Source organism: Panthera leo, chromosome F3 (genome assembly GCF_018350215.1).
Source record: "Panthera leo isolate Ple1 chromosome F3, P.leo_Ple1_pat1.1, whole genome shotgun sequence".
Taxonomy (NCBI): domain Eukaryota; kingdom Metazoa; phylum Chordata; class Mammalia; order Carnivora; family Felidae; genus Panthera; species Panthera leo.
This window is the reverse complement of record NC_056696.1, coordinates 30,226,142-30,298,038: the sequence shown is the minus strand read 5'-3', so window position 1 is coordinate 30,298,038 and position 71,897 is coordinate 30,226,142. Positions and strand designations below refer to the sequence as shown.

At 45.5% G+C, this 71,897-nt stretch overlaps 1 long non-coding RNA gene and 1 pseudogene across 4 annotated transcripts; one reads left to right on the top strand and one right to left on the bottom strand.

The window, feature by feature from the left end:
- The first annotated feature begins 23,938 nt into the window (after positions 1-23,938).
- On the top strand, positions 23,939-25,682 carry LOC122211531 (annotated as a pseudogene).
- A 23,263-nt stretch (positions 25,683-48,945) lies between these two features.
- Positions 48,946-65,434, bottom strand: LOC122212294. 4 transcript variants are annotated; one of them, XR_006199094.1, is made up of 8 exons: positions 65,226-65,434; positions 62,838-62,940; positions 58,866-59,003; positions 56,068-56,236; positions 55,254-55,587; positions 54,908-55,073; positions 52,906-53,006; positions 48,946-50,401 (listed from the first exon to the last, which is right to left on the bottom strand). It is a non-coding gene; the product is annotated as an uncharacterized LOC122212294 (long non-coding RNA). The 4 variants fall into 4 exon arrangements; XR_006199093.1 differs by lacking the exons at positions 54,908-55,073; positions 55,254-55,587; XR_006199095.1 differs by lacking the exons at positions 54,908-55,073; positions 55,254-55,587 and having other exon boundaries at positions 62,838-62,928.
- Between the last annotated feature and the right edge of the window lie 6,463 nt (positions 65,435-71,897).

The following is a 71,897-nucleotide window of genomic DNA, read 5'->3' as shown; positions in this document are numbered from 1 at the left end:
TGGATGGGACACTTAATGGTGTCTCAGAACAGAGTGGTTTCTCTGAAAGTATTCTTAGAACTCCATGCGTCCACATCGGACTCTGTCCTTTCTCTATGGTTCTTTGGTTGTTAAAATGGTCATATCCTTTTTTTTTTAAAATTTTTTAATGTTTATTTTTGAGAGAGAAAGAGAGACAGAGCATGAGCAGGGAAGGGGCAGAGAGGGAGGGAGACACGGAATCCGAAGCAGACTACAGGCTCCGAGCTGTCAGCACAGAGCCCAATGTGGGGCTCGAACTCATGAATCACGATATCATGACCTGATCCAAAGTTGGACACTTAATTGACTGAGCCACCTAGGCTCCCCTGGGCATATCTTTTTAACGCTGTATTTTTCCTGAGAAGCTAGAGAATAATTTTCATTCCTTGTAATAAAACTTTGAGTCTTTACTCACTCATCATTTATTCATTCATTCATTCATCTTTCAACGTAAAAATCTCTGAATTCAATGAAAGAATAATACTTTATGACCTTCTTCAGGGTCTCTTAGGATCTCTGGGAGAAGAGGTTATGTCAGACTTGATTTTTCAATTAATATTCTGAAGCTCTCTACTTCCTAGGTCATGACTTGAGGCTAAGATCAAGATTAGGGTCACTGGAAAGCAGAGACATGTTGATGTCTTGGCTAGAAAAATTAGATGCCAAGCAAAAATGACAAAGACTTTTCTCATTAACTTTTCTCTAGCTCCCTTGTAGCCTTCCAGGCTCGGGGCCTTTATTTTATGGGGTTTCCCTAATGGAGATAGAAGAATGCTCATTTGCATTTTCCCCATGAAGATCAGAGCCACGGGTCTGTCTGGATGAGATTTCGTATAAGCACCATGGCTTCGCTGCAGTATGTAAACATGATGTGTTTTATGGAGTTTGTGTTTTATGGGTTTTGTGGAATTTGTGAGGTCTGTAACACTTTTAGAAATGTGTCTTTCCGTGTGAGTAGACCTGCCACCTAGCAGTTAGTAATAGTAAACTTGACACACGCATGACACTTTGTGGTTCCCAGAGCACAGCCAGGCAGATTAATCTGATTTAAGCCCCAATAGCCCAGTAGGGCCAATATTATTTGGCCCTACTTCTCCCTATTTGATAGATGAAGCAATGGACTCAGACATGGGTTGTCCAAAGTCGTACAGCCAGCAGAAGACATGGTCAGCTTCAGAGCAAGGGCTGCTGCCCTGGATGCCATGCTATGTCACTTGCCCAGAGAGTGCTGTCCTGATGCTACCACCGTAACTTTTCACCTCACCTCCTGGGTTCCTCTCATCAGACGCTCGGGGCTTTGAAAGCAGTTACAGCCACAGCTGTCACTGGAAACAGATATCATACCTGGTCATGAACAGAAATGAAGGAAAGGGTCCAGGTTCATTCTTCTGCATGTCGCTGTCCAGTTCTCCCAGCACCATTTGCTAAAGAGACTGTCTTTTTTCCATTGGATACTCTTTCCTGTGTTGTCGAAGATGAGTTGACCATATATTTGTGGATCCGTTTCTGGGTTCTCTATTCTATTCCATCCATCTATGTGTCTGTTTTTGTGCCAATACCATACTGTCTTATCCAGAGGATAAAAACATGCTGATTCAAAGGGGCACATGCACCCCAATGTTTATAGCAGCATTATCAACAATAGCCAAATTATGGAAAGAGCCCAAATGTCCATCAATGGATGAATGGAGTAAGAAGATGTGGTATATATATACAAAGGAATACTACTCAGCAATGAAAGAGTGAAATCTTGCCATTTGCAACAACGTCTATGGAACTAGAATGTATTATGCTAAGTGAAATAAATCAGAGGAAGACAGATATCATATGATTTCACTCATATGTGGAATTAAAAATACAAAATAGATGACCACAAGGGAAGGGAAGCAAAAATAATGTAAAAATAGGAGAGGAGACAAACTATAAGAGACTCTTAATACAGAGGACAGACTGAGGGATGCTAGAGGGGCAATGGGTGAGGGGATGGACGCTGAGGGGGGCACTTTTGGGGTTGAGCACTGGGTGTCATATCTAGTCACTGAGTTCTACCACTGAAGCCAAGACTGCACTGTATGTTAATTTGAATTTAAATACAAATAAAAAAGAAGTGAAGGAAAGGGAACTTTGGAAAGAAGTAGCAGTAGTGACATTTCTAGTTTGTTGGGTTTTTATTTTTCATCCTTCCCAATTCCCAGGTTGGCCTTGGTGTTATACCAAACATCTGGTAACCCCACCTTGTACCTTCTAATTATTGATTTTCCATGTTTGTACGGAGAACTGACCCCTTTGGGGACACGGCTTTCTCCAATGGCTTTGGTCTGCGTTGGGACATGTCATTACTCCAAGCGGCTTCTGCTTTTGCTTCTTTTTCATTAAAGAAATCGATGTGATAGTTTTTGTTTTCCCACTTGAGAAAATTTGGAAATTACAGAGAAGCAGAAAAAAGAAAAATTGAGATCAGTTACGCTCTACCCATTTAGATAGCATTTGGTTATATCTCCTTCCAGTAATTTTTCCATATCTGCTTTCCTCTCTACTGTCTCTAAGCCCACATTGACATTTTGTTTTACAAATTAGGCGGTCACCTAATGTCCCAACTTCATATACCTGATTATTCCCCTATTGTCCGTGGTCTTATAGAACATGTTTTTTTTTTTTTTTTTTTTTTTTTTTTTTTCATATCACACAGTATTCCGCAGTGCAGGTTTACCATAATTTATTTAATAATCCCCTACTTTGGACATGAAAGCTGTTTCTGATTTTCTCCTGTTATGAATAGACCACTTCCTCTCGGCTGGTCCCTCTCAGCTCTGGTGACCGTTTTTGTAACTGGGCTCCTACTTTGTTCTTTGTCATTGAACCTCCACCCTGTGCCCCATTTCTGGGAACTGTGTCCCTGCTTGGGTTCCTGCTCAGGGCCTCAGTTCCTTCCAGGGACTGGAGTCCTGTCTCTGAAATCCAGTCTCTCCCCGGCTGACTCTCTGGCACCTGCTGCCAGACCTGCCATGAAGGCTGCTGACACTGCTGGGTGGCCACCATCTGCCTGGCCCCACCCCAGTAGGCTTGTCAAAACTTTAGGTCTTTGTTTTCCCTGCTGCAGTGTGATCCCAGGCCTTGGAGGCCTGAGAATAGGAGGGAAGGCGGTGGGCAGGGGTCTGGGGGAGGGGAGGGGTGTGCAAGAGTATGAGTGTGCACGCGTGCAGCAGTGGTGGGCCAGATCGCTCACCTCCGGGGGAGCAAGAAGCTGGCACTATGAGACAATTTACAGTTCCCCAACTCACCCTGTTCTTTCTCACGGCTGGGACTTGGATATAGTGTTACTTGGCCTGGAGATTTCTTTCCCTTTCCTTCAGCCCAATGAACAAATCCTCACCCTGCAGGTCTCAGCTTAGATCAGAGATTTCCAAATTTTCTCTCACACGGTGTTCTTAGTGTCTCTAATTTTTCATGGAGCTTCAAAGCCCAGAGAAGCCCTGAACAGTTACTTGATTAAGTAGTTAGGTCTGAACAATGTAGTATTTATGTCCTAAGAACTCAGCAGCCATTTAAAAAAATTTTTTTGTTAAACGTTTATTTACTTTTTGAGAGTCAGGGAGAGAGAGAGAGCACAAGTGGGAGAGGGGCAGAGAGAGAGGGAGGCTCAGGATCTGAAGCAGCCTCCAGGCTCTGAGCTATCAGCACAAAGCCTAACACGGGGCTCGAACTCATGAACCATGAGATCATGACCTGGCCAAAGTCGAATGCTTAACTGACTGAGCCACCCAGGCACCCCTAAGAACTCAGTAGCCATTTGAAAAATAAGTCTCACAAATTGAAGGAAATACGGTATTTAAAATTCATTCTTTTTTTAAAAAAAAGTTGTATTTATTTTGAGAAAGAAAGAGCACAAGCAGGGGAGGGACAGAGAGAGAGGGAGAGAGAGAATCCCAAGCAGGGTCCATGCTGTCGGTGCAGAGCCCAACTCCAGGCTCAATCTCAGGAACCGTGAAGTCACGACCTGAGCTGAAATCAAGAGTCAGATGCTTAACCGACTGGGCCACCCAGGAGCCCCTAAAATTCATTCTTAAATACTCTTGGGATGCGTGGAGCTGTTGGACACTGTCCACTGTCCAAAACTTTGCAGTCATATAAGACACCGCACTGATTTTTTTTTTTTTAATTTTTTTTTTTTTCAACGTTTTTTATTTTTATTTTTGGGACAGAGAGAGACAGCATGAACGGGGGAGGAGCAGAGAGAGAGGGAGACACAGAATCGGAAACAGGCTCCAGGCTCCGAGCCATCAGCCCAGAGCCTGACGCGGGGCTCGAACTCACGGACCGCGAGATCGTGGCCTGGCTGAAGTCGGACGCTTAACCGACTGCGCCACCCAGGCGCCCCAACACCGCACTGATTTTTACACAGTATTTCTTGTTATCACGGCAACTGCAGATACATTGTGGAAAGGAACGCACTTTGATCTAATGTGGACACCTATACCGCCTCAAGCCAGTAGTATCTGACAGACGCTAAGTATTGCCATGTGACCCTCAGACTTCACATACCCCACAGAGTGCCTGTGAGTTTGTTGTGGTGGCCTGGGCTCCTTGGGGCTCCCCACCCGCCGGTGTCTGTTGACTTGTCTCTCTCCTTGTTCATTTCATTGTGAGCCCAGTGAGTATGGCAACATATCTGTCTTGTTCATAGACAACAGTGCTTGGCACATAGGAGGCGCTCAGTAAACACAGAGTGGAGAAATAGAGCCCTCCAATTTCTTTTCTTTTTTTTCTTATTTATTTATTTATTTATTTTTGAGACAGAGAGAGACAGAGCATGAACGGGGGAGGGGCAGACAGAGAGGGAGACACAGAATCCGAAGCAGGCTCCAGGCTCCGCGCCGTCAGCACGGAGCCCGACGCGGGGCTCGAACCCACGGACCCGTGAGATCATGACCTGAGCCGAAGTCGGAAGCTCAACCGACTGAGCCACCCAGGCGCCCCCATAGAGCCCTCCAATTTCTCACGCCCGATCTCCTTCACGAGGCAGGTCTGGAGGATTCAGAAGCAAAGGAGCTGAAGTGCTGGGTTTGGTGAGATCAAGGACGGCGCTCCCGGTTCGAGAGGCTCCGGCGGATGATGAGGGGGAATAATCAAGGTTGTGGCGGAGGACATATGCGAGGGATACGCCGCCAGGTGCTAAGAAGGATGCTGCCGATTACAGAATGAGGTGGAGGGAGTGTGAACCATGATAAGAAAAGCTCAAGGAGAGGATGAAAAGAAGATTGCACAAGGGGTCAAGACAGATAATGAGAAACGCTTCCCGTACATAAGGAATGTCCGCTCGGGGAAGACGGTGGCAGCCCCCCCTCCGAGATAGAGCAAAAGCAATTTATTGACAGACACAGTTTCTGAAAATTAAATGGATCTCTGCCTTGGTATGTTCACAAAAGCAGGGCAGAGGACAGATCCCGCAAAGACACAAATTTCCCGAGGGACGGAGAAGAAATATCGTGGAAGGCGTGGAGGGTGAGTGGAAAAGAGAAAAAAAAAAACCCTTATTTTCATATCATGGCTGTGACCTTCTGGGGCTGGCAAATGGTCCAAATGGGACATCAATTGAGGAAACCAATCTCTTATCGCTGGCCTCGCTGGCCCCAAAGCTGCCAAGTGTTTGGTGCCCACATCAGTCCTCGGGGACTCATTTTGTCACATTCTGTTCCTGGGTCTGAGGTGAACTGCTCCAAACAGGTTTCCTCGCCAAGTCCGGGCAGGGAGAAGGCTGCACTTTTGAAGTTGCGAATAGTGTCTTCCTCAGCTGATTTCTATAAGGTATTGTTTTCCGGCAAAGGAGGAATAAGGGAAATACTTAAACAATAAGTGCTCTGAGGGAGTGCATACAGGGAAATCATTATCTCTTATTATTGTGCCAATAAGTTTCAAGGCAAGCAGCCAAGCTGCTCTTACTCCCAAGGAGCCCCTGCCGACACGCCAGGGTGGAAATCCAAACCGAGAAGGGAGGCCTCCCAGAGACGCTGGAGCCGTCAGAGGTATATTTGACACCAACTGTTTTCCTCATCGTGGGGATGATGCTTTTTAAACTCTGTACTTCCAGGAGAGTAAAAGAAATTCTCAACGATGATCATCCAACATAAGAGCTGGTGTTACCGAGCCCTTATTCTGTGCTAGGCATTGTAATAAACGCTTTGTGTATAATCTCATTTAAAACTCACTAAACAGGGGCGCCTGGGTGGCTCAGTCGGTTAAGCGTCTGACTTCAGCTCAGGTCACGATCTCACGGTTCGTGGGTTCGAGCCCCGCATCGGGCTCTGTGCTGACAGCTCAGAGCCTGGAGCCTGCTTCAGATTCTGTGTCTCCCTCTCTCACTCTGACCCTCCTCCGTTCATGCTCTGTCTCTCTCTGTCTCAAAAGTAAATAAACGTTGAAAAAAAAATAAAGCTCACTAAACAACAATGCGGGGGGTAGGGGGGGCGCAATTATCTCTGTTTATAGATGAGGAAACGAGCAGGATTCACTCCGGGGCCAGCTTGGTTGCAAAGCTTAGGTTTTTGCCAGGAAGTGATGCTGAGACCATCCAGTCTGTCCAGTTAGTCTTCCAGAACCTGAATTATGTGCTGAGCAGTGTTTTCAGCATCAAAGAGGCCTTGTGCAAAAGAGTAAGATGTGCTGCCCTCTGCAAGCCAAGTTGGAAATAAGTACAATTTCAGGAAAGTTTGGGGGTGTGGCAATAGCATTACAAATTGGAAAAGTACGTTAGATTTTAGAAAAAAAATGCACATAAATTTACATGGAACTACATAGTCTTAGGAGAATAAAGGATTTGGAAATTTAATATAATCCTCCTTTTTTTTTAAAAAAAAAAGAAAATTAAGGCCCTTATGGTTGTTATATAGTTTTTTTGGTAGACCCCTGTCTCTAGTGGTCTGTATTCCAGCAATGACGATGAACTTCTAAACTAATGAATGGCTCCCCGCCTGCCTGCCTAGCACTGGCGATCATGGGACCAACAAAGCCCTCTCCCACCACCCTCAGCCAAGGCTCTGTGTGTGATATGGGGGCACCAGGCAGGAGGGAGCATTTAAGGTGGCAGGCAGTCTGTGACTTGAAAGAGTTTCAAGAACAATGCAATAGCAGTAACAATAAAAATAGCTGTCTTCTCTCAACTCGTAGAAACGTTGGGTACATGTTGAGGGTTGGTGGCTCACAGAAGTTTCTCATCTTAATCTGTATGCTTTATGTCCGGCTTGAGTAGGAGATATCTGGGCTCCTCCAGCTTTCCTTCCGGTTCGCATTTTCTAGTGCTTAGTTCTGGAAGGTTTTCTCAGTCCTTCCGTCCTCTGGTCTTGGTGGGCTTTGCTGAAAGGAGGTAACGGACAAGGTTGGATTTCCGGGACACCAGAAAGCTTGCTTCCCGCTGCGGTCCCCAAACATCTTCTACGTGTGGCAGACATGTTGTCTTTGGGGATTCCTCCCTGGGCACAGTTTGTCATCTCCCTGTTAAAGTGAAGACCTTTAGAAGGGGAAATGTTTGTGTGACCTAACTGAGCAGACCTTTTTGCAAGAGGCGAGAAATAATGAAAGGTGCTGCAGCATGGAGCACGGCCAGGGGGCGGTGATGACAGCGTGTGTAGGGTGAAGGCAGCGAGGACCTCACAGCCCACAGAGGCCAGGGCCCTGCGGAGAGAAGGCAGGTGGGTCTCCTTTTGTAAGAGCGTCCGTGCTGCTTTGCCGTAGAAGCTACCCTCCCGGTGGCCCATCAAGGAGGCAGCCTCACGGTTAGCATGAGGCCTCCAGAGCTGCTCTAGGAACCCAAATGTCAGAAGGCACCGAAGGGAAGCAGCAGTTGGAAATCAGGATTCCACAGTGGCGACAGGACGGAGGGCCCATTTGTGGATTACGTCAAAGGCCACCGGGGTATGGCTTCCTCATGGAAACACAAACTGGACAAAGGCACGTGTTTAGATTTTTAAACATGTTCTTCCTGATTACAAATGTAATCCTTAACCATTGTAGAAAAAAGCCAAAAATGTTTTTAAAAATTTCATCCCACATACACATAGTGAATATCTTTATGGTTTTCTACTACGTGTGTGTATCAAATCTCACATATTTATATTTTTAAATTTATATTGATTCTATATTATATAATTTTGTACCCTGCTTTTCAATTCATATTGAGCATTTTTTCATTAAATCTTTTTATTAATGTAAAATGGTTTCACTAATGAAATCTTAAAATGTTTATCCACATGGTATGAATATATCATAATTCATTTGACTGTTTTCCCATTGTTTAGCATTTAGGTTATTTTCATTTCTAGGTGCACAGATATTTGTCAACATTTCTAATTTTTTTTTTTTTAAGATTAGATTCGTAGGCCTGGAACTATTAAAACAAAGAACATCAATTTGTTAGTATATGGCAAAAAAAAAAAAAAGAACATGGGGAGGGATTAAAAGTGATAGAGAGAGAGAAAGAGGAAGGAGAGAAAGAGGGAGAGAAAAGGAGAAAGAGGGGAGGGGAGGCAGAGAGAAATAAAGAGAAATAAAATGATCCTTAATTCTCCCCAAAGTGGGTCCATTCCTAGCATTTTTATGGTCTGTAGCAAGAGTATAAGCAAAGGCCCACCTCCTTTATATCTAAATATTTAGAAGAAATAAGTCCAGCTGACTGCTACATGAAATATGTCCTGTGCATCCTTTTGTGACAATCTGAAAGTTTAGGCCCAAATTTTGAATTCTGGGACTCCCTGAAATTCTGGGCCAGAAGTGCAGTAGCATGGGGAGAGTTGACCTCAGGGCCCGGCCACCTCCTTTCTTGTCTCGGCCATGACTCCAGCCTTCACCTTGAGGGTCCCTTGTGTGCACGTGTGGACAATCCTGTCCCATGTGCAAACGCCATCCACACCCCTGCAAACAGCTTCCTTCTGGCCACCTCCTCGGGCCCTGGGCATGCACACCAGCCTCACAATCTACCCCCAGGGAGAGGGAACCAGGGAGAAACCTGTGGGGTCCTAGGCATGAGAATTCCAATGTCCTGGGTCCTGGACTGTGTAGTAGAAGGAGGATGGGCCAGACCTTCAGGGGAGTTCATTGCTTTGGCCTTGAGAGTCCTTGTCCCATGGGAGAGAAGCAGGCTGGAGAAGGGCCAGGGCGAGACCCTCCAGATGATGGGGCTCTAGGAAGGCGCCGGCTTATGGGTGGTATAGATTCCAAGAAAATCAGAAATAAAAGTTGGGAACTTATCCTAAATTTTAGACACTTTTCTACACTCACATTCACACCCACACCCCCCCCACAAATAAGATTATTCTGTCTGAGCTATTTTATAACCTTCTTTAAGACAACCCAGAGGTGTGGTGAGCGTATTTCCAAATTAATAAACGCAGAGGCGCGAACACTTTCGTTAAGATCTTGTGACGTGGCTTCCGGTAAGGTTTTACGTTCTCACTGTCAGTACCTTATTTTGAAACCACACCCTGCCCCGAGGGAGCATCTTAACGTTTGTCTAATTGTCGATGCGATGAGCAAAAGGTGACATTTACTGTTGATTCTTCGTGAGGTTGACCGTGCCTCCATAGGTTCTGAGCCAGCTTGTTTTCTCTTGGGTGCGTCGTCCCTTCACGTCGTTGGCCAGAAGAGCCAAGAGGATATGGGGTGGACGCCCCCACTGTCAGAGATATGAGATCTGTCTCCACAGAGGAAACGCCGTGGACTCGTTTCCTGACCCCTGGCCATCTTAGGGCTTCCTATATAATGATTCAGTCCTTCTCCCGCAGGAAAATACAATTTGGCTTGTGACCTTGACGTGTGTTCTGATCGTGGAGGGTGACTGTGGTCTGAAACACGCTCCCCAGGACAGGAATTAAGTGCTCCCCTCATCCTGGATTGCAGGAAAACAATACATGACATTTGTCGGCTAACGCGTGCAGACAGTTCAGGTAGGAAAACGTCATCCCCTGAGGGTTAATTTGCTTCCGTGGAACAGATCTGTTTGTGCAAGGACTCAACAGATCAAGTCAGCTGGAGTCACCTGCACTGGCCACCAGAAGCGACTTAACCTCTTTCCTGTTTGGGGCCCATCTGCCAGCTGCACTGACACAAGTGACATCCCAATGTCTGAAGCCTGTCCGTGAATGATAACACTCTTCTTGGGTTGCCTGAAGGCAGTGACACCAGAAACGCTCATGTTATAATGTCTAGTATTGCTTTCTTCAGGAAGCTTCCCTGATCATACTGAAGGCTCCTTAGGGGCTGGTCTCTGTCTGTCTGATTCTTGCTCAGCTCTGCTGGTGGTGGGGCCACAGGGAATGCTCCCTCCCTGCCTTGTTTTCTTTCGTTCCATGCAGGTTCCATCTGTGTCACTCCCTGGCCTCTCCCTGCCTCCTCACGTGCTCCTTTCCAGAAAAGAGGAAATGACCCATCTGCCTGGTCAACTTGAGAGAAATTCCTTCCTCCTTCTTGGGGTCCAGCTGCCCACAGGAAACACAGGTTTTGCTCTGACCCTCCACGCTTTGGGTTTCACAGGACAGGCCCGTCGGGGGAGAGGTGGTTGAGGACTAAACTCGAAACTGGAATTATCCAGCCAACGCCATAGGACCTTAATGGAATGTTTCCTAACCAGTACTTATCAGAACGCTTTTACTCCATGAAATGAGAAGTGTGATATTATCAGGGAAAGTCAAGGGGTCCGTAGTCACGTAAAATCGGGAAGAACCACGTTAAACAAGGTTACACTGGTTTACACCCTTCAGGACTTCCCGAGAGTGCTGAGTGTACTAATGTGCATCTTGGATCTTACGGGGGTGCTGGGGGACTGTGTGACATGCGATGGTATTTAGCCTTTGGAACAAAGTTGCTCCCGAGGCTGAAGCTTGAGTTCCTTATTTCCGTCTTAACGCCTTTGATGTTTCCCAGAACCCACAGTGAAAGGGAAGGATCTATAGTTGTGGCCGTCAAGCTGGAATGGGAAAAAGTCATCCCTGGTGTAGACTGGAAATGTGGGGAGGGAAGGAGGCCCACGGCATTCCCAGTACAGGCTCCTTCCTGCAGAAACCTCAGCAGCAGAGGTGCTGGGAGATGAGGCCCACCCCAGACCTACTTAATCAGACACTCCCGGCTGGGGCTTAGTGGTTTAACAAGCCCCCAGGGGATTCTGATGCACACTCAAGTTTCAGAACCCCTTTATGTAATACCCACGTCTGCATTCTGATTAAGAGCGTCAGCATCAGACATTTCTGTAATCAGTTACTCTGGTCACTACCAGGGTCCGGATGAATTGTGTGAACAAACCTCGGAAACTGGGGAAACTTCATGGCTGAGGTAGGAGATCCGACTAGAACCTCTGCTGAGGATCCTCCAAAAATTCATTTTGTTTTCCTCCGCGGTAAAACAGAGGGACTAAGAACGCCCTGCGGGGCTCAGGGTGCTGCATACACAGTAATTGAAACATGTAACTAAAGTTGCTACACAAAAGTTAAGGTGTTTCACATGTGTAGAGGCCAGTAGTGGGTCGAGAGTCTTTGAATCCGGTTTTGGCAATAATTACAGTCTCAGCGCCAATCCAAAGCCGTTTTGGATTCAGGCCTGGCCTTTACTCCAAGATTTCATCCTTGAATAACCACTTGGGGTTTAGGGACCATGTTGGGAGAGCCTCTTCCTCCAACACAACATTAAGGGGTCTGTTTGCTTTGGAGAGGGAAGGTGTGTAGTATTTTTATCAAGTTACTCGTGATGGAATCTTAGCTTCTCCTTTAGGGAACAATGACAACAAACAAACAAACAAAAGAAATTTCCACTTTTCAATGTCATTTTCCAAACGGAGCCCTCTGCAAGCGGGTTGAGGAAATCAGCATGCCTTTCCTCCGGGATGGTGACTGTCCATCACTTCTGTATTTTCTGCCATTGCATAGATTGCCCATGTCCTCAGCAGTTATAACTCATTCTCTCCCACCCCACTGTCCCCAACTACCCAAGAAGGCCTTTTTTGACTTCATCAGGGTATCAGCACATTTTCACTCAGCTAGTCATAATTATGAATGGCAGAATTAGCCAAGTTGCCTCGGTAGTCCCTGGGCAGAACTTTTGAGATCATCCTCTCTGTCCCAAATTGCACCACCATCACTGTGCTGGGCTCTCCGCCACCAGACCCCTCATCCTACAGGCTCACTTTTGTCACTCCTTACTGTCCCTTATGAAAAGAGCATAGTCATGACCTACCTCCGTGAGGGAGTTGGACTTTGGGCTTAGAGCGACAGGAAGGGTCAGAGTTCAGAGTCCTGGATCAGGGTGCAGGCTGTAGTTAAGACGAATTGGGACAAAAGCATGGGGGAATTGTCCAGAAATGGAAAGTAGCGAGCTCTAGACCCTAGCTAGATAGTCGTGAAAGACTATCTTTGGCTTTAGAACCGATATGATAATTGGCAGTGGGACAGTGATGCAGTAAAACGATGTATCCATTGGCTTCCCCTTGCTTTTGTATAGATTCCCTAATGGTGACCTTAAAGGCAGGGCAGCTCTATTTGCAAACAAGGGCTTGAGGGATAGCTTTAAGCTTGCTGCCCGTGGAGCCAGAGTGCCTCAGCGTCTCTGTATTGGAACCACACCTCTGGGCAAAGCACGAGAAGGCCAGACGGTGGACACCACCCCACTTTCCCAGGTGGGATTGCTCTCACCCAGCAAAGCCATTCCTGAGGCCAGTGTGGTTGGTTCACTCGTGAACATCGGTTCATATGCAAGACAGTTGTGCTCAATTATCCTTTGTGATTCACTAGATAAACAGGCATTTTTCACAGCTGCAAGGTACACATGTCCAAGACGGCAGGGAATTGGCTGGGACTGCGTGGAGGAAAGGTCTTCTCTTATGTAAAGACCAGTGTGGGTCTGTTTAACCCTCATCCTTTCTGGACATGTGCTGTCCCCAGCCAAGTTCACCGGGTCACAAAGTCACTGACTGAGCCTGGCCATTTTTGTGCACATTCCACTATAGTAGCTGAAGATCTGCCTCCCGGAGAGGTGAAATGGCTCACCCAAAGTCACGGAGCAAAATATGTCGGTCCCAGGCGTAAAGTCTGGTCTCCTGATCCCCATGCTAGTGTTTCCAGGAATTAGATGGGCATAGAGATGCCCAGAAGGGGAAAGATACTCCCTTAGGGGTATCTTTTTGAGAGCCCTGTGCACCGGTTTTGCTTTTCCAGAGGGTGGGCCGTTGAGGGCTAATAACCCAGCTTACGGAAATTTAGGTATGTAGAGGCAAGTTACCACCCCGTAGACAGCAGTGCTCCTCAACCACAAAGCTTCTTTACTTCTTTTGGTCAAACCAGAAGTCTGAGGGTCTCTTTGACAGTGGGAATTAATATCTCCCTTCACCCTATTACCCGATGTTTTGTATATCTTACTCCCCCCAGCTTCATTTCAAGCATTATTCCCAATTCATACTCTCGGAGGGCAGAAATCACTTCTTAATCATTTCTCCGTCAGTAGATGTTTCCTTTCGGTTGGTGGTGAGGGGAGAGGGCTCGTCAGCTTGGAGAAAGCATCCCCCACTCTCCTAGAAAATTCACCATGTGAGAACCAGGGTCAGGGACAAGACTTGGATTATCCAGCCCACAGAACAAGGACTCACAAACCTTTGGGATTGTGACTCACAGGAGGAAGTGCATTTTATATCATGCATGTGTGTGTGTGTGTGTGTGTGTGTTTGACAAAAACCCGGTGAAACGGTACCACCCCTATGTGTGATGCACTGATATGTTCCATTCCATTCTATTCTGTGAAAACAATTGCTAGTTGTGACCTGGTAAACTGATACTGTGTTCCACAGATGGGTCACGACCCCACGATATGAAAACCACCGCCTCCGAGAACACAGCTCCCTCTGAAACATCATGGGGGATGGGAGGCTGGGGGTAGGGGACCTGGAGTCTTATGCAGCCCAGGCGGGCTGCTCTGGGGGGCTCTGGAGCCAGGAGCACATGGAAGGAACAGTACCTTGCTCTTGCATCGGCCAATGTCCTCGTTCTGTGGATAAACAGAAGACACGAGCCTCCAGTGCCTGCAATCTGCTACCTTTCAAGAGCTTTCCAACTCAGCCTGAGAGAGGAAGGGAGGCAGGCTTGATTAGAAGGAAGAAAGCAGCCCCCTCTGCCCAAAATGCCTCCAGCACTCACAGGCGGGATGTGGCCAAGGCTTTCTCTCATCACCGGGATGCCTGTTAAGAGCAAGACACCTTGTGGAAGGGCTAGGACGAAGGGACAAATGATTTGGTGGCACTGAGCCCCCAGGCTGCTCTCCTCCCTAGCTGGTGGCTCCTTCCATCGCCGCATGCTCCACAGAACGTGCCATCTGGGGGCCTTGCTGCAGGAGATGGCTGGGACTCTGGGAGGCGGCTGAGCTGCTGCTAAGACAGAATGTGTCCCTGCGAGAATGTACACTGAGTCCAGGGGAGGCATCCAGCCTGCCTCCCTTTGAGCCGGGCTCTGCCAATCTCCATGGGGACTGTGGGGAGAGACCGCCACTCTCTGCAAGGGGCAACTTGGAGGTGGGCGCAGAAGGCTGCAGAGACTGTTCTGGGATGGGGGAGGTCACGGGATGAAGCAAAATTAGCTGGTTATTCGACCAACTCTAGTTCCACACCCGAAGTGAGCAAAGTGCCTCTGGGGTCAGGTGCTTAAAGGAATCCTGTTACATTATGTGTCCTCTCCACCCCACCCCCCACCCCCCGCCTGGTGCAGGGGGCTGGGAGACTTTGGAAAGGACAGGATTGGAAAAGCAGCATAAGCAAAGTGCGAGCATGGTCCTGGCTTTTAAGGAGCTTACAATCCAATCAGAAAAAGGATATTAAAACCAGAAAGCTATTAATGCACATGAGAGAATGTAAGCAAATGCTGAGTGGGGCGGGACATACCTGCAGGGGTTCAGGGAAGGGGAGGTGTGTGGCACGTGGGGGCTGGGCCACCAGGAGGCTCTCATACAGGCCAGGGTGGGAAGGAGGAGGGAAGGAGACAATCCAAGGGGGTGGGGGTGGGGGGGAGGCAGCAGGGGAGAGGCCTGGAGCTGGGAAGAAGGGAGACCAGGGTGATGCACTCTGCAGGTGCCTGGGCGGGGAGGGAGGACAGAGGCGTCAGGTTGGAGGGTGAAGCAGTCACTGCAGACCCTGGATGCTTGGCTAATAAATGTCCTGATCTAGATCCTTTATCCTTTGGTGGCATATACGACCCACGCAGCAGGTACATGTACCACGAGGTGGACACCAGTGCGGGAAGTGGGTACCTGTGGCAAGGCAGCCACTGTAGGATATCTGCTGGGACTGGGCTAAACTGCCAGAGGCTGAGGCCACTGAGTGTCCCCGACCCCAGGAGGACAGATCTGTGAGTGGCGGCAGGGCGTGGTTCCGGAAGCAGACAGGCCTGTGTTCATACCCTTGCTCTGCCAACCTGGCACCATGAGATGATGGTAACCTCTGTGGGCCTCAGTGTCCTTGTTGGTAATAAGGGAGGTAGCACAGTAGTCCCTGTAGGTCACCCATCAGACATCAGTGTGCCGAGTCTGGCATACTCATAAGCCACATATGAATTCGGAGGGGGGGAATCATTCGGACCAAATGCATGCTTTGGTCTGAATGTTTATGGCCACCCTCCCCCCCACCCCCAGATTCATATGTTGAGATCCTAATGTGATGGCGTTTGAAGGTGGGGCCTTTGGGAGGTGATTAGGTCATGAGGGTGGGGCCCTCACGAATGGGGTTAGTGCCCTTATAAAAGAGACCCCCACGGAACCCCTTGCTCCTTCCACCATGTGAGGACACAGTAGGAAGCCAGTCTGTCTGCGGTCCAGAAGACGGCTCTCACCGGAAGCAGACCATGCTGGCAACCCGATCTTGGACTTCAGCCCCCAGAACCCGTGAGAAGTACATTTCTGCAGCGTAGAAGCCACTGTGTGTGGTATTCTGTTTCCGCAGCCCAATGGGCGGAGAAACCCTCAATAAAGATGGTTATTCTTATTCCTCCATTTCCGTTTCTCTAGGCTGGCCGCTGCCTCTTAATGCAAAATGGCAGGCTGCTGCAAAGTTCACCCTATATCCAGGGGTCACCCAGGCGTGCGTCCCAGGAGCTCACCACGTGGTGACCGCCTGGCACCATTCCCCTTCTGTGCCGGGGGGTGGGGATCACCACATCTAGTGAGAATGACAGCTGTGATTCGCTGGGTGTCGCCTCCAGGCTTCCCACTAAAATAAACTGAGTCTGTGCCAACCAAACGTATGCAACTGATACCAGAGGGTAAGAGGGGGCAGGGAAAGGCAGTGACCTGGATGGGGAGACAGAAGGAAGAAAATCAGTCTGATCTCATTCTGTTGAGTTAAAAAAAAAAAAAATACATCAAGTGCCTTCTCTGTGCTTCGCCCGGTGCTACCATGTGCCACTGTACTGGGGAAAGAGCCACTCAAACACTGATTCCAATAATGACATATTGGAGGTTATGAGTTAAGAACGCATTAATATTATCCTTCAGGTAATTCGTGAAGGGAGGGTTTTAGTTTTAAGGGAGTGGTGAGTGGGGAAACTCACGTGCCCTTGGGAGAGATAAAACCACGTCCCCATGATTGCCTTACCCACAAGCCCCGGGAGATACCTGCTCTGTCTTCACTTCCAAGGGACCTGTTGAGTGGCCGGCTGATGATGAGTGCTGACTGCTTGGTTCCCTGGAACAAAGAAAGTCCACCGCCCTAAGGCCTGGGGTGGAAGCAAAGAGATGCTCTACAGAATGAGATTTCCCTTACTGCTCCAGTTCCGTGTCTCCATCAGAGACGTTTTGACAGGGAGGTCTCCTGGGAATGAAAAATGTAGAGGGGCTGGAAATTAGGGAATTGCTATCTGCAGCCTTGTTTCTTTGGGGAATTGGTTCTTCCTCGTGATTTATTTTTCCACTTTGAAATATTTCATTCATTCATCCCACAATTCATTCATGGCATTTCATCAACATGCCACTATGAAAAACTGGGCCAACTTAATTTTTTTTTTTTTTTTTTTTTTTGCCTTTAGCACTAGAAAAAAGTTCCCCCAATTCGGTCACATTAGGTTACTTTCTGTTCTAAAAAGTGGTTCTTTATTTGAAGTGGAGTTTTAAACCAATACGCTAGAGAATGGCTGGGGGAGCTCGATAGTGACCGCACTGTAACTTCTATTTAGTTTAGCAGCATGAATAATATCAAAACAATGCGGCTGATCGTCCCCGCAGTTCCTTCGAGAACACTGGATGAGATCATGTGCATGAAAGCACTTTGATGAGTCTGCTGTGCTCAGAGAGGCATTTTCTGGGAGCTAAAAGGGAAGAGCCCAGGCTCAGGGGTCAGACACCTGGGTTCAGATCCTGAGTTCATTATTTACTGGCCCTGTGACCTTTAACAAGTTATTTATCCCTGTCAGTTGGAGGTTATGCGTATCCAGGAGCGTTTGGGATATGGTGGACTCAGCTAATGGTAACCATTATTATTATGCAAAAGCGAGGCATTACTATAATCATTATAATGATTCTTTTTATTATTTTCAGCCTTAGAATGAGTCATGTGGCCTCTCTGCAACCTTCTTAATGATATTTCATTCGGGTTAATATCAAAATGAGATTGTGTTCCAGAACTACCCATGTTGGTGGGAGGTAAGGCCAAGGAGTGCAGAGCACCAAGAGGCAGTTCTTCAAGGTTAAACCTTGACAGGGGAAAATACCTGGAGCGGCAAACACTTGCTTTCTCTCTAATTGAAGACCCTTAGGTGAGTTCACTTTAGTTCATATCATTTACTCCATACCGGGTCCCGGGAATGCAAGGAATAAACCTCAACGGGTGCCCGACCAGAGGAGGCAGATGTGTACTCACAGGATAACGCGAGAAGTGCAGTGATACCCAGATGACGTATGCAGCTTGAGAGTGGAATCGAGGGGGCAATAGGAATCCGCCATAGGATGCTCTTGGCCGCCGGTGACAGAAAGCTTGATTACAAATAGCTTAAACAATAAAGAGATGCGTTCGTTATCTTCCATAAAAAGAAGTCCTAATGGAGGAGAGGCCAGAGTTGGTTCGTTTACTGACTGGATGCAGACCCAGGTGCTTTTCACCTTCCCCCACTGCCATTGTCACTCAGCCTGCTGTGCAGATCCCCTCATGATCGCAAGGTGGCTGCAGTAGCCACAGGCACCGTGTATCAACAGACTAACACCTGGGGACAGATACGGGTTGGTTTCTTCTACATGCATCTCTGTCTTTGAAAAAAAAAATGTTTATTTATTTATTTTGAGAGAGAGAGAGAGAGAGAGGGAGTATGAGCTGGGGAGGGGCAGAGAGAGAGGGAGAGACAGAATCCGAAGCAGGCTCTGTGCTCAGCTCAGAGCCCCATGAGGGGCTCAGTCTCATGACCATGAGATCATGACCTGAGCTGAAATCCAGAGTTGGACGCGTAAGTGACTGCGTCACCCAGGCATCCCCACATGCACCTCCTTTTAAGAATGAAGAAAACTTGGGGTGCCTGGGGGGCTCAGTCAGTGGAGTGTCCAACTTCGGCTCAGGTCATGATCTCATGGTTCACGAGTTTAAGCCCCGCATCAGGCTCTGTGCCGACAGCTCGGAGCCTGGAGCCTGCTTCGGATTCTGTGTCTCCCTCTCTCTCTCTGCCCCTCCCCTGCTCGTGCTCTGTTTCTCTCTCTCTCAAAAATAAATAAAAACATTTAAAAAATTGAAAAAAAAAGAAGAAAACTTTCTGAAAAGTCCCTCCTTCACCACAGCAGACTTCTCCTAACCTTGTCTAACCAAGTCACCAGACAGACACCTATGAAAAATCACAATAAAGAGAAGGAGGGCAATGCCAAAATGACATTTAGATCAGTCAAAATTTACCCAAGCCATGGGGGGAGAGGGAAGGAATAGACGTTGAAATAAAACAGGCTTGGCCAGCCCTAAAGAAAAGTTGAGGTAGGCAGCCAAAGGAGTCCTCAACAGCACCTAACAGCCTTAGGGTGAGAGATTAGGAAGCAGGAGGGCTTTCTGGAGGAGGTGATTCCTCGGCTGAGACTAAAGCCTTGCTACTGTAAGTGGGGACTATGGACAAGAAGCGTGGACATGGCCTGGGGCTTGTTAGAAATGCAGAATTTCAGGTCTGTCCCAGACTTACTGAATCAGCATCTGCCTTTGTAAGAAATGCCCAGGTGAACAGCATACACACTGAGGTTTGAGAAACCCAATATAAACAGGAGGCATGAACAGGAGGTGGCCGAGCAAAAGTGTATGAAAATGGAATGGGACTAGGAAATGGGAGAGGCGACCTCACGAACAAAGGTAGTAGAGGAAAAGTGATGTCCCTGAAGAATTTGTAAGAGCTTACAGGTTCCGCTGCAGGTGTCGTCCTGTTTCTCTAGATCGGTTGTCCTGGACAGTGTGTAGATTGTGCCATTTTTGTATGGTTGCTCAACAAACTGCTTTAAAACTTAGAAAACTGAAACAACAATCACTTTATTGTTTCTCACAATTTTATGGGGCAGAAATCCGGGCAGGGTTCTGCTGGGCGATTGTTAGGCTTCACACGGTGTCAGCACAATGGTGCTCAAGCTGGTGGCTGGGCTGGGCTTCAGGGTCCAAGATGGCTGGGCTCACGTGCTTGGTGGCTTGAAAGAGTGGCTAGAAGGCTCCGCCTGGCAATCCCCCTCTCCCTCTCCTTATAGTCTTATTGCCTCTTTGTGTGGCTTCTCCAGTGAGGTAATCAGCTAGAGCTAAAGGTGGAAGCTACCAGTTCTTGTAAAGGTTAAGCCTGGAACTGGCAAGTTTCATTTCTGCCCTACGCTCTGAGTTAAAGTCGTAATAGACGAGTCCGGAATCCAGGGGAAGGGGGACAAGATCCCGCTTTGTAACAGGAAGAATGTCAAAGAATTTACGGGCAACCTTTAACCTACCAGACACTAATTCATTATTTCCCCAATAACCCTGAGGTGGTTATTATTAGTTTACAGATAAGGAAATGGAGGCACGATGTGGTTAAGTAACTTGCCCAAGGTCAGTGCTTAGTAAGGGAAAGTGTCAAGATTGGAACTCAATCAGTCTGGCTCCAGCACCCGTACTTAACCACTGCCCCCTGACTGTTTCCCCTAAGGAAGGCCACACTTACCAAGAATTAGACAGAGTATGTTTCTATATTTTTAAGCCACAAGGAAGGTTACAGCTCCTTTTCTCTGAAGAGCCATTTCATGGCCCTCCTGTTGGCGAACTCATTCTCCACGACACACGTGTTGAATAGCCCACTTATACTTTTAATGCCCTGGTTGGGGCCCCACATTTTTAAAACGCTCTTGATCTCTTCTTTCTGTGTCCAGTAACCCTAGCCTGGGTGTGGAGGTTCCAGCAGCAGATTAAATGCATTTCAAATAATGAGAAGACAAAACCCAGCCTTCGCTGCCCCCACTCCTCCCCTGGATTGTTGACGGATTATTTACTGTGTTTGCCTTGACTTGAGCTATTTAATTTTTCCAAAACAGATGCAGCCGATTGATTAATGGCATTCCCCACTAAAAGTCAGAAATGTCAGCGAGACTCTTAGAAGCCAGTGTCATTCTGGACGAGGACAATAGATACGGCTGAGAAACAGGGACCTGTGCCAAGTATTCTTGAGGCTACGAGGTCATGTGCCACTTTTCTGCTAAGAGAGAGCGATATATATAAGGGCAAGGGAAACAGGAGTTTGGGGGTTGGGAAAGGCTGGGCATGGGCTAATAATAGGACGGATCACATGACACCTAAGTCACCTCAAAAGAGGCTTAGTTGGTGGAGGTGAATTAAAGTGCTCGGAATTAAGGACATTTCTTCAAATATCCCCTGATGTGTAAAAATAGACCCAAGGAAATAATGTGTGTGATGAAGGGGTATGGCGAGGTTAGGCTGACCTCCCTTCAGAGGGCTTTTGCGATTTGCAAAGCAGGACTGGCTACATAATTTGTGGGGCGCAGTGTGAAATGCCAACGTGGGGTCCCTTGTTTAAAAATCTTTAAATTAAACGGTGCCTGGGTGGCTCAGTCGGTTGAGCGTCCGACTTCGGCTCAGGTCACGATCTCACGGTTCCTGAGTTCAAGTCCCCCAACGGGCTCTCTGCTGTCAGTGCACAGGCCGCTTGGGATCCGCTGTCCCCCTGTGTCTCCGCCCCTCGCCCGCTTGTGCACTCTCTCTCTCCAAAATGAAAAATAAAAAAAAACATTTAATACAATCTTCAAGATGGTGATAACAAAGCATTAAACCACACAAGCGCGGGGCCCTTCTGAGTGCGGAGGCCCTGAGCCACGATGCGAGTCTGTGCCCAAGACGCGGGCCCTCCTGGGAGAGGCCGGTGCCCGATTTCTCTAGAGCGCAGCAACAGTGAGTGAATCCGACAGTGACTTGCGGGGTGGCCCCAGGCAAAACTGTGCAGGGCCAGTTTGTTTAGGAGCTGGTTTCCAGCCTCTGCCCCTTCCTCCGCCCCTCCAGGCCTCCTCCTACCTCAGTCACCCATTACTCTCTGGCTCTCTCCCCTGCTCCAGCCCCGCCCCTCAGGAAACCTGCAGGCAGGAAAGGATCCAGAAGGGTTCCAGACATTGAGGTGTAAATGATACTATTTGGAGTGCTCCCCCTACGTGTTTGTATTTTTCCAGACGTTTAAGCCTCAGGCAAAGTGATGATGGAATTTCAGGTATTATCTGATTCATGGGAAAATTAATTTTTTTTTTTTTTTTTTTAATAAGCTGGGAGGTTTGCCCAGAGCCCTTGAGATCACGCTGTGAGAGGCCTCCAGTCCCTCTGGCAGTCGTGGAGGCCTGTGGCTCTCTGCTGTCAGGAGCGTTTATCCTGGAGGGTGCGAGTGTCAGCCTCGTCTTTCGTGAACGGGGCTGGGAGGACCCTTCTCGAAAGGGTGGATGGTAAGACATGCTTAGACACTGTCCACAGGCTGGGAATTGCCTACAGGCTGAGGTGCATTTTGGTTACACACCTGTCGTCTGTCTCTCACCCACCCACCCCTACCCCTCCATGACCACTCAGCAATTCCAGAGGACCCAGCTCACTTCTCAGCAGGCCTGCACTGTCCTTTCTCTGACACCCTCTGAATACCGGGGACACCCCCGAGGTGGCTGCCGGTGTCTCGGGGCATTTGCCCCCCTACCCCCCAATAAGCACTTGATGCAGGGGAGGGTTCTTCTTGCTAAAAGGGTTGGACGCCCTCTGGACATCCCAAAGCAGGCTCTGCTCCCCTTCTCTCGGGCCTGCTGTGGATTGCTTGTCCTTCCCCCAGCTGAGTGTCAAAGGAAACGCCTTCTGTAACCACAAACCACCAGGGCCTCCCTCATTTCTCAGATGAACTTGGCTTCTAGGAAGTGGTTGTGGCCCACAAAGCCACGGCGTGAGCCCGGGAGAAGCTCATTTCAGTCACGCAAGGCCAGAGAGAAGCTCGGCCTCGCGCAGGAGGTTAATAATAGAGCCCATCCTAGAGGCCGTCCGGGAAAGCCTTTGGAATTTTCTGTCTTCAGATATGCCTCGGATGGAGCCATTCAGAAGCACTTTATTCTCTAGGCCCTTCTCTGTGGCGACCTGGCTCTAGAAGGAAGATGGTTTCAGTTCTGGTTTTGAAACCTCGGGGGCTAGGACTGTTTTAGGGTTTGAAGCCAAAACATATCGAGCAAATGAAAACCTCTCACTCACCAGGAATCTTCACTCTTCGTTTTCAAACACATCAAAAGGTGTGTCAACAGCATTGACTGAAGGTCTATTCTGTGAAGAAGTGTGGACGGGGCACTGCGGGGAAATTTGCAGGACCGTGTATTAATAGCTCATTCATCCATCTTTATCTAGCCATTTAATTCAATTTCGTGAATCAAACCAAATCAGAACTACCCACTGAGCTTTACTAACCACAAACCCTGCCTTCGAGGGATGCCGGAAATACAGAGGGAGTAATGTATAAAAAGTCACTCCCGAGAGCCTCCCACCTGACGGAGGAAGCGGCAAAGGCAAAGGCACGAATAGATTCGGCCAGGGGAACTGTGATAAATGCAACAAGGGAAGCTGACCGGAGGTGTGCCAGGGATTCTGCAAAGGGACCTGTCCTGCTGAGTCGGAAAAATGACAAAATGCGGTTTTTGATTAGGAACTCATTACCAGACACTTTAGGTATTCAATAGGTACCTGCTGGGAACTGCTAAGTAAGGTGGGCATGGGTGCAGGCCTGGGAAGGCTGGTTTGAGAATTCACAGGCAGAAGCGACGGCAAGGCGCAGGCACGGTGGGTGACAGTTGCCACTCGCAGCCGGTCTGGTGAGTCTAGGGGGGCAGCCAGCCGTTCCGTTTCTTCATCCATCACCATCCTCTCCATCTAGTCATCCATCCATGCCGTCACACTGGCAGTGAGGGACAAACCAGGGGGGACGACTGACATTGCAGAAGCAGCGAGTAGGAGCTAGAAAGCATTTGCAGAGTAGGAAGTGGGATCACAGGGGGGACCGGCGGAACGGGGGCCTGATGTTTGGTGGCAGATGGGGAAGGAGGCAGAGGTAGAACCCAAAGCCTGGGCCAGGGGCCAGAGACGGGGCAAGCAGATGAGGTGACCGCGTGCAGGCCCCCCAGATGTGCTCACTGAGTCTCTGTGACGCAACCTCCAGAGGGGCATTTAGGCCAGGCACGAATTCTGTAGCAAGGACTACTTGTATGCACAGCCTTGTGCCGGGTGAGAGAAAGATCCAAGAGAAGTATATGAGAGGGTCTCTGTCCTGACAGAGCTTATAATCCAGCTGAGCAAAGGAGGAAAAATGGAAAAGAAACAAGTGGGTCGTGATACGAGAACAATTGTGAGAGTGTGCATGTGAAGTGTGAATGAGTCGTGGCAATGGGAAGAGGTTAACTGCAGTCTAGACTCACCTCATTGGTACGGAAGGGTGCCTGGTTGCGCTAGGAAGTCACGGGAAGCGTGCCCAGGAGGGGAGTTTTGAACAAGACCTCCAAGAGTGGCCAGTCGGACTCTTCTCCTCCGCGGGGCCGCGGCTGTGGTGATAGTCTATCCGACTCCATCCTTGTCGCCGCAGCGACACCCGCACTCACGGCTGCCATGACTGAGCAGATGACACTGGGTGACGCCCTCAAGGGCCACACTGGCTGGGTGACTCAGATCGCCACCGCTCCCCAGTTCCCGGACGTGGTACTTACAGTCTGCCCGTCATCGTGTGGAAGCTGACCAGGGCTGAGAACAGCTCTGGCATCCCACAGAGTGCTCTTAGGGGTCATTCCCACTCTGTTAGTGATGTGGTGGTCATCTCCTCAGCTGGCCAGTTTGCCCTCTCAGGCTCCTGGGAGCCTCCTGGCCCCCTGGTCTCTGGGATCTCACAATGGGTACCACCACACGCAGATTTGTAAGGCATACCAAGGATGTGCTGAGTGTGGCTTTCTCCTCTGACAACTGCCACATTGTTTCTGGCACCTGAGATAGAACCATCAAGCTGGTGTGTATGCAAATATACTGTCCAGGATGAGAGCCATTCGGAGTGGGTGTCTTGTGTCTGCGTTTCACCCCATGGCAGCAATCCCATCATTCTCTCCTGCGGCTGGGACAAGCTGGTCCAGGTATGGGGCCTGGCTAACTTTAAGCTGAAGACCAGTCACATCGGCCACACAGGCTGCCCGAACACTGTGACCATCTCTCCATGGATCTCTCCGTGCTTCTGGAGGGAAGGATGGCCGGGCCATGTTGTGGGACCTCAACGAAGACAAGCACCTTTATACACTAGATGGTGGGGACATCATCAATGCCCTGTGCTTCAGTCTAATGGATGCTGCCTCTGGGCTGCCACGGGCCCCAGCATCAAGATCTGGGACATGGAAGGCAAGGTCACTGTAGAGGAACTGAAGCAGGAAGTAATCAGTACCAGCAGCAAGGCGGAGTCACCCCAGTGTCCCTGTCTGGCCTGGTCTGCTGATGGCCAGACTCTGTTTGCTGGCTTCAACAGATAACCTGGTGTGAGTGCGACAGGTGACCATCAGCACCACTAGAAATATGTGGCAGAGCTTTAGAAATAAAACATTGGTTTGCTAGAGAGAGAGAGAGAGAGAGAGAGAGAGAGGCTGGCCAGTCCGATATGGGCAGGCAGGGGACCTCTGCCTCAGCCTATAGGTTGCTATTAGCCCCAGCCACCTGTTGTCCTTGGTACGGGTGTGATCTGAGCCAGTGGTGCTCTGGAGCTGGTTCGCACACGCTTGGGAGAGCCGACTTTGTGTATCTCTTCTCAACTTGCTTTCCCGTGACATCATGCGGGTAGCTTGAAATGGACCCAAACGGCACCGTTTACACCGCAGACATCCGTAAATGCTTCTTACCTGGGAATTTCTTTCCCCCGGGATTTCTGACGTATCAGCCACACTTTGCCCCTGACCCGTTTTCCCCTGGGGAAAGGAGAGAACCAAATCACCACTTCCGGGAGGAGCATTTTCAACCTGGATCTAATTCAGATTTTATTTTTATCTCACATGCCAACACAGAGTTCAAGAGTTCATTTCCAAAGACAGGCACTTTTCATTCCCTACCTAGAGGCTGTGCTGCTGGCACCAGGGAGCCGAAGATGAGTGTGATGCAGCGGCAAGGAAAAAGGGCACCAATCGACGGCAAAGTCAACCGGCAAGGGCTTTGACGGAGGTCCCTTAGGATGCCGGAGGAACACGGGAGGAGGCTGGGGTGGATAGAGAGCCAGGAAGCGCTTTCCCAAGAAAGCAGTGCTTGTCCTGATTCCTGAGAGGGAATTCCAGGTGGAGAAAACATGCCAGCAAAAGCAAAGGGAGGCTTGAGGGCTTTCTGCTCTGTGCGCTGTCATTTGTAAGTTTGGAGCAACACAGAGGAGCCACAGGGGGTGCTGGGCAGGGAGTCAGAGGCCCCTGATGGTGTTAAGAGCATGTGAACGTTCCTAACGGTGAAGGTCAGTCAGGGAGCAGGGTGCAGGCAGCAGGGTGTGGGGAAGCTGCAAGGACCAGAATAAGGAAAGGCCGGGGAGACTGGTCTGTTTCCCTACCCGTTCTCGCCTGGCTTCTATGAAGCCCTTTCAGGGCTTCTCACTAAGGTTTCTGGGGCTGGGAGAAAAGTCGGGGCTTCCCCGATTACTGCAGACATGGGGCAGATCCAGTTCGTCCAGGACTTCCCCAGCCAAGGCCTGACTTCTCAGATCTACAGTAGCTGAGCCTTCCTGGAGCCCATGACCACCTGTTCCTATGGTGATGTCCACCGCCTTCTTTCTCTTTTACTTAGCGCAACGCTTTTCAGATTCACAAGAGTTGTTACCTAACAGTGATCATTTTGCCTTTATTATTGCTGAGGAGTGTTCTACCATACGGTTGTACCACATTTTGTTTATACATTCACTGAATGAAGGACGTGTGGCCTGTGTCTAATTTGGGGGAATTATGAATACAGCTACTCTGGACGTTGGTGCACAAGTCATTATGTCAATATACATTTTCAGTTCTCTAGAGTCAATACTCAGAGTGGGATGTCCGGGTCGAATGGTAAGTGTACGTTTAACTCTAAAAAAACTGTCCAACTGTTTTCCAGAGTCGCTATACCAGTTTGCACTCCCACCCACAGGTACTCGAGAGTTTCAGTTGCTCCCCGTCCTCATCAGCCAGCCCTTGATATTGTCAGTGTATTTTTACTTTAGCTATTCTGAGAAGTGTGTAGGGATATCTCATTGTGATTTCAATTTGCATTTTCCTAATAGCTCATGATGCTGGGCATCTTTTATTGGCCGTCCTTATATATCCTCTTCGGTGATCTATCCAAATATTTTTCTCACTTTTTAACTGGATTGTTTGGCTTCTTATTGTTGAGTTTTTTTTTTTTTTTCAACGTTTTTTTATTTATTTTTGGGACAGAGAGAGACAGAGCATGAACGGGGGAGGGGCAGAGAGAGAGGGAGACACAGAATCGGAAACAGGCTCCAGGCTCCGAGCCGTCAGCCCAGAGCCCGACGCGGGGCTCGAACTCACGGACCGCGAGATCGTGACCTGGCTGAAGTCGGACGCTTAACCGACTGCGCCACCCAGGCTCCCCCTTATTGTTGAGTTTTGAGTATTCTTTAGATATTGTGGGAACAGGTCCATGGTTGGATTTGTGACTTGCAATCACAGTATTTACAGGTATTTTCTCTCAGGCTGTAGCCTTTTCATTTTCAGAGCAAAAGTTTCTAATTTTGATAGGCTTCAATCTATATGTTTTTCTTTTACGGAATATGCTTTTGGTGTCATGTCTGAGAACTCTTTGCATAATCCAGGTCATTATGATTTTCTCCTATGTTTTTTTTTCCTAAAAGTTTTACATTTTACACTTAGATCTATGATTTATTTTCAGTTAATTTTTGTATAAGGTTTGAGGTATAAGGCAGGGTTTATCGTTTTGCATATGGATGGCCAATTGTTTCAAAATCATTTGTTAAAAAGACTCTCTTTTCTTCGCTGAATGGCTTTTGCATGGCTGCCAAAGATTAAATGCACATTTTTATGCGTCTATTTTTGGAGTTTATTATGTTCCCCTGATCTATTTTCCTACCTCTTCACCAATACCATACCGTTTTGAGTCCTGTAACTTTATAGTAAGTTTTAATATCATGTAGTTAGATTCCTCTAACCTATTCTTTTCAAAGTTACTTTGGATGTTCTGAGTCCTTTGCATTTCTATATGAACTTGAAATCTTCTCATTAATATATGCAAAAAGGCCTACTGAGATTTTGGTTTGTATTGCACTAAAGCCATACATAGATTTAGGGAGAATTGACAACTTAATTACACTGAGACGTCCATTCTATGAATATGGTGTGTCTCCATTTATTTAGGTCTTCTGACTTTTTAATCATCATTTTATAGCTTTTAGCATGTTTTATAAGATTTGTGCATGCATTTGTAACATGTCCATGTTTTCTAAGATTTATGCCCTTGTAAGTATTTCATTCTTTTTAGCTGTTATAAATGGAATGGTTTTTGTAATTTTAGTTTCCGATTGCATATCACTAGTATATAGAGATACAATAAATTTTTGTATGTCAACATTGGATCCTGCAACTTTGCTAGCCACGCTGTGTTCTAGAAGGTTTTTAGTAGAGCTGTGGAATCTTCTATATAGATGATCATGTCATGTGTGAATAGGGATGGTTTTATTTCTTCTTTAAGATTGATGGCTTTTAATTTCTTTTTCTTGCACTATTGCACTGGCTAAGACTTCCAGTATTATGTGGAATTAAGAGTATTGATAATGGATATCCTAGCCCTCTTTCTGATCCTAGGATGAAAACATTTTAGGGAGAAATCTTTTACCATTAAGTATAATGTTAGCTGAAAGTTTTTTGAAAAAATTCCCCTCTTCCTAACTTGCTATGAGTGCTTATCATGAATGGATGTTATATTTTGTCAGATGCTTTTTTGCATGTCTTGATAAGATCACTTAGTTTTCCATCTTTAGATGATTAACATGGTAAATTGTATTATTGATTTTTGAATATTGAATCAGCCTTGCACTCTTGGGATGAATCTCTGTTAATTATGGTGAGTATTTCTTTTTTGTATATTGCTGTATTTCATTTGCTAATATTTTGTTGAGGATTTTTATTTCATTTATGGTCATGAAAAATATTGATCTGTAGTTTTCTTTTTTCTATACTGTATTTTTATGGCTTGGTAGCAGTAAAATGTTGGCCTTATAAAATGAGTTCAAAATTATTCCCCTCTGTTTTCTGAAAGAAAGTATGTAGAAATTGGTGTTGCTTCTTCTTTATATGTTTGGTAGAATTTTACAAAGGCTACAATCTGGAACTGGAGATTCTTTTGGGGGAAGATTTTAACTACAAATTTAATTTCTTTAATAGTTATAAAGTTATTCAAGTTATCTACTCTACCTGGAATGACATTTACTAGTTTGTGGTTTATAAGGAATTGGTCTATTTAATCTAAGTTGTTGATAGCTGTGCACAGAGTTGCTTGTAGTATTTTTTATTATTACTGTCCTTGTAATGTCTGTGGCTTCTGCAATGATACTGCCTCTTTCATTCCTGATAGCAGTAATTTGTGTTTTCTTTCTTATTTTGTCAGTCTTTCTAGAGACTTATCAAGTTAATTGATTTTTTCTCTAAGAACCAGCTTTTAGTTCTAGTGATTTTCCTCTATTGTTTTTTCTTCAATTTCATTGATATCTGCCTTTATCTTTATTACTTACTTTCTTCTTTTTTTATTTAAAATTTTTTTTTAATGTTTATTTGTTTTTCAGAGAGAGAGAGAGAGAGAGAGAGAAGCAGCGTGAGCAGGGAAGGGGCAGAGAGAAAGGGAGACACAGAATCTGAAGCAGGCTCTAGGCTCTGAGCTGTCAGCACAGAGCCCCATGCGGGACTCAAATCCATGAACTGTGAGGTCATGATCTGAGCCAAGGTCAGATGCCCAACTGACTGAGCCACCCAGGCACCCTACTTTCTTCTTCTTGATTTATGCTTATTTTGCTCTCCTTTTTCTAGTTTCTTAGGGTAGAAGCTTAGCTTATTTATTTGATACCTTTTTCCTTTTCTAGTATAGGCGTTTTTAGTGCTATAAATTTCCCTCCAAGCACTGCTTTAGCTGTGTCCCACAGATTTTCAGATATTGCATTTTCTTTTTTGTGCAGTTTCATGGAAACTTTTTCCTTGATCCATGGATTATATTTAAGTTTTTAAAATTTTCAAGTGTTTGGAGACTTTCCTGTTGTTCACTTGGAAAAAATGTGTATTCTACTGTTTTGGGTTAAAAATTAGGTTCAGTTGGTTGATGATATCAATCAATTCTTGTATATTCTTGCTGATTTTTTTCTACTCACTAGTACTATTACTGAGAGAAGGGTGTTGAAGTTTGCAACTATAATTATGTGTTTGTCTACTTTTTCTTTCATTTTGGTCCATGTTTGTTTCATGTATTTTCTTTTTTTAATGTTTATTTATTTTTGAGAGAGAGGCAGAGAGAGACAGAGCGTGAGAGGTGGAGGGACAGAGAGAGAAGGAGTCACAGAATCTGAAGCAGGCTCAGGCTCCAAGCTCTCAGCACAGAACCTGACACGGGGCTTAGACTCACAGACTGTGAGATCATGACCTGAGCTGAAGTCGGGCGCTTAACCGAATGAGCCACCCAGGCGCCCCTGTTTCATGTATTTTCAAAGCCTGTTCCTTAGGTGTACACACATTTAGGATTATTATGCCTTTGGGGTTAATCGACACTTTTAGTAATATGTAATATCTCTCTTTACCTTTGAGAACTTTCTTTGCTCTGAAACCTACTTTGATATTAATATAACCTTTGTGGTTAAGCAAACTCTACAATGACTCCCAGTGAAGTTCACTTTCTGGTGGTCATGCCTTTATGTAATTCCCTCCTCTTGAGTATGGGTTGACCCTAGTTACTTGCTCCCAACCAATAGAACATAGCAAAGGTGATGGGATGTCATATTCATGATTAGATTACAGAAGATTAGTCTTGCTAGCAGAGTGCCTCCCTCCCTTTCTAGCATTGATGAAGCAAGTTGCTATGTTGGAAAGGTTTTATTACAAACAACTGAGATGTTCTTGAGCCAATAGTCTAAAAGGAAGTGAAGCCATCGGTCCAGCTACCATCAAAGATTTGTATCCTGACAACAACTATATCTCTCAGGACTCTCCAGAGAAATAGAACCAATAGGATATAAACAGATTTAAGAGGAAATTTATTATAAGAATTGGCTCATGCAATTTGAATATGATTTGTCTGGGTATGGATTTTTTTAGACTGATCCTGTTTGGGATGCATTTCGTTTCTTGAAACTTTAGGTTTTGTCTTTTGCCAAAATTGAGAGGTTTCCAGCCATTATTTCTCCAAGTACTTTTTCTTTTTTCTTTTTAAAAATTTTTTAAATGTTTATTTATTTTTGAGAGAGAGAGAGAGGCAGAATGTGAGAAGGGGAGAAGCAGAGAGAGGGGGAGACACAGAATCTGAAGCAGGCTCCAGGCTCTAAGCTGTCAGCACAGAGCCTGATGAGGGGCTCGAACACACGAACTGTGACATCACGACCTGAACCGAAGCCAGACACTTAACTGACTGAGCCACTCAGGCACCCCTCAAAACTTCCCTCTTTCCTATCCCTTTCTAGAAGTGTGATAACACAGACAGTAGACATTTTGTTGCTCTCCTACAGATCAATGAGGCTGTGTTGTTGTTTATCAATCTTTTTTCTTTCTGTTGTTCACATTGGAATATTTCTATTGACCTATCTTCAAGTTCATGGACTCCTTTATCGTCTCCAATCTGCTAATAAGTCCACTCAGTTGGTTTTTAAATTTCAGTTATGGTACTTTTCAGTTCCAAAATTTCCACTTAGTTTTTCTTTTTATCTTGTATTTCTTTGCTGATTCTTTCTCTTTAAGATTTATTTTGAGAGCATTTGTATTGCCCTTTCAAGAATTTTTTTTTTACTGCTTTAGGATCTTTGTCAGGTAATTACAATATCTCCATCATTTCCTTGTTGGTGTCTATTACCTGTTTTTTTCCACTTGAGTTGAGAATTCTGTGATTCTTCATAGGAAGTAATTTTGGATTGTATTCTTGACATTATGATTATTAGGCTATGAGATTTTGGGTCTTGCTTGAATCACATGAGTATTGCTGATATTTTTGTTTCAATGGACAATTGATGATTATATTTAGACCACAAGTTTCTACTTGCCTTCTGTAGGCTGAGGCTACAATGTCAGTTTCGCTTTCAGTCTTTGTAATACTATCCAGATCTGTCTCATGAGTAACCACCAAGTAGTCATTCCAGGACCTGGGTGGAAATATATTTGTTAGTATAGTTCTTAATGTCTTTGATATGCTTATTAGGATTAGATCTACACAAGTGCACACATATGCAGGTTGGGGGGTGAGCCCAGAAATTCACTGGGTCACTGTCCTAAGCTCTGCCATCTCTGTGATCTCCCCGGTACCTCTCCGCTCCCTAGGACTCACTTTTTTTTTTCCATCTCCCATATAATTGCAGTTTGTCTGTGGCCAAGTGGTAGGAGGACAGAAAGAAAGAAAGAAAAAAAAAGCAGTGAGATTTGGCCTCACCTCCATGGAAGCACTGGCTTCACTGAATGGTGAGGAAAGTTCTCCTCCCTTGGAATTTTGGCTCCTGAAGGCTACCATCACAGAATTGCCTGGGAGGGAGCAAGAGAATGAAGCAAAAGGAGAGGCAAAGCTGGATAATTTCCCCCAGTCTCTCTGAGCTTTAGAACTTCCCTTTAGCACTTCTGAAACCGGCACTAGAGGGTTTCTCCTAGAGTTTTCCTTGTCTACCACGGTGCTCAGTGTAGGTTTTCCAATGAACTTGAGCTAGAAGGACACAGAAGGGAAAAAATTAGTAAGGTGACTGTTAGTTTGAAGATACTTTATTTTTGGTGTTCCACCTCGGCTGTTGACTGCTATTTACTTTTTAGAGTCTTCTAGTAGTTGGCCATGTATTCTGTCCAGGTTTTATACTTGCATTCAATGGAAGCGAAAGTATGGTGTGTGCTCACTTCATCTTACCTGGAACTGGCTGCCTCACTGTTGTTTGAATGCACATTTCTATGGGTATTTGTGAGATTGAGTGCCTTTTCACGTTATCAATTCCCATCACGTATTTTCTTCTGTGAATAATATTCATATCTTATGACTATTTTAATTCCTAGGTTTTTCCCCCTTATTAATCGTAGGAGATTTTTATCCTGAATCGGAAGGCTTTGATTATTTTCTATGTGACAAATACGTTTTACCCTTGAGTTCCTCCTGCGTTTGGTTTTAAATTGTTCATAGCTAATGTTCTTAATGTAATCAAGAATATAAATTTGATAAATTAGTCAAATTTATTAACCTTTTCCTTTGACTTCTGTTTTTGGTAACTTTTTTTTTTTTTTAGGATGGGCTTTTTAACTCCAAGGTCGCTATTATATTCACCTATTATTTCGAATACTCATATGTTTGCTTTCTTATATTTACACATGTTATTCACTAGAATTATTTTTTGTGAATGATATATGTTAGGGATGTAGCTTAGTATTTTTTCCTAAATATGTTGCCATTTTTTCCAACACCATTTATTATACTTTATTTTATCTGCTGATTTTATCAACTACTAAGTTTCCATATACACAATGCTTTGTTTAAAAAACTTTTTAATGTTTATTTTTGAGACAGAGAAAGACAGAGCACGAGTGGGGGAGGGGCAGAGAGAGGGAAACACAGAATTTATTTATTTTTATTTATTTTTTTTTTTTGTACTTCTTTTTTTTTTTTTTTTTTTATTTATTTATTTATTTTTTTATTTTTTAATATATGAAATTTACTGTCAAATTGGTTTCCATACAGCACCCAGTGCTCATCCCAAAAGGTGCCCTCCTCAATACCCATCACCCACCCTGCCCTCCCTCCCACCCCCCATCAACCCTCAGTTTGTTCTCAGTTTTTAACAGTCTCTAATGCTTTGGCTCTCTCCCACCCTAACCTCTTTTTTTTTTTTTTTTTTTTTTTCCTTCCCCTCCCCCATGGGTTTCTGTTATGTTTCTCAGGATCCACATAAGAGGGGAAACACAGAATTTAAAGCGGGATCCAGGCTCTCAGCTGTTAGCACAGAGCCTGATGCGGGGCTCGAACTCACAAACTGGGAGATCGTGACCTAAGTCAAAATCGACACTTAACTGACTGAGCCACACAGGCACCCCAACAATGCTTTGTTTTAGAATTATATTCAGTTCCACTGACCTATTCATTTGTTCTTTCAAAATATTATATTATTTTAATGGATGTGGTTTTATAATATGCTTTAGTATGTAATAGGCCAGTGACTTTCCTAACCATTTTTCTTTCTCAAAATTGCCCTTAATATTCCTGGCATTTATATTCTTTCATATAGATTATAGAATCAACCAATATGGGGGATATTGAAGTGCATTAAATTTATAGGTTAATTTGGGGAGAATTTTTATAAATACTGTATTTGAGTCATCTTATTTATGAACATGGTGTATACCTTCATTTATTCAAGTCTCCTTTTATGTTCTCCTGGAAAGCTTTATAGCTTTTTCTCCATGGAGATGTGTGGGCATTTTATGAAATATATTCCCAGATATTGTATAATTTTATAGATATTTTAAAGGGTATTATTTCCAATATTTTTAGTTTTTTTAAGTTAAATTATTTTGAGAGAGAGAGAGAGAGAGAGGATAAGTGGGAGAGGGGCAGAGAGAGAGGGAGGGAGAGAATCTTAAGTAGGTTCTGTGCTGTTAGCACAGAGCCCAATGTGGGACTCGATCTTATGAACTGTGAGATCATGACATGAGCTGAAACCAAGAGTTCAACGCTTAACTGACTGAGTCACCCAGGTGCCTCTCTATTTTTATTTTATCCTTGATTATTGTAGATATATGAGAATACTATTGATTTTTTATACTTATCTTGTATCCAGGGTTTTACTAAATGTATTTATTAGTTCCAGCAGTTTTTTAATTAAACCTTTATATATTTATGGGGTATATGATCATATTTTCCATAAATAATGACTTTTTATTTCTTTTATTCCATATCTCTCTCTTTTCCTCCTTAGTGCATGTGTGTGTGTGTGTTTTGTGTTAACTAGGAGTCCCAGTATAATGTTAAATGTAGAGAAGAGAGAAACAATCTTTGTTTTATTTCAATTTCATTAGGAATTCTTTTAATGTTTCACCATCAAGTGTAATGCTTGCTATAGATTTCCAGTAGATAGTATTAATCAAGTTCATGAAGGTGATTTTATTTATGTTGGGTAATAGTTAAAAAAATTTTTTTTAATGTTTATTTATTTTTGAAAGAGAGAGAGAGAGAGAGAGAGTAGGGGAGGGGCAAAGAGAGAGGGAGACACAGAATCTGAAGCAGGCTTCAGGCTCTGAGCTGTCAGCACAGAGCCCGACACGAGGCTTGAACCCATGGACTGCGAGATCGTGACCTGAGCCAAAGTAGGACGCTCAACTGACTGAGCCACCCAGGTATCCTGGGTAATAATTTTTTTTTTAAATTACAAATGGATATTGAATTTTATCAAACGATTGTTCAGCATTTATTCAGATTGCATAAACCTATTAATTGTTTTCTAAAATGGAACCATCTTTGCTCTCTTAGGTTACTGTGCCGTGGTGATTTTTTTTCTTTTTTACACAGAAATATTGATTTGAACAAAGAGTTAATTTGCTAATAAATTATTTAGAAGTTTGACACCTATATTTATAAATGAAATTGCTTATAACATTTTTCTTGTAGTGTTTTTGTCTAGTATCGATATCAAAATTTCTATTTCCACAGGGAATAAATATTATCAGTTTCTTATGTATCCGTCTAGAGATACTTTAAGCATACACAAGCAAATGCACACACACATATAATTTTATCTTCTCTGCTTTTATAAACAGATGTATATATGTGTGCATATATGTCCCTTACATGTTCTATGTACATACATGTCTCCTATGTATGTGTGCTTTAATTTACTGATTTTTCTTAAAATATATTTGTCAGAGCATTTCATATTCAGTAGAAAAAGAATTTCCTCCATGTGAGTTTTTAAAAATTTTTTTTAACATTTTTCTTTATTTTTCAGAGACAGAGAGACAGAGAGAGACAAAGCACATGTGGGGGAGGGGCAGAGGGAGAGGGAGACCCAGAATCCAAAGCAGGCTCCAGGCTCTGAGCTGTCAGCACAGAGCCTAATGCGGGGCTTGAGCCCACAAATGGTGAGATCATAGCCTGAGCCGAAGTTGGATGTTCAACTGACTGAGCCACCCGGGGACCCCTCATTTGGAGTTTTTAAACGGCCTCATGATACTCCATTGTATGAATGAGCATAATTTATTTAATCAGTCTACTCCTGGTGGACAACCGCAAGTATTTCTATAAGGCGTACTTACATATATCATTTTACATACAGGTGAGGATATCTGTAGGATAAGTTCTTAGAAGTGGGTCAAAAGACACTTGTGATTTGGATAAATGTTGCTAAATTGACCTCCATAGAAATGGTACAAATTTACATGCCCACAACAATTCTTGAGGTTTCCTTTCTACTCACACTGTTTTCCAACACAGTGTTATCAAACATTTTGATTTTTGGCACTCTGATGGGTGAGAAAACAGGTACTTTACTACAGTTTTCATTTGTAGTCTTCTTATCAAAGAGAATTGTGACTAGTTACGTTTTCCAGAATCCCTTATGGACAAGGGTGACAATGTGACATGTTTCTGCCAATGAGATGTGAAAACAAGTCATGGAGTATGGCTTCCAAGAAAGCAGTTTAAGAGGGAGGTGGGTGTAGACTCAGCTAGCCACTGCCCTTTTTTTGTTTTGTTTTGTTTTTTTGTTTTTTGTTTTTTGTTTTCTTAGACCTTTAACCTCTTCCCTTTTTCCTGTCTGGATGCTTAAGAGCACATGCTTAAGATGACTGAACTGAAAGAGAAGACGATTACTCAGTGTGGCAGGGAGGACGTCGTAAGCACAAGGGATCTCACCGATACCAAGTAAGTAGCCGGATCACAGAAAGTTCGAGTAGGAAGTAACCATGAAACTCAGCCAATCCAATGCCTCCCTTTTACAGATAGGGCCACTGAGATTTAGAAACGTGAGGTGGCTTAATGGTGCTGTCACTAAAACAGCCAATGCTCACTCCCTTGCCCCAAGCCCTAAGATTAGACAGGTAGTTTTCAGAAAGGTCTCATGAAGCTGGGTTTATAGGAAGGAGAGGGGGGCACAGAAAAAACAGGAGAGTGCCAGTATAAGCAATTATACATAAGCCTTTTCAGAGGAAAGAATCCAACCTCTATTTGTCACATGATGAACTTATCAGATGAGGTCCATTCAATAGTGCAAGACCAAAGCAACATAAGAAAGATATATCCTTCACCTCCTCCCACAGTCCATACCCTCCATATTCTTGGCCAAATGTTTATATATATATATATACATATATATATATATATATATATATATATTTATATTTTACATATGTAAATTCTGGGCATTAAGAAGAAAATTGAAAACAAATGAAAAAGCATCCATTATTCCATTAGTAAACTCATAGAACTTACATTGGAAATACATCTCAAGGAGAATCGAGAAAAGTAAAAGCTCACAATGTGCGTGTCTCCTCTGTTCAAAGTATTTCGTGTAAATATCTTACTTAACCTTGAGAATACTCTGTGTCCATGTTATGCAGATGGGGAAACTGGGGCTTGTACCTCATTAGCTGTTGAAGATCACAGACTGGGTATTATCATGATTGTAAGTGGTAGAAACCCGAAAGACTTAGTTTAAACTGGACAAGGAATTTAGTAGTTAGGCCAGCAGAACTTTGGGGAGGCAGAGAAGCCGCTGGCCTCCAGAACAAGCAGAAACTGCTTTGGAGGTTTCCTTGCTCCTCCAGAGGGTCAGCCTCATTTCTCAGCCCAGCTTTCTCTGCTTATCAGGGCTCAGGGCAGCCAGTTGCTCAGGCCTTACATCTCATAGCCTTGCTTTCAGAGAGGAACTAATATCATCTTCTTTGAATGGCACTGTGATTGGCAGCTTCCACTGAAAGCAAACGGTGTGAATGGGGCAAGGAAACGACTCCCCAGAAGAAGAGGGTGGGTGCTGAGCCCAGAAGCAGAGAAAGTGTCAGGACCAGAAATTCCACTTTAGCCAACATTCATACTCAACGGTGTTCTATTCCAAGTTTCTTCTCTTAACCAGCATAACACAAAGAATAATAACTAAACTGACTAAGGGCAAAGAGAGAAAGAGAGGCGGTGTTCAGATTTGAGGGCACATCAGAATTCTCCAGCCCATTCTTCCACTAACTAAGCAGAGTCTCTTGGGCTGAGGCTGGCACACTGGGTTTTGTTTCTGGTAGAGAATTGAAAACCGTGGAGGTGCCTCATCAACTTGAATGTGCACTTGAAATTACCCAGGGAGCCTGTTAAATTGCAGACTCTGGTCCTGTGGGTCTGGGGTTGGGCCACAGACTTGGCGTTTTGAACGAAATACAAGGTGATGCCCACGCTGATACCCGGACCACGCTTTGAGTAGCAAGGCTGCAGAGGGGCTTGCTCGTGAAGCAAATTTTAGAATAAATTAAAAAAAAAAAAACCCTGAACTTTTACCCGGTGAGTAGTAAACCAGGAAGATACATGGACCCAACACATTAGCATCCATCCTACTGGTAGCTGCAGGGACACCCACAGTCTTCACTGGTCGACGGTCTACACCTGCCATTCTCCATCCTTCACAAGCCAGCTGTGAGACCACTTCTGGTCCCTTAGACCTCCCTCTGTCCTGAGTCCCTCTCAAACTACAAGGGAAAGTAGTCATATCTAAATTCCAAATCTTATGTTCGGAGTAGACATAAGTTATAAAGTTCAGATGCTAAGAACATTCTCTTGTTTGCTTTTGCTTTTGTTTTGTTTTGTTTTTGTTTTTGTTTTGCTCTAGCAATCTTATTCCAAGGGCTTTGCATGGGAAAGTGTATTAAAATTTTTTAAATGTTTATTTTATTTTTGAGAGAGAGAGAGAGAGTGTGTGAAAGGGGGAGGGACAGAGAGAGACACAGAATCCAAAGCAGGCCCCAGGCTCTGAGCTGTCAGCACAGAGCCCGACACAGGGCTCGAACTCACCAACTGCGAAATCATGACCTGAGCCGAAGGCAGACACTTAACCAACTGAGCCACCGTGCGCCCCGGCAAGGTGTATTTTAGCAGCAAGTGGAGGCTGACCAGCTAAACAAAAGCCATTAACGGGCGAAAACTCCAGTGGTAAATGGCATTTCACAAAATTATCTTGACACACGGGGATAATGACAGTAGTTACCTTTTAGGCCTGTTGTGAGAATTCACTGAGACCGTGTGCAGAAGGGTGCCGGGACCAAAGAGAGAGCATCCTCAAAATGTATCCAGTATTGCTATCATTAGCTTTTGTCCCCGAGTAGTCGCCCCGCCCCTGTGTCATCCGCTTGCCCGGGGTAAGGTTTATTGCTCGCCAGGTTGTGTATTAATAACAGCAAGGAGGTAGAAGAGGCGGAGGGAGGGGTAGGGAGTCACGGGTTCGTGGCAATAGCTCCGTTTTCTTAAAGGCTTCGGTGCAAAGCCTCTGATACAATTTGTTAGCCCACCCAACCCTGCAAATCGGAAATTGGGTTTATATTTGAGCAATTTGGCCAGGCCACTGAAGCTTCATGTGTCAACAGCAGCACCGACTTATCGAAATAAAGCTCCCAGATGCCTGGCCGGCCGCTGCAGCCTCTGGTTCACACCTCCCACGATCTTGAACTGGAAAGAAATGAGCCCACACTCCTGGGGGTCGGTTCTGGGTCTGAGACTGTCAGAGACGACTCAGCCGGTCTTCGCAAACAGGGGCTCCGGTAGCTTGAGGGAGAAACAAAGGCAGCGGCCCCCGAAGCTGGGGTTTTGAAAACCCCTGTGTTTCTCATACGGCTGCTTTTAGCCTGCGAAGTATAGCCTCTAACCCGGGAAATTTTGAATATTTTAAAGCAACCCTGTTGCATGATTTGCGGTAAACGCTAAGGAAGAGCCACTCCAGGGGCACCTGGGTGGCTCAGTCGGTTGAGCGTCCGGCTTCGGCTCAGGTCATGATCTCGTGGTCTGTGAGTTCAAGTCCCACATCGGGATCTGTGCTGACAGTTCGGAGCCTGGAGCCTGCTTCAGATTCTGTGTGTCTCTCTCTCTCCCTCTCTCTCTGCCCCTCCCCCACTCACGCTCTGTCTCTCTCTCTCTCTCTCAAAAATAAATAAACATTAAAAGATTTAAAGAAAAAAGGAAGAAGAACAACAACTCCAGGAAGCGGTGTCGGTACCTTACTTTGTTTGGATGCAACCACTTGGTTGTGGGAACCCAGGACCCGAGCTGCTTTAGTGACAAAAGGAATACATTCTCTAATTATCAAAGTGAGAGCAACGTGGAATTTTCTGTGCGGGACGAGAGACTGCACTGGGGACGAGAAGGTAGCAGAAGGGGCCTGCAGACCAGGGGAAGATGTGGAAGGTGGTAGAAAGCTGGAGGCTGGGGACCAGGCCAGCGAGAAAGCCTTGTGGGGAGGAATGGCTGGTGACTTTTCCAGCCAGTGATTCCGAACGTACACATTTCAGCTGGTTCCTGTTCTGTGCGGGCCCCCGGCCCCTTACTGTTAGTCTGGGTCTGATACAGGCATTGCCTTGGGGAGCTAATTAGAAGGTGTGTCTTCCAGGCGGGGCTATCAGGCAGATGACACAACAGAGAGAAGCAGGAGGGGAGGCAAGGTGCAGCGGGCACACAACCCTTGCCCCGGGCAGGAGGAAGGGGGGAGAGGACGGAAACCAAGCCCACCCCCGGCGCCTGCCTGAACTCTCCCAGGAGTCATCAGGGATCCTGGAGAAAGCAACCAATCTCCCTCGGTTCATGGGAGAGGGACTTCAGCTAGTTCATCGGCTTAGACAATGTGACTCAGAATAATGTGTTCACATTCATAGTATTTCTTTTTTTTTTAAGATTTTTTAAAAGTTTATTTATTCATTTTTGACAGAGAGACACAGACAGAGAGGGAGAGAGAGAACGAGCAGGAGAGGAGCAGAGAGAGAGAGAGAGAGAGAGAGAGAATCCCAAGCAGGCTCCGCACTATCGGTGCAGAGCCTGATATGGGGCTTGAACTCGCAAACTTGAGATCAGGACCTGAGACAAAACCAAGAGTCAGATGCTTAACCAACTGGGCCCCCCAGGCACCCCTCTTTATAAAAAAAAAGGTTTATTTATTTTTGAGAGAGAGAGAGCATGAGCAGGGGAGAGACAGAGAAAGAGAGAAGGGGACAGAGAATCCAAAGCAGGCTCTGTGTTGACAGGGGAGAGCCCACTGAGGGGCTCGAAACCAGGAACCGTGGGATCATGACCTGAGCCCAAGTCGAATGCTTAACCTACTGAGCCACCCACGAGCCACACATTCATATTTCTGAAGCACAATTTGAATCCGAGAGCCATCGAAGTTTCTGCGCAGGACCTAGTGATTGAGCCCCGCTGACTGCCTACATTCGTGTCCTGAGCAGCTTCATTGTTCTCTACGTGCTTGGGCGGGTTCTATTTTCAACAATATCCCAAACTGGGAAGATTAGAAAAGTTTTGGGAAGGTGGCTCTCTAGAATCTACAGAGTCTACCGATTTCATTTCCAGAATTCAGTCTCACTCCATCAAAAGGGGTTGCTTTCAACTTACAGGGTCCTGAAGGGTGTCAGCAAGGGAAGACGTGTCCCTGTTAATAAGAACGGGTATCAGTAATGGCTCACACCAGCGAGGAACAATCTGCACTTTCCTGAGTTGGCATTTTTCACGTCTATAAATCGGGTTTCGAGAGAAAATGAACGAGTGATTATTATTGCACAAATGGTATGAGTGGATTAAGCTACTTGTTTTCAGCAGAGGGCACGTCAGACAGGGAAGGAGGAGACCTGCGTTGGAGTTCTTATTCTACGTATACCCGAAACTGATCACCTTTGACAACACTCCTTATCCTTGCTTGGCTGCGTCCTCTGTGAGAGATTGTTCTAAATCAGCTCTCAGGTTCCTTGCAACTCTAACTTTCTGTGATTTAAGAAAGTTGCATCGGAAACCCAAGTGTGGGTAATCCATTAACCTGAAGGTTCACAGCATCCTTAGGGCCTCAGTGATATGGTGCATGGTGTCCTGAGGTCGAAATAAATACCCCAAAGTTCCATCTGTTCAATGGCCCAAACAATAAATAGCTATGTCCTAATCATTTAGTAGCCATTTGAAAAAATAATACACATGAGTTGAAGCGACATGAATTGGAAGCTATTTCACGCCTACATAACCACACTTACTCGCAGGTGCTTGTGACTTTCGACTACTGCCCAACTTCTCAAATCTTCAAGGCAGACTGGACCACAGCACTGTCATTTCCTGTTCTGCATTGCTGTTTACTCAGTATTTGCTTTTTATCGCAGCAACCACTAAAGTCTAGCTTTTCACAGCTATGATGTCACCGAAAGGAGCATAGCACCATCTATCTTGAAACTGTGAACAACCTCGAAACCCTGGTGAGTTTGCGGCATCGCCCTGGGGTGCCTGGGTGCACGGTTTGGGAACCATGGCCTTAATCAGTGTACAAGGTCTCCCTCTCACTTTCAATGGTACCGCGGGCACCTCCCCGTGGCAGACATTTTTGGAATCCGTGGGCTAAGCACAGAATGAGATGTTTTTCAAAACTTGAGTGCACTCCCTCTCTGAATCCTGCCCTGTTAAATAATGAATCACCCAGGGTGATCTTCCCCGCGTCCCAGCGCTGGGCATTGACATTCCAGAGATGGGCAAGTTTCATTCTGACTCCACTGTGGCCCCTGCTTGCTCCCAGGGCACACACTGGGCTTTGTCAGCCCTTGGAACTCTCCGCCCTCCTCTGAAAGCCCAGGATATGACTCTGCTGTCCTGCCTACCACTGGGCTCCGTCCTTGCTCCCGGCCCACTTGCTGTTTGAAGTCATGGAGACCCGCTGTCTCCTGACTTTTTCTTGTTAATCTCCCGAGGGGGCTTCACTTCTCTGGCCAGCCCTAGGATCTATCCCTTCTGCCGTCTTCTCCCCAGCGCCCTCAGTGGCTTACAATCCTGCAGAAGCTCCTCCTTGCTTCAGTCCAACGAATCATTTGCATCACGCCTTCTCTCAACTGAGTTCAGAGGAAGTAGTCCCCCAAACGGGTGCCTTGGGGCCACGGCGGGTGGTGATCTGTGGCCTCAGCTGGGCCCTTAGGTTCCAGGGCACATTTTAATGCAACCAGATAAGCCCCTTCCCGTCTGCCCCCCCAGCTCCCAGTAGAACACTGCCTGGTTTCTCCACTCTCCTCCCTCATCCCAGCCTCTCTTGCTCAGCAGATAACCTTGTAGCTCAGAGCAATGCAGAGCTCTGAGAAGCAAGCGCCAAAGCTCCGGCCTCTCTGCGAGGCCTTCTCCGCGAGGCCTTCCCTCCTGCAACCCACCTTCTCATTTTGTCCCTCCAGGCTCGAGGAAGAGGTATCGCCCCTGCGCCAGACCCTCGCTCTGGGGCCTTGATCCCCTCCCTTCCCGTGACTCCTGGCCCTGCATCTGGCTCCACTGACTGAGTCATTCCTCTCCCTGTGATGTTTTCAATATCCCCTTCTTCGCCGGTTCCTTCCAGGTAGCCTATGAGTGTGTTTTAAGTCTCATACTTGAAAAAAAAAAAGTCTCTGACAACATCCTTTCGATAACTGGTGCCTGACCATCCTCCTTGCAGTAGCAGACGCATTTCTGGCGAGGAGTCCGTACTCACTGCCTCTATTTCTTGACCCCCACACACTCCTGCACTCCCTGCAGGCAGCCCCAGTCCCTCACTACCCTCTCCAGCCTCAGCCTGTCACTTCACTTGTCCCCACCCAGCCCTCCAGCCGCAGGAGCCACCTGCCATCTCAGAACAGGCTGTGCAGGCCACTTTTTGATGTCATTGTTCCCCACGCTCACTTTCTCCCTGGTCCACCTGGTAAGCACCACTTAATTCAAAACGTCCTCTGAGAAGCCTTTCCGGACTCTCCCTCCCTCCTCCGCCCACCAGGGAGACATGGTCACTCCTCCATTGTGTTTTCAGCTGTCCTTCGAGTCCCAGTGTCTGTGACCATTTACTTTCCATGTGTCTGTGCTTTTTTCCCCCCCAGCAAATATCAGAAGCTCCTGGAGAGCTAGGATTGTGCCTTAATTGTACCTGCATTTCCAGTGCCCAGAATACCTGGTGCATCTCCATGACCCCCAGGCAGCGAGCCAGGGAATGAGGTTTGGTAACTCAGTCTCCCCACACGGCAGTGGTGGGGTGGAGGGTCTGCCTCGTGACGTCCCTGTAGGAGATACATGATCCCAGAGAGTTTCCTCTAGATCTCTGAGCATGCATGGCACTTTCTAGAAGCTATCTCATTCTTCCTCATGGCAACTCTCAGGTAGGTAGTATGACCTATGTTTGACAGATGAAGAAACTGAGGCGCAGGGAGTCGAAGTAAGCTTGCCCTGGTCACACCGCTGATAGCGGTGGAAGCAGGATTCCGGCCCCACCCCGGTGCCTTTCCACACACCCAGGCACCCCTCCATGGCCCAGCCTGTCTAGGCTCCTGGACCGCCACCTCAGTCGTCAGCCTCCAGAGACATGATTAAGACGGCGGGGCAGAAGCAAAACCGGTAAGTAGTACATTCAGATCCCAAGAGAGTCCTAAGTGCTGTGGGTTATCAATGTTTGTTTGGGGGCATGAATTTGTGCTTTATTTTTGCTAATTTAGCAACTCTCATTCCTTTAATTAACAAGTGCACCTTACTGAGAAATTAGACTTTACCAGAACTATCAGCAATGGCACCCTGAGAAGCCCTCAGCTCTGTTCATCAAGGTATGCGTGAACATCCCTCTTAACACTCCTGCCTGGGACAGTCCAAGAAGTCCCCTTCGTGGACACCAGCTGCCGACTCCCACCTTGAAGCATTTGCAGGGCTTCCCAGTGGCCTGCGGAACTGAACCCCGGGGCTGGGGTGGGGCGACGGGAGGGGGTCGGCCCTTCGGGGAAACTTGGAGAAGTCTCCTAGCTCCTCAGAGCCCCTCAGCTCTCGTCCTCCTCCCCACCCTTCCCTTTTTGTTTAGTTTGACCTTGGTCACTGATGACAAGGCTTCTTTTCCTGCCAAACCAATCAATAAGCTAAACAGACAGAAGATGAGTATTTAGAATATGGGAAGCCAAACTCAAACACAGATAGGTTATCAGTCTAGACCAGAGCAGACTTCTGAGCAAATATTTCATTAACAAATTTTTCATGGCAACTTGCATGTTAAAAAAAAAGAGGGGGGGGGAGGGAGAAAGAGAGAGCGAGAGAGAGAGAGAGAGAGAGAGAGAGAGAGAGAGAGAGAACAGTGGTAGGGGGTAAAGAAAAAGGCTGGCTGCATCCTTGACGTTGCACTGCCCTGGGAGGGGGTGCTTTTGGGAGTGAGGGACACAGAGCGGGGAGAAGGGTAAGGCGCACCGAGGAGCCCCCAGGAAGGGGAGCCCCAGCCCCTTAAAACCTTCCAGCTTTAAACCTCCCTCTCCTTTCAGCACTGGTCTGTGTGATTCATCTTTAGCCGTCTCCACGGCACTGGAGCGGGTTGAGTCTCAGCATGCTAACCCCACTCGGGGACCAGCAGCTGGCCGCAGAGCCCTGGGCTGGTCACACCGAGGGGGCTTGGGAGAAGGGAGGGGACACGGTGCTTAGAGAGCCCCACTGGGGAGCTGGGAGACAAAGGGAACACTGACCATAATAATAGTAAGAGCAACTGTTTACTGGTGCCTAAGTTATAGGAAGGCTCCCAGTCTCCATCACTTCATCCTCCCACCCAGGCCTGAGCTGTGGCGAGCACGGGTACACAAGCCCACCGCTGTCTGCTCTGACGGCTCAATATTTTGCACATCGTACTCTACGCACGGCAATCTACGGGTAAAGTACTTTGGTTTTCATTTATAGGTGAGGAGCCTGAGATTCAGAGAGGTGAAGCAGCTTGCTCAAGTTTGCCCAGCTGGTAAGTGGTAGGGGCAGAATTGGGAACTAGGTCTGTCTGACTCTGAAGACAAACCATTTCTGGCTCATTTCCACTGCTTCCATGATAGTTTTAAGAATACAGTAAAGCCTTGGATTGCAAGTGACTTGTTCTGCGAGTGCTCCACAAGACGAGCAAGTGTTTCTAAAAAAATTTAACTTGATAAACGAGCGATGGCTTGCAATATGGGTAGCACGTGATGCCGAATGTCATCTGATCACAACCGAGCCAATGGTTCTTAAAATTCACTTCGATGCACAAGTGCTTGGGATTACAAGCGTGTTTCCGGAACGGATGACATTCGCAAACCAAGGTTTTACCACGCTTTAAAGGAAGGGTCAACAAAATGTGGAGTTACTAATATTCAACTCTTTTAAGTGCTGAGGGAATAGAAGTAGGACAGAGTGGGTTTTCAATTCCTTGTGTCCTGTGCTCCTTCCACCTTAACTTGTGTAGACACAGCTCCTGCCTCCTGAAGATGCCTTCCTGCCTTCATCTGGACTCGTGTGCATACCATTCAGGCTTCAGCCGACAGCCACTTCATGGGGCAGCTCCCCGGCTCGCCCTGTGCTATTTGTTCTTGTTAGTTTCCATCCTTCCATTAGAGCCCTCTGCACCAATGCTAATCTTCACGTGCAATTTATTGATGAATCTCTGTGTCCCACATAGACTGGATTAATACTAATACCGATACCTAACCTCTATTCACTGGTTCCTACAATCCTGGCACTCTCTTAATGGTTTTACATACGTTAACTCATTTAATCTTCTCAAGGGCTCTGCAATAGTAACTGTTAGTGTTCCCATTTTACAGATAAATGAGACATAAAGGAACTTGCCCGATGCTACTTCACTAGCGCTTGAGCGAGTGACAGAGCAGGATATGAACTCAGGGGGTCTTTGGTTCCAGAATCCACGCATGCCCTCTCTCTCTCTCTCTCTCTCTCTCTCTCACTCGCGCGCACGCGCGCTCTCTCTCTTTTAGATAGAGAGCCTGTACATGTGCACGCAAGCAGGGAAGGGGCAGAGGGAGAAGGAGAAAGAGAGAGAGAAAATCTTAAGCAGGTTCCATGGCCAGTGCAGAGCCCCATGAGGGGCTTGATCTCATGACCTCACTGTGAGATCATGATATGAGCTGAAATCAAGAGTTGGATGCTTAACTAAGGGAGCCACCCAAGTGCTCTTAATCATGATGATGGCCAGAGTCCTCCCATCTCCGTCTGTACACTCCTTAGAGGTGAATTCTGTTTCTCTACCTCGAATCTGGGATGCTCACGTGATTTGCTTTGACCAGCAAAATGCCATAAAAGCGATGCTATATGACTTCCAAGGCTAGGGCCTGACTTTGCAGCTTCTGCGCTCTGTTTGTGTGTGTGTGTGTGTGTGTGTGTGTCTCAGAATGCTGCCCTGGGACTACTGCATAAAGAAGCTGGAGGAGAACAGAGACACTCCAGCCAACAGCCTGCACCCACCGCTGGACTTGTCGCTAGAGTGAGGCTATCTCGGACCTTGTGGCCCAGCCAAGCTTCCAGCTGAAGGCAAGCACACGACCCAGCCAGGCAGTCAGCAGGGGAACCAGCCAGCCAGCCCACAGAATCATGAAAATTAATAAATCATGGTTGTGCTCAGCCACTAAGTTTTGAGAAGTTCTGTCGCACAGCAAAGGCTAACTGGGCGAGAACTGTCTTGCTCATATTGTATGCCTCGTGCCTGGCGAGATGTCTGGTTCATTGTGCTTTCGTGGCAAAAATGTGTCGACTTAGTGAATAAACAGAAGTGGAATTGAACCAGGGAGACCCCTGAAAGATGGTGGCTGGCTATACAATACGTTATGGAATCCATTCCACATGATGCACTGTGGAATACCAGAACAGATGATAATTTCAAAACACTGGCACTCTTAGTTTTCTGTACTTGTTTTCAAGTCCTTATTGACCCAGTTTGAGAATAGGTTATAAAGTCACTTGTTGACATTTTAACATTTAAAAAAAAATTTTTTAATGTTTTTATTTATTTTTGAGAGAGAGAGAGAGAGAGCGCTTGAGCAGGGAAGGAGCAGAGAGGAATGGAGACACAGGATCCGAAGCAGGCTCCAGGCTCTGAGCTGTCAGCATACAGCCCTACATGGGGCTGGAACCCACAAGCTGTGAGATCGTGACCTGAGCCAAAGTCAGACACTTAACCGACTGACCCACCCAGGCGCCCCAACATTTTAACTTTTTATCCTTTGTGTTCTCTTCTTTTTTAAGGCTCTCCAACCCATACCTTGACATTTTACATTTGTTTGTATGATTATTTGATTGATGTGGGTCTTCCTATGAACTCAGACAGGTCAGGGACCCCGTCTCGTTTTGCTCATGGTTGTAGCCCTTGTTCTGGCTCATATCAGGAGTCCAGTACGTACTATTCCATGGCCTGAATTAAAAATGTGAATTTTAATTTATCTTAACTTCCGGTTTCCTTAGGCTGGTATTAAGCCCTCATCTACATGTTTGAGCTTTCCTTTTCAAATTCTCAATTACAGAATGCTAGCGGGGGCAGGGGGCCTTTTTTTAATAGGAAAAGGACATTCAAAGGATAGCAGGATGTCCCGTGGTCACACAGCTGGTTTACAGCAGAGTCGGGACATTAGGTCACATGGTCGTCATCCACTGACTTTACATTCTTCCAAAGGGTAGACTCTGAAGTCCCCATCGTACAGATGGGCAAACTGGGCCAGAGCCAGTGCCGGACCACAGATGACTCATCTCTCAGCTGAAATCTGTCTTCATGAGTCCAAGCTGGCTCTAGGGTTAAGCTTCTGCCAGCTCCAAGTGTTTTTTTTTTTCTCTTTCATGTTGCTCTCAAATATATTTCTATCCTCGTCAGACCATCCCCCTTGTTCCCATTTAACCTGAGAAAGTTAAACCCACTTTTGATCATCATGTGAAAATCTGAAGCAAAGTGCTTCCTTCAAGGCAGATGTTTGGAAATGCTGAGCTGCAGGCGTTCAACTTGTCAAGTAACTTTTCAAATGATGAAAAAAGGGGGAAATGTAGGTCAGAAAGCAATAAACTATATTCACATCCAATATATCATTCTGGTTAAGGAGCTGACTTTGAATCTCCACCTTTTACTAAAATGAAACAAAAATCCAAATCCAACCCAAAGCATTACAGCTTTAAGTACTGAAAGTATTTATTATTTCTAGTCAAGTAATCCAAAAACATAATCTCAAGAACATCTATGCCCCAGGAATGTCTCAAAACGCCATGGATTTGATGTGATTCCTTTATCCAGATGTTTGTAGAAAAGACTCTGGATGGCATGAGGGGAATTAAAGGTTTATTTTTAATATTTGAGAAAAGTCATATTTCTAATAACAGTGAGCCTTAAAATGTGTCCTCAATCTTTGCTGCCTCTCTCATCTTTCTCATTATTATTTCCTCAAGTAAGAGCTCTCTCCTTCCAAATTATCAGTCTGTAGTTTTCCACACATTAGTATTTAGATATTAGAAGAACAAGGTCATTGAGGTGCCTCCACTATGACTTTGGCATTTACATCAACTTCATTTCAAGAGACAGTTTTCACCCACTGGGTACGTTAGAGCCAAGTCCTACAAAAAAATCACTTTTCATGGGGCTAAATCTCCAATAAACTGCCTGAGTCTTGCAGTCTTGCAGTATAGCGTGACTTGCCTTTGAGGACGATGATATGTTTCCCAAGTGTCCCTGAAATCTAGAATCATGGCACCAGAGACCCCAACAGTTGCTGTATCCGTCCTGTGTCCAGACATCTGACAATAAAGTGGCTGGGAGTCGTGAGCTTTTTATTATTTGAAGGCATCTCCCTCACCCATTATCCTCTTACCCGTAGAGAAGGATATTCTAAAACGTGTTAGATTGTATGAGTTGACTGAGTTTACCTGCTGGAGAAGATACATTTCAGGTTCTGGTGGCAGAGAGAAATTTAAAATTAGGTCACCTCATGGTTACAAGTTGTATCTATAACAGAAACTAAAAGGTCTCGGAGATCATACGCGGTCTTTGGTTGGGAGCCCAAAAGGGGCCTACTGTGAAACATTCTTTAATTGGTTTGTTACATTCAAAATAAAAAAATATATACTGAATATCTCTGTGGAAACTGAAGTTTTGATATAAAGTAATACAGCTAGGTTAAAATCCGAAATCTGAGCTCCAAAATCAGTCCCTGGAATACTGCCGTGTGTGTGTGTATGTGTGTATGTGTGTGTGTGTGTGTGTGTGTGTGTGTGTTGGGGATGCCAACCTGTGTGTTGTGATTTTAGGGAAACACAATAGTCCTCTCTAGCTTCCAAACCTTTCATTTAGTTTACTGTTTCTTGAAACTTGGTGCATTAGAATTCAGTCTCTTGTTTTAAGATTTGGAGACTTCTGTAACACAAATACTTCTTTTCCCTTTCGCTAACATTCATATGGTGCTTACTTCCTGCTAGGTACTCTTCTAAGGCTTTATGAGGAGTAATTTACTGAATCCTCTCAGGAACCTTCTGACTTAAGTGCGAATGTTGTCCCCATTTTGCAGATGAGGACGTCAGAAGCCCCAGGGTCATGTGTGAAATCAAGAAGTCTGACTCCTGGCTTTCTTTCTGCACCATGCCGCCTCGTTGGCCCCTTGGTCTGCATGCTTCAGGAGGCTTCCTCCTTAGGGAAAGGCCGGGAGGATGAATGGAGTTACATCTTACAGAACAGGGTAGCACTGGGGGGAAACAGGTGCACCAAGTACACTGGGGAGGAAGGGAAGCCTAAAAGAGAGCAAAAAGAACAAAAGGGAGGGTGTGAATAATGAGGACAAAGTCTGCTTATGTCTTCATTATGGCAGCAGCTGAAAGAAAATTGTCACAGTGGATGCCCTTGCAACTGTAGGCAGGACCCTTAATTGTGGAGTTCAATCCCTCATTTTACAGCCAAGGAAAACTGAGGCTGGGAGAACAGACTTAGGACAAGGGAAAAGAAGGTACTGAGACTTCACAGCCGGTTAGTGGCAAAACCAGGACTGGGGCGCCATTGCCCCGATTCTAGATCCGGGGCCCTCTCCTCTGAAAGTAACCTTGTGGGCTCCTTGTGGGCTCCAAATCACTGAGGGAGCAGGAGGAAGATCAGTGCAAAGAAGCCTTCTTCTGTCTGTGGTTCTTCTCATGAAATGTTTGCTCCCCGGGTGGCATCTGGGTAGACAATGACTCATGGAAGAGAATTTTTGTCCTACGTCTACAAGGATTATTTCCTTACGGACACATTTCCTGGGAGCACCCTCTTCTCTCCCTCGCGTAACTTTTCGGGAGCGGGTGATGTAGCTGAGACTAGAAGCAGAGTTCATTGTCACTATGCCATTTCATGAAGACGCCCCTGCATTTCTGAGGAGCATCGGAGGGGCCAGGTAAAAGCACAGGGGCTGAGGTGAGGGAAGAAATGGAGAACACGGTTGGAAATGAAAAGTATTCAAATATAAATTAATATAAACCCAGGGGTCATCTTGCATGCAGTCCTGGCAATAAGAGAATCCACAATGTGGATGAACAAGTTAAAAAAAAGTAATCAAAGGTAAGAAAGAGGCGTATGTGAGGCATTAAGCATCAGGTACAGAGGCGGCCGGGGAGGATTACCGAACAAAGTCCAGAGAGTGTAAAAAAAGATAAGAAAGGCAAAGGTAGCGAATGAAAAAGATTGCACTGAAGGTTAAGAGAAATCATGGGAAAATTTCCCTAGTGCGTAAGGAACACAGGGGTCATTGAGCTAGACAGCTGGGTGGCGAAGACACGGGAAGGGTAATTTATTGAAAGGAAAAAAAAAGCGGTAGAGGTGACTAAAAAGGTTTAAATAAATTTTTTGCCCTGGAACTTTCAGGAAGATGGGGAACAAACGTTGGAAACTGACATACATTTTCTAGGGGAAACCAAAGAAAGATCGAAGACTAGCGAGGAAATGTCACTTTGACAGATTCAGAAATGAAGCACGGAAAATGGAAAGAACCTTTAGAGACTTCAGTCCAAGGAAGAACATACACTATCACACCTGAATAATAAATAACAGGAACTTAAGAAGGGAGAGTTTGAAAAGCAAAAGGTTTTTTTTTTTTTGGTGGGGGAGGGGGGAATCCCATCAGCAAATGGTCAGTGATGGCTCCTAGCTGTCTTACATCATTAGACCCACCTCATATTTGAGTCCTCTCTCTTCTCCTTACCTATGTTCCTTCCATATATATTGGAATATATATGGAATATATATATTGGAATTCCATATATATTGGAATATATATAACTTTCATATATATTGAAGATTTGCTACATGCTCGGCATTATGCTTTCTATTTGGGGAGGTGCGTAGACGAATAAGATGTCTGTGGTCCCTGCCTCAGGGACTGTACATTTCAGCGGAGTGCACATGCGCAGTGTGCAGCTGTAGGATGTAGCCAGAAGCCACGGAACTACGGGTGGTCATTTTGGGTAGGAAAAGAGAGCTGGGTGGTCATTTTGGATTGAGGCCATCAAATTCCACCTGAAGGAGGAAATGGATCACATTAATACTTCTTAGAATCACAGTAAAGAATAATGGCCCCAGAGTGTTGGGTTTTGTTTAGTTTTGTATAGAGTTGAAAGGTTTCGCATGAAGTCAGGTGCTGGCGGTAAGGGTTATCTGGGGGGTAGATATTCGAGGAGCCCCTTCCATCACATTATATGCGGTAATTTCTGCAAAAGCTTGGGGAATCCATTCCTGGATGAGGCTGGTGAGTGATGACTGTGTCGCTGAACCTGGGGACTAGAGCAGGGGTGAGTGTTCGACCCACAGGGAAAAGGTATAGGGGCTGAGCTGGGCATACTCGTCTAGGGGACCCCCAGTCCCCCACACAGAGTGAGGGAAGCCCTGGCGGGAGCTGAAGAGCACGGAAGTGCCTGAGGCAGGAACAAAGGCGGTCAGGAAGGACAATAAAACTCTAAGCGGTCCACCAGGAGAGATGGGTAATTTGATTATCCAATTTAGTGTAGTGACAAAGAAGGCAACGAGACTAGGGACAAGAAATTCAGAGGTCAAACAGACCCTCCACGGCCACAGGCAGTAGACTTGAGAGGAGGAATCCGAGGGCAGAGGAAGATAAAATTTTAGTGCCTTTGGCACCAGGATCTGGAGCAATAAAAGAAATCAAACGTTATTCTGGATTGCATAAATAGAGGGACTGTGAAGAAGTCAAAGGCGATTAACTCAGCGATAAAAGGGAATGGTGGTGTTTGACCAAGGAAACTGGGGGAGATACCTGCTAGGATGTCTCCATTCCCTGTCTCTTTCCACCCAGCTCTTCTCGTTGCTTGTGTTCACATTTCACCTTGACTTTGGTTCTGTATGTTGTTGCTGGCCCTACGCGGCGAGAACAAAGTTGCATTAGTAACAGTCGTTCATCCAGATGATATTCTTATAGACAAGTAGGACTGGGTGGGAGTGGGATGTGGGGAAACATAACATTTTCGTCCTCCTCCAAGCTTTGCTAGGGGCGAGGTGCCCTATGCTGTCTGAGAATCCTTCCTTTAGACCCCATTCCAACAATACAAAATACAGATTCAAAAAACCAATTAGCCATTTCTGCTTCTCAGACTGTCTTCTATGACTACGATGTACCAAAGAATATTCTCTCAGAAAGAAATGAGTTATAATCGGGTACAATTATTATATTACTAGTGGTCGGAAGGAAAGTTGCTACAATCTTTAAATTCAAACAGAAACAGATCACGTTACTGATTTAAGAATCTTGCTTCCTTTGGGGGGTGGGGGGTTAACTTCTCACTGACACAAATGTTCAAGTTTCTGTCTGTTACAATGCAGCTTTCTCAACATTTATTCTCGAGACGGTTATTACCTGTGACCATGCCAGAGGCACATAAATGCCTGTAAAGGCGTATTGTCCACAACATCTCTCAGAAATAAATACCTTCGGATACCTTGGAGTCTATCGAGTTTTAAAAAAGAAAACGATAGGGAAAGGGGAAGTAGTTTATCTGACTTCAGGGAAACTATCTCCCCCATCCCTTGTTTACACCTGATACGTCCACCAATTAAGCATTTAACTGATTTCTTTAAGGTCAGGTTGCAAAGGGGTCAATTCAAGTTGGGGCGTCAGGGACAATTTCACATGGGAAATCCACTTTATTCCTACAGCAGGTGTGTGTCTTGGGTCAAAGAACAAGCTTCTCAGGTGTGGTGGCCCCCATGTGCTCTCGGGGAGATCCGAGGTCACTGGTTTAATATTAGCTCCGGGTGCCTCAGCCTGGTTACAAGGGTCCCTAAAGCTACCCTCTGTCCAGGAGGCGAGTTTGTTTTGAAATGGTTGACTGTATAAGGGACAGGCAAAGATAATTCATTTCGTTGGGGGGGGGGGGACAGGGAGAAGAAACGGGAAAGGGAATGAAGTTTAAACGGAAGCCAGTATCTCTAGAGAATGTGAAAAATGTCAAGTGCCAGGTTCTGAAGCCTTAGGGGATTTTGATGTCAGTGAGCTCATTTTAGACCCTCCTCTGCCTCACCCGCCCAAGGCCTCTGGGCACATGTCTGGAATGCGGAAGGGAAGAAAGTGATCTTCACCTACGAGGGCAGCCCCAGGATTTCCATTTAGAAAAAGGAGACCCATTTGGAAACAAAACAAAACAAAACAAAAGCAGTCATTGCTCACTGACTCAATTTAATTAATCACACATTTATTGAGTACCTACTGTGGGCAAAGCCAACCCGCAAAGAAGATTGTAAGTGGCTCATTTCTTTTTAGATGTGTATTTATTTATTTATTTTGAGAGAGACAGAGCATGCATGGGGGAGGGGCAGAGAGAGAAAGAAAAAGAATCCCAAGCAGACCCCTGCTGTCAGCAGGAAGCCAGACCGGAGGCTGGATCCCATCAACCGGGAGATCAGACCTGAGCCAAAATCAAGTCGGTAGCTTAACCGACTGAGCCACCCAGGTGACCCTCAGCGGTTCATTTTTAAGCCGCTTAGGAAGCCTGTTGCCTATACAAATAACACAAACGCTTAGAAGGCTGGCATCGTGACTTTAGTAAAAGAGAAGGAATGAAGAATCATGTCCTCTGATTGTGGTTTATGCCTCCCTTTGTTCACACTGCCTTCTGTGGCCCGGAGAAATCAGGGGGTAACCGTGCAGGCCGGCCTCCCCCTCCCCGAAAGCGTGCACAGTAGGGCGCTGCGCTAACACCACCGGCTTCATCCAGGGTCTGGAGAAATCGTTCTCATCGATTACGGTCATGCGGCATATTTACCCATTGTGCCAATTAGCAGCCTGTAAGTCCTGCGGCAAGATTTCAGAGGTCATTCTGCCTTTAGAAACCAACTCTGAGCAGCGAGGCTCCATTCTGTCAGTTTGAACCTTGAGGGCTGTTTTCCCAGCCTTCTCTGGGAGCCTCTTCTAGTCTGGAACATTTTCATCTGAAGGGAAATGCTTTAAGGTATGGCTGAAGTCGCTCCGACGACTGGTTAATCTTGTCCCCGCTTCCAGATCCCAGAGCTGAGGCCACCCCCCTCTCTTTACCCTGGCAAATGGGAACTCCCTTCCCCGACATGCAGCCTTTTTGAAATTACAAATAAGTCGATAACTACAGGACTGACCCAATTACTGGCGCGTGAACTGGGTGAGCTGGAGCCATGTCCTAGTCTGGAAACCCGGGGCCAGTGTCAAGGAGGCCGATGTGATGGCAGGATCTCAGGTACTGGGAAATGAAAAGCAATCGCCTCGGCCCAGATCTGGAAGTCGGCGGAGTGGAACGGCCTGGGCGAGCCTCCTTGTCATGCCTCCAATGGCCCTTTTCACAGTGTGAGCAGACCTTACAAAGAGGCAGTGACCTCGCCTTTCAGATGACTAGCAGCTCACCGTGATAACAAACCCCTCGGGGATTTCTTTGCAGTGATGTATGGTAAAGGTCAGCCTGAATCAGGAAGGAGCCTGAAATGGAGGAGGAGTTTAAGAAATGCACTTTTACTTCTTATGAGGGCAGATGATAGCTCAAGCACCCGGACCGGGTCTTGTTGAGGAGCCAAAGGGTCCTCTTTAATGAAACGACAAGAGGGATTTATAAAGAACATCGCCTCCGCCATTTTACGTGAACGATGCTCGTCAGGATGTGGGAGAATAACGTGAAAACGTTTGACTCTCTCAAATGTGGTAGATGCCCCCCTGGAATATTTAAACGTGCCATGTGTCCTGGTTTATGAAGCATGAATTGGCTTAAATGAAGGTGAAGTTTTGCCTAGCCAGTTAGAAGAGTCACAAATTCTAAATTCGTGGAGCTGGAATTAGTGCCATACCTCTGTTTTCATGTTAAGATTCTAACTATCTATATTCATAAAACCCTGAAATATAGATCCCACCGAATTCATGTTCATGTGATTGGAACTGGACTGAAATTTTGAAGAAAGCACTTACCATATCCATCCCCAGGGTGAAGTTAAACGCAGGAAGAATCCGGTGTTTTCAGGGCCTTTCCTTCCCTTCCCTCCTTGTCAACGTAAGAAAAAGATCCACCGTCTGACTTTGGGATTACTGGTTTGGCTTCCTTTTTCCCAGGCACCCAGGCTACACACCCAAGAACCACCTTTTTTTTAAAAAAAAATTTTTTAATATTTTTATTTATTTTCGAGACAGAGAGAGACAGAACATGAGCAGGGGAGAGGCAGAGACAGAGAAAGACACAGAATCTGAAGCAGGCTCCGGGCTCTGACCTATCATCACAGAGCCCGACACGGGGCTCGAACTCACAGACTGTGAGATCATGACCTGAGCTGAAGTCAGACGCCTAACCGACTGAGCCACTCAGGCACCCCGAGAACCACCTTTTTTGATCACCCCTGCTCACACACCTACATGACAACTACATGACAACTCCTGTCTGTTCCTGTGACGAGTATCTTATCAGATCCTTTCCCTCCATCTTCTTGGAGCCTTCCTTACCTCCTGCCTGGTCTATTCTCACACATTATTGATATCTCCTTGCTCTCTGTTTCTGTTTCCTCTGATTCATTCTACTCACTATCAACTAATTAACTTTCCTACGGCATGACTTTGATCATATCTCTTCTGCTTATAAATGTTCAGTGGTTCAAGATTACCTACCAAATACAGCACACACTTCTCGGCCTGGAGACTCTACTGGTCCAAACATCCTTCTTGCTCCCTTTAAGTGCCCTAAACTCCGGCCAAGCTGGCCTGCTTGCCCATGTGCAAGCTCACTTTGCCATTTTCTGTTCTAGACCTTTGCTAATGATCTGCCCACCTGTTTTTGTCCCCCATCCCCAAAGCTTTCCTCTTAAATCCAATCCAAGTTCATTCATTCATTCATTCATTTCTCCCCCATCCCCAAAGCTTTCCTTTTAAATCCAATACAAATTCATTCATTCATTCATTCATTCGGTTCTTTTAGCAAACCTTTACCAAGTATATGCTAAATGTTGGGCACAGCCTCTGAAAAAAGCATCCCCTGATTTCCCCAGCTGGAAGCAGCCTGCTCCCCTCTCACTGATATTTTGGTGTTTTCTACCACTCTGAGAAAAATTTCTCCCAGGCAGCAAGTCAGGTCCCGGCTCTGCCTTCTGGACTGTCTACATCTCTGTTCCCCCATCTGTGAACGTATAGTTCCTCCCTCATGGGGTAGTCGGGTTGTTGTGGGGATTAAATGTGATATGTTATTGTCCTTACTATTATTATTTATGGTGTTATTATATCTCATTTCGTTCTCCTTGAGACAAGGGCTGGGACTCTCTAGAACCTTGCAGGGGGTCTTTGCCTTCATCTTTTAATCAGTTTTATTTCCTTGCAAGACACAGAGCTCTTCTCTGTTACCTCAGGAGAAGAGGGTTGATTATAAGTGTCTAGACTGGAAGTGAAGTCTCATCACATTCCAGAGGTAGCTCTTGTTCTCTATGTGTTAGCTCCTCTCTCTACATCCATTTTGTTCTCTCTTCCTCACTAATGGCTTCTGCAGCTGACTTAGAGTCAGGACCTATTCATAATTTGGTAGGTCCGTTGCAAAATAAATGAAGGGTCCCTTGTTTAAAACGGAGGAAAAAATGCAAACTAAAACGTAACACTTCTTTCTTCAGCGGCCCTTTGTCTCTCTTCTCTGTCTCTTTCTGTCTCCACCTCCTTGGTGTTTTATATTTGCTATTTAACACCACCTTCCCCAGGCACGGAGACACTGGCAGGGCAGTGCAGACTCTCCTGGTGTCTAGGAGCCCAAGCCTGAAACTTGGCACCCACGGCTGGGTTCCCCTTCCCTGCCGTCCACCAGGTGAGCACCATGCCTAAGGGAGGAGTGGAGGAGTTGAGCCAGGCATCATCCCTTCCCACAAGTCCACTGCCCCAACCCAAGGCAGACCGCCATCCCCAACGCCCAATCTCTGCGGGTGATGATGCACTAAGTACCTGGGTTGGGGGAGGCTGAGAGATTGCTCCACTGAATCACCTGCCAAATGAACCATGGTGTGCCAGCCTGGGGCAAGGACAGCTGTCACCGCACCCCATTTCCAGATGCCACAGGGCACAGGGGTCCAGCCCTCCCCGGCCCAGACTCGGCTCCCTGCTGGGCAGTGTAGGGAGGAGGAAGGAAGGAGAAGGTGGGACGGACGAGGGGGAGCAGGTCTGAGAACTCAGGGCTGGGACGCAGCCTCGGGAAGCCGAGCGCCTGGTCCATGTTCCATTGTCCCATCCACTTCACCAACAAAACCCGAACTCAAAAAAATAAAATTCAGCACTAAATCCAAGCATGGGGCCCTGTTTGACCACTGGCTGCCTGTCCACGAAGCTGGCCCTTTTCGGAGTTTAAAGGGGTCAACATACATACGGAAGAGCATAGTTCTGTCTGACGACTCTTGGGGTTGCACCTTCTACTGCAAGCTGGTTTATTCTTTCAGTTTCCCAAAATTAATTTGCCGAAATAGAAATCTGACTGGCCCCACTGTTTTTCTTTATTCTTTTTTTAAAAAATAAATCACATGAGAACACCTGGGTGGCTCAGTTGGTTAAGGGTCTGCCTTTGGCTGAGGTCATTGTCTCATAGCTAGTGGGTTAGTGAGTTCAAGCCCCACATCGGGCTCTGGGGCTGTCCCACAGAACCTGTTTCAGATCCTCTGTACTCCCCCCCCCCCCCCCCCGCTCCTCCCCCACTTGTGGCGGGGGAGGGGGTGTCTCTCTCTCAAAAATAAATTAAAAATAAATAAATAAGTCACATAGGTCGTTCGTTGCTGTCCAGCCAATGGATTGGCTGCTTCTGGGTCAGGTGTCCATTCGGGTCCAATCATTTGGAGCTTTAGAGGACACAGCCGCTCAGCATAAAACGTGGACTCCTGGGATGCCCCCTCGTGGAACTGCGGAAAGCAAGTCATGATTAAATCGTTAGTTTGGAGTTCATCAAATATGTTGAATTTTGAATGAATTAATTTTATTTTTTAAATTAAAAATATCCATTGAAGGCCCCTCGTGTGCAATATTTTCTGGCCAACATTATGGTTACATTTTACATATGGAAGAACTAAATGTTTTATTAAGATATATCTTTTCAATACAGTGTTTTCTGAAAGTTACACTGGCTGCCATATATTTGTCTGAATCAATGCAGTTCTAGATCATGTAAAATCCTGACTCCATAGAACATCTTTAAAAATTACCTTGTTCAAGTCCTATCATTTTACGAATGGAGAATGCATTAATTAGGTCAGGACAAAATAAGACAATTATAGCATAATACCAAGCCAGAGAGAGTAAAGAGACAATCTCTATGTCAAAATTAAAAATAATTTACAAATATAACAAAAGTACCTAAAACTTGCAGATAAAAGAGTTAATATCCTTAGTACACAAAGCATTCAAATAAATCAATAAGGAAAAAAATCAATAGAAAAATTGACAAGCAGGAGCAGACAATTAACACAAAAGAGTGTACAAATTGCCAGTAAAATGTTCAGCTTCACTATTTAAAAAAGAAATTAAAATGACAACAGATAGAATTTTTCTCCCAATTGTCCAAGATTATAAAACCCAGGGCTGGTCTATAAACCCAGGGAAATAGGAATATTCAGATGCATAGGAGAATATTTCAGAGCAGCCTTTTGAAGGTCAGTTTGACAATATTGATGAAAATGTGAAAGATATAAGAATTCTGACCCTAAATTTTGACTTCCAGGTTTGACTCCAAGAAGCACTTACATATGTAGACAATGGCATATATATGGAATGTTTCATGACAATATTTGTGAAAGTGACAAATTTGAAATATCCAACAATCTACCAAAAAAAAGTTAAAATAAACTTATGATATTTTAGTCCATTGGATATTTTAGTCCAATATTTCGATGAAATATTATGTAGCCAATACAAAGAATAAGGAAGATTTACATGCACCTACATAAAAAGATGTCCAAATTGTAGTGTTAAATGGGAAAAAAAAGTTAAAGAAAAAATATCCATATTATGAACTCATGTATTTAAAAACTTCTATATATTACTATGAAATGTTACTTAATATCCATTAAACATTGTGTATAACATAAAATAATGTTCCAGTACAATTTCAGAAGATAGCATGTAGTCTGCATACGCCTGTGGGTGTGTAGGAGGAATGTCATCCAGGACCCTGGTCTCAGCAGTGGAGCCACAAGACGTTATTCCTGCTCTTAAAGAGCTTAGAGTCCAGGAGAGGGGATGAAATTGCTTCAAAGAATAAAAAGCACAGGATAGAGTGTCATTGGGTACTTACTGGCTCTGAAGCATTTTCATGTTCACAGAAACCCTGGGAGGTAGATCCCCATTTTTCAGATGACCAAACTGAGACTTTTCTAGCAACACAAGGTGGGGCTAAGTACATGGCCAATCATTTCCCCATAGTCCTTAGTCAACCACAATTGTACAACTTCCATACCCACCTGTCCCTTGCAGCAGAGGTCCCGCACCACATTTGACATTTAAAAAAGAAATTAAAAGTAGCACAAACATATTGTGATTACGTATATAAATATTTGCAAAAATGTCAGAATTCTACTCCTGTTTTCTCTCTGTTGTAACTTCACGGAACTTTTTTTTTTTTTTTTTTTTGAGATTTACAGTGACAAGATTGTTCGAGAAACCCTGGGTTCCAGGCCTGGTTCTGCCACTTGCTGCCTGTGGGCTCTGGGCAAGCCCAGTGATAAAAGTGTCACTAACAGACCTGCTTTGTTTGTCCACCTCCAGATGAAACAAAGCATGGGTGAGCCCTTTGAACCCAATAAAATAATGAAGATGACAAGTTTCTCCTCCACAAGCCTTGAATTTGGGCTCTTCCCCCACCCCCCCTCACCCCGCCCCCTTCTCTCTGATTGAAGCATCATCACACAGAACCAGGAAACAAGGTCATTTTCTCTCTAAGAACCAGCTCACGTGCATCTCCCTGCAACATATGGGGATCTTTCTTTGGAGAGGTTGCTTGGCCAGGTGAACAGCTGTTGCTGGATGCCCTTATGAATAAGTGGCAATAACTCTGATGGAGTGAGCTTAAGAAGACAGCTTAACTACTTTGCCTTGCGAGTAGGCTTGTTTGGGGTTTTCCTTCACTTACGCCACCCCTGGATTGATTTCTCCTTTACTTTGTGTGGTGGCGATCACGGAAGTTGGCATTCGCTGAGAAAAAATGCTCTTTGGGATCTCTAGCTATTGTAGCTGGACAAAATATATGTTGGCTGGCAAAAATGTACAGAAAAACAGATTTTTACGAAATGTAAGTTAGATGGGTAAACGGCAATATGCGTCAAATGCCTTAAATTATGCCCATCCTTTGTCCCAGTAATTCCACTGGGAGGGTTTTATCTGTCTGATCATATTGGATAATTATGAAAATGTGCATTTTAAGGAGGTTTATTACAGTATTATTTATAATGGTAAAAATAAAAAATGATCTTACTAGATCCTATTACAGGATTGTTTAAATAAATGAAGGCACATCTACCCAATACAATATATACGACTATTAGCAATGATGTGGCAGATGTGTGTATACATTCACACACATGCACATACACAAATATGTGGAGAGGTATTTTGTTGTTAAAACTGGGGTGGAAAACAGTATGTGTAGTAAAATCTCATTCTGCTTTAAAATCTCTATCTTCACTTCTATACAAAGTCTAGAAGATTATACGTCAAAACGTGAATGGTGGTTATCCTTGGATGATGACATAGGATAAACACAAATACACACACACACCCACCCACCCACACACACACACACATTGTGTGTGTGTGTGTGGGTGGGTGGGTGTGTGTGTGTGTATAACAAAATGACCATTGATTTTATTGCATTTAAGAAAAATATGTTGAGTTCCCGGGTGGCTCAGTTGGTTAAGCGTCTGACTTCGGCTCATGATTACACCGTTCATGAGTTCCAGCCCCATGTCAGGCTCTGTGCACAGGGCCTGGAGCCTGCTTTGGATTCTGTGTCTCCCTCTTTCTCTGCCCCTACCCTCCTTGCTCTCTGTGTCTCTGTCTCTCTCTCTCTCAAAAATAAACACTTAAAAAATTTTTTTTAAAAACATGTTATTTTTTCTTTAAACATAGAATTAGGAGATTCTATCCCCCCCCCCCCCCATAAAGATTAGATGTATAAATGCAAAAGAATCCCCACTCACTGCACCAAGAATTCTGGTGAAGGGAAAAAATTAACAAAGACCTTAGATCTCCCAGGAATTAACTGTTCTGGAAGGGAGTCTGCAGAATTTTCAGAACTTTGTATTTCCTTTTAGCAATTTCCTTAGTCCTGAATCTCTGATCTTTGACAGTCTTGACGACTCTCTCATCCTTAGACCATGGAATTTGCACATCCACTTGTTAAAGGTTTATTCCACCGTGTTACGAGTGCTGACCTCTCTGCGGCCTCCACAGACCGGGTGCTCCTTGTGGGCAGGCGCCTGAAGAGGACGTGGCGAGTGGGCAGGCGGAAAAGGACAAGGTTCTCTGTAAACGTTGGGGACTGAATGCTCTGACAGAGCGACAGGCGTTAATGAGGTAGGTTTGTTAGAGGTCTGTGGCGGGAGAGAAGTCGATGTGGAAAAGCATGGAATGGGTTATGGAGGAGATGGTATTTGACATGACTTGGAAGGATTTATCTGAGCGAAAATGCAGAGTGGAAGGCCACTGATTCCAGGCAGAGGGAACAGCAGGGGGAACCAACTGACCTGGTGTGCTTAGCACTGAAGGGTTCCAGCGACTTGGGCGTTTCGGGGTTAAAATCCTATCAGTCCTCGGCAAACCGTGATTGACTGGTTGCTTGGCAGAATCCTGTAATCAAAGGCAGGAAGATAGAAAAGCCAAGTTAAGAAACATGTCATCCACTTTGGTTAGAGAGTGGCTTCAGCGTAGGGAAACCGTAGACAGCAAGGTCAGGGAGGTTCCGTTGGGCCTAACTGAAGAGGGCCTTGAATGCCCCAGTGAGATTCTTGTGCTTCATTTTGTGCAAGTGGTAAGACCAAAGGCACTTTACATCCTAAGGCTTGACTCCTCTAGCACACATTAAATCTCTCTCTCTCTCTCTCTCTCTCCAATATCTCTCTTCAAAAGCATCTGTTACACTTCCGGCTCTTTTGCCCTGACATGATGTCTCCCCCTGATAAAGCACACCTCGAATTTTCAAATGTCGTAATCAACTGCAAACGAGAACTGCCTTCCCTTGTTTGAGGGAAGTCGCTTTACCCCTCATGGGGACAGACGCCACGGAGCCCTCCACCTCCACATCCAACCCTTCTGTCACTGGCGGACAAGTAGGAGATGACTCACTGGCTGGAATTCAAGACAGGGCGCGTGGCGTCTAGGGAGCAGAGCAGAGGTGGGGGCTCCTGGGGAGTGAGAGCGGGTGACCCTGGCCTCGTGTGCACTGTGCTGCTGAGCAGGACGCCGCCCGCCTCTCCTGGAGCATCTGAGCAGAAGCTTGGGCTGTTGCAGCATCGGGGTCTACACAGAAGGCCATTGCCATCCACATCCTGGTGTCTCTGTCTGTGCACCATAAAAACTGACAAAAGGGGCCTCACTGCTGAGTTTCAGACTGAATGTTTAATGCAATTAATGCATATTTCATAGCACAATAACTGCCAGAGCTTTGCTCTGCCATCCTCCCCGGCTGAGTTATTTACACAGCCATTTTGAGCCCAGTCACAGAGGAAGTTGACAAATGAGTATCTGTGCAACACGTCTGGTCTTTTCCCATGCAGATCAGGGCCTCACAACTTCAAAAAGTCCCTGAGCAGCATCTCAAACTCACCCCCCCCCCCCGAGTTGGGTGAATAGATTTTCCCTTGGTAAAAATCCTTTGACTTCCATCCTTCCCTTTTCTCTCCTCCCTAGCCCCAAGAAAAGTATTTAAAAAAAGGGGAGGGGGGGTATGCTAATATCATCGTGCCCCGAAATGAATCTTAGTGATTTCTCTCATTACAAAATCCCTAAAAATGAAGAGAGTGAGCTGTCCCCCTGGTCAGTGACTTCGTTTATTCATTGATCAGTTCTGACAGTCCTTTGCAAGGCAGCTCTGCCCCTAGGATGCTTTGACATAAATCAGGGGCTCCTCAGCTCACCTGCTCATCACCGGTGATGGATTTGGCAGGTTTTCAGGTTCCTGTGAAACAGATCTCTGGACCAGGAGAGCCAGACTGGGACTCAGAAGGTAGCATTCAGCACGAGAGGGATGTCGACTGACTCACATCTCGTGCCGTTTTTCACTTACTAGGCACAAATCCAGCCCTTTGAGTCTTAGTTGTAACCTTCGATTAAACATCAAGAAGCTTCACGTGTACTTTGTGGAACTGTCGTGTTCCTGACAAGTTGTAGATAATCATTTCTTTGGGTAAACGTGATCCTGTGTTTCCAGTGACTCATTTAGAGACTTTCCGGGTTGCTCTTTCTGTACCATGTGAACTTTTTCTGCCTCCCTCTCCCCACCCCAGTCACTCTGCCAAATACTTAGTAAGAGAAAAAGAAACCAATTTAGGAAAGAGCAGTTGAAACGAACATTGAAACAAATCCTTTTACAACGTGTGAATATTCACCCTTAATATATCGATTTTGTCACTATGGGCTTTTAGATGCCAAGTTTTCCCAAATAGAGGTCCGTCCACGGTAAAGCACCCTAGCAAATCAAAACAGCCGGATGGTTTTATTTTTTAATATAAGTACAGAGCTAAATTCAGCAAGTTTGATTTTTATGATGAATAGATTCTTAAAAGTGCAGTCGGATGTAGCCAGCTCTCCCCTATCTACCACGTTTGGTTTGGGGGAAAGCATCTGGATAGTTGTAAAACTCAGGCCTCAGAGTCAAAAACTGGGCTCCAAATAGGACACCCAGACACTCAGAGAGAAAGATCATTTAGCCCTTTTGGCCGAGGAGAGGATTGAGATGTCAGTGACAGACTGTGGTGACATGAGACACTGTCATGGATATGACTTTATACTTGGAAGTCCTACCGGCCTGAGTTTGGTTGCTCACTCCACCTTCTACCAGCTGTGAGACTTAGCGTCACTAGTCTTCATCAAGCCTTCCTTTTCTAACTGCAAAGTGGGTATAAGATAAAACTTACCTCTAATGCCCTTATGATGGTCAGACGAGATAGTGCACGTAAGCCACTTAGCGTGGCACCTGATCGTCACAAACATGCGCTAACTACCAGCTCGAACGGGGTAGACTGTGATTCAGTGTGTTTTGATCTTCCCAGGCTCTCAGTGAGGCTGGCGGGACTTTGGATGTTATCATCCCCATTTCACAAAGAGAATACTGGAACCCAAAGAGATTCTAGGTTCTAGGTCTTGCCAGCCACACAATGAAGGACGTAGGAATAGAGGCCAGTGAGTTCTAAGAACACAAACATTGCAGCCTTTTACCTCGCCCCTTAGACACTGGGCAACGTGGCATAAAATGGAAGTCCTCACTTCCTTTCCCAGCACCCAGTTATTCAGCCTGAACTGACCAGGGCTGGAGAGGGAAGCAGCCAGCCTCCCACTCCGTAGATGTGAGGCCTCTGACACTTGGCTACTCCTCTCTCTTCTTTAGCATAGAAAGGATGCTGAAATCCTAACAGCTTCCGGTTATTGAGGGCTTGCTTTTTGCCTGGGATCTTGCTAAACATTTTACCCACACGACTGCTGTCCTTTGTGGATGTTACAAATGACGGGGCAGGCTCAGAGAGGTGGGGTGACTTACTCAAAGGGGATAGCTAGCAAGTTGTGACATCATGACTGAAATCAGTTAAGTCAGGGTGATCCCAAGTAGAACTTTAAATTGCTTCACCACGTGGTGAATCAAGTTCAGGTTTAAGGTTCCCTCAAGCAGAAATGACAAAACCTGACTGGTCATCAGAATTGTCCAGGGTGCTTATAAAATAATGTAGATTCCTAGGCACCACTCTTGGAGACTGATTCTGTAGGTCTAGGCGAGACCAAAAATCTATATTTTTTCAATCCTCAGTTGAGTCTTGTCATCAACCAGGTGTGGGAAGTCAGCTTTAGGACACATGCCCAGCTGCCCTCCAGAGTGACCTTGCAGATGGCTTATTCATTACTTCCTTGTCCTCTGGGGCCATTTTGATCTCTGGTGCCTTCCTCACCTTCAGACTCAGTGTTTCAGTCCACACATCAAATATTTATGGAGTGCCTATTGTGAGCAGGACACCCTTGCTCTAAGAGACCAATAACTTAAGGCCGCTGGAATGACTGTGTTCATAGTCCAGAGCTGGCTGTGTGTATGCAAGGTTCTGGAGGCATGTTTCTTTGTAGAGGCTTTAAGTTTTTTGCATATGTTTTTCTGTTATCTGTTTTCCCAGAAATCAAGAGCCAGTCCCCTTTGTCTGTTTTTAAAACACAACCCATACAAACTAATGATGCTTAGTACCTGGCTCCGTAGTTAGTAAAAATGGTTGATAGCATGGGTTTGAACAAAAGGGAAAATCCCTCCTTCAGAAGGTATTAAGCAATCACCAGTTGGGGGTCTCTGACCTGGCCCACGGAGGTTCTTACCTGAGTTCTTTTCTGCCTCCCAATATACAGCAACCCAGCCTTCTTCTTCCTAATTACCCTTCCCAACCCCACCCCAAACATAGACTCAATGAATTTGAACAGAAGCTGGGAAAGAGGCTGAGAAGGAGCATGCAATACAGTGATCCTGAACTCTAGCTCCACATGACCATCATATAGGGAGTTCCTAAAATATACTGATGCCTGCATCCCCCAAAGTCCAATGAAATGAGAATTCTGTAGGGATATTGGCAAAGTTTTGTTTGTTTGAAGATCCCCAGGTGATTGAATGTGTAGCCCATTGAGAAGTACTACTGTAGCAGAAGAGAACTGGGCTAGGAATTGGAAGGATATCTGGGTTCACTCTAGCCTATGTGACCATTTACACATGGCTGTCACTGGCTGAGCTTCCTAACACCCGTACAATGAGGATGCTGGACTGGATTTCTCATGGACTAGTCTATTTTCAGCTATCACATTCTAAGTTTTAATGATCTGGGGTCAGCTCAGATGAAGAGGGAGGGTTGGGTGGGGAATAACAGCACAGACCTTGTTTCTTTATAAGGGCCAGATGCACAGAGGGAGGCAGACAGCAAGAGGGAAAGAACGGGAGCTGGATGCTAATTGGAAAGGATAAGGGACATGTCGAGTTGTCAGTTTCACTCGCAGGGACCTGGTCTGTGCCTGCTGGAGCAACCCTGGTGGATCCCAGGAAGGATCTTGGGCCTGCCAGTGTCTGTCCTTTCTCCTATCTGTCTATCTGCCGGCATGCTGTTCCATGGCAGAGGGCTTCTGTTTGTTTTCTTAAGATGATTAAGTCTTTCTAAGTCCCCCTCAGCAGAGCCTGTGATTGAAAGTGACAATTGAAGGCTACCCTATTTAAAAGCTGCCACTTTGTATTAGCAGAAGGATCAGCTCTGGTTGGGGGATATTTTACTGATGCATTTTAAAACTTGATCACAGAGAAACGAACAGGTGTATGGGGGGGGGGGGGCGGGGTGGGAGGTACAGAAAAGTTGGAGAAGAAGTGACAAGGTTCCAGTGTTTAGAAAGCAGCTCCAAACAGGTCAAATCCAAAGCCCTCATCCAAAAGGGCCAAATACAATGGGAGACTGGGCAACGGGGAGGTGACTTTGAGTGGTGTGAACAGCTGACCTAGGGGACCTAAAGGCCAACGGGGCAGAGGACTGTGACCATCTGTCCATTGCTGAATTAGAGCTCAGCCCTCACCACAACTTTAAGTTGTTGCAAAGTATTTTGATGCCTTCCTACCTTCCTTCTACCACAGGAAGACAACTCCGCACATGCAGCTCCTTTCTTTCATCTCCATTCCTCAGACAAAATTGCTATGAGACATTTGTAGTGCCTACTACGTGACAGGCACCATCCTGAGCACTGGAGGCACGAAGACGAATGATTGGTACTCTCCCAAGGACTCTAAGGACTCTAGGAGACAGAAGTAGGGCCACATGTGACCAGTGTTAAGGGAAGGGAGCTTAGAGCATTGGAGGCATAGAGCACTCACCAACCTGGAGAGTGAAAAGGGATGCTTAAGCTGATTTTTGCATTAAGAAAGAGAAAGTTATTCTAGAAAAAGAGAATAGCATGCACAAAGGTATGGAGGCCCCAATTCTGCATGTTCTGTTCAGAGAATGACACGTGTTTCAATAGAGCCTTAAGAGAATTGGAAAGGAAGCTAGAGAAGAAGACAGGAGCCAGATCACAAAGGATAGTGTAGATTCAGTTGAGTGAGAAAGTTAAGAAGCCATTGAAAGGCGTGAGACAAGAGGGGAGCCTGGGTTACTCAGTCGGTTAAGCGTCCGACTTCGGCTCAGGTCATGATCTCATGGTTTGTGGGTTTGAGCCCCGCATCTGCTGCTGTCAGCACAGAGCCTGCTTCGGGTCCTCTGTCTCCCTCTATCTCTGCCCCTCTGACACTCGCTCTCTGTCTCTCTCGAAAATAAACATTAAAAAAAAAGGCTTGAGAGAAGAATATAAAATTAAACATATATTTTAGAAAGATCACTTCAGCAGCAGTATGAAAGATGCATTAGAAAGAGAGAAACTTGGTGAAAGGGAAAATAAACCTACTTCACACTAAAGGTAGAGGGCTTCTCTAATAGCCAGGAAGAGGGAGCTGTTTCTCCAGCACATATTGAAACCTCGTGACATAGGGAGATGTCTTTGTACTAAGAGTCTTACCCTCCTCTTGCGCATCTAGGTCTGGTCATGGGGCAGACACCCTGGTCGGAATTTCTATAGATAGTGCTTGTAAGAGTGCCTGACCTTGACTGGGGAACATGCCTATTTCATGCTCAGAACCCACACCTGCCAGGGATATGTCATCAAATTCTAAAGCCAAACCCTCATCACTTCCAGCTTCTAACATCCACTGAAGTTTTTCTAGTGTGAGCATTGCTAGTCTGTCTTGTTCTCAGGTGGCTGACAGATTCACCTCTCTTTCCTCTTCAACACTGATGAGATCTACCAACAGTGAAAATCTAAGTGGCTTCTAGACAAGCAATGAAATCCAGTGCTGTTTAAAATCCAGGGTGGTTTAGACACACAGTGTCTGATTGTGTGTTTCCCGGAGAAAACTTGACTTGCCTTATTCTACAGTCCCCTGGCAGATGGGGAGTTGAGGCATTTTTTCTAATCAGGAGTAACAGCGCAGGGCATCTCACTGGGCCGCTGATCCATGGTTATGAATCTAGCATATGAATCCCAGTTGCTGTCACCCCTGCGTGAGAGCTTCTAAATCAGAACCACATGGAAACTTTAGTCTTTCATGGCTTTGGGCCCAGGAAAAATTCTTAGTGTTGAAGCCCTGGAGGCTCTCTCATGCATAACTCTCTCTCTCTCTCTCCCTCTGCCCACAGTTTGTCCATCCCTGTGTAGCTTCTGTGGAGGTGCTTGCCACCTGTAGCTGGCACCACATTCTAGCAGGTTTCTCTAGCATCTGACGGAAGATAATGTGTTTTGTCTGCATTGGTCCTTCCACAGACTGAATGTTTGGCTGACCCAGACTAGCGTCCAAGGCACAGGGTCTAGTGGCAACCAGGGGAGTAAAAAGAATGCCTTGAACTGGCCTGAGAGTACCTGGCACCAATATCCTCTTTCAAACTGGAAGGACTCAACTAAGAAATTGAATATTTGTGGGGCACCTGGGTGACTCAGTTGGTTAAGCATCTGACCCTTGGTTTGGACTCAGGTTCATGATCTCATGGTTCTTGAGTTCGAGCCTCTGCTGACAGTGCAGAGCCTGCTTGGGAATCTCTCTCTCTGCCCCTCTCCTGCTCACTGCCACTCTCTCTCTCAAAATAAACAAATAAATGTTAAAAAAAAAAAAAAAGAAATTGAGTATTTGTAGGGTCCAGATAAAAATCAGTTCTGACCCTTATTTCTTAGGGAGGTTTTACTTTTTCCCTCTCTTAGGTTTATAAACTTAATATGATATATAAGTCTAGTTTTTTTTTTTTAATGAAAAGTTCTCTACCTAACGGTATTCTCCCCTAAATTGTAATTTTAATCTTACCATGGTGTTTTCAAGGTGCCTATGATTTTCTTAAAAGTCATCATGGCTCATAACTGGGCCCACATTTACTTTTTTTATCCATACATTCTAGGGATTCAAATATTCTTAGCACCAACTTAGGATAATCATTCTAATGTTGGGTACAGGTGGTTATGGTACCCTAAGTCTAGAATTCTAGATGACATTTCCCCAGATTATAATTTTATAACTATGGACCGTGTGGTCAAGTCCCATTGGGTTATTGTTGTTTAAAAACAAATCATCAACAAGCAAAAGTCTTTAAAAATAACTCAAGTTTTCTACTTGTATTTTCAAACCTTTGTCTTTCTCATTCACTATTATATCCCCAGCCTCTGAGTTAATGACTGATACATACTAAATGCACAATAATGTTTTTGTTAAATTAATGAATAAATACATTGACCATGCCAATTTATCCCCACTTTCTCTTTTTTTCTCTCTCATTCACTTCCTCATTTACAAGAGCTCCTCTTGGGATTTTTACCCCAAACTCCATCCCTCATCCTTGCCCCATCTTGGCCTTAAAAGGTAGGAGAGGAAAAACAATGAATGGGCCAAGCCAGAGGAAGGGCAGGCAACTCTATTTAAGTTGTTTTGTCCCATCATACAGAGACTGGCTTATAGTCACTGGTGAGTTTTTAGTAGGGTTCCCTTTAGAAGAAGGATTGTGAATTTGGAGACCTGCCCCACTCAGTCCAGCATATATAAGTTGACTGATTCCTTATATAGATGGTCTTCCCAAGGAAGAGTTATTATGGAGAGTCTTTCCTCCGTGCCACAGAGCTGGGTGCTCATGGGATAAAAAAAAATATTGCATCTTGGAAAATGAAAATTCTATGTTTTTATATTTTAAAGAAGTAAATAAAGACAGAAGGGAAAGAAGTATATAACTTGGAACTTGGGCAGGCTCTTGAGTTTTCCTAGCATAACCTAACCCCAAACTCTCTCTCGCACTGTTGATATCCAGGTTCTAACATCATGATGGGAATATTCTGGGTAGAGAAGTTAGAAGGAACAAAGACCCCTAGAAATGCAAGACAGAAAACTAGAAAATGAGACTGAGGTTGTATGCAAGAGAATGGTCTTGGAGGTCCATAGGAACCAGGGTGGGGTTATGATAAGATAAAAAAAAAAAAAAAAAAAAAAAAAAAAGGCTTCAACCCAGGAAGTGCCATGGTCAGATCGACATTTAAATGGACTTTTTTTTTTTTTTTTTTTTTAATTTGGTGGCTCTCTAGAGGATGGATTTGAGAGGGATAAGATTAGAGGCAAGGGGATCAGTTGGGAGAATGTTTCATATTGATGGGAAAAATAGAGAGGATGGGGCAGATTTGAGAGTTTTTAAAGAAGGTGCAACAGACAGGACTTCAAGTTTGATGGCATTTGAGTGGAGGGACAGGGATTCTCAAATTTCTGGTAGTATGGTCACAGGGTGGATGGAAACGCCAGCAACTGAGATTGGAAATGGTCAAAGTAATGCTGTTTGCAGATGAGAAATGATGAGTTCACAATTGGATAGGTTGAGTGGTCCATCTGGGTAAAAAAAAATCTAGCCCAACTATACAAGTGTGAAGCTGAGGAGAAAGTTTGGGGCTGTAAATATTGATCTGAGAGTTACTCGTTTACGTGGTAGTTGAAACATTCAGACTGGATGAGGTCAGAAGACAAGAGTCTAGGATAAAACGCT